At 37.4% G+C, this 72,089-nt stretch overlaps 3 long non-coding RNA genes across 6 annotated transcripts in view; 2 read left to right on the top strand and 1 right to left on the bottom strand.

Moving 5' to 3' along the window:
* LOC149773587 (uncharacterized) overlaps window positions 1–3,304 on the top strand; it is a 13,341-nt gene extending 10,037 nt beyond the window's left edge. For all 3 annotated transcript variants that reach the window (XR_016417350.1, XR_016417349.1, XR_016417351.1), the window contains one exon: window positions 37–3,304. This is a non-coding gene — a long non-coding RNA (uncharacterized LOC149773587). The remainder of the gene's footprint in view (window positions 1–36) is intronic.
* Window positions 3,305–38,030: 34,726 nt separating this feature from the next.
* On the bottom strand, window positions 38,031–69,434 carry LOC149773585 (uncharacterized). 2 transcript variants are annotated; one of them, XR_016417362.1, is made up of 3 exons: window positions 69,315–69,434; window positions 38,936–39,261; window positions 38,031–38,218 (listed from the first exon to the last, which is right to left on the bottom strand). It is a non-coding gene; the product is annotated as an uncharacterized LOC149773585 (long non-coding RNA). The 2 variants fall into 2 exon arrangements; XR_016417361.1 differs by lacking the exon at window positions 69,315–69,434 and adding an exon at window positions 42,148–42,714.
* On the top strand, window positions 47,094–48,290 carry LOC149773586 (uncharacterized). Its single transcript, XR_016417363.1, has 2 exons — window positions 47,094–47,385; window positions 48,103–48,290. It is a non-coding gene; the product is annotated as an uncharacterized LOC149773586 (long non-coding RNA).
* Window positions 69,435–72,089: the final 2,655 nt, after the last annotated feature.

The following is a 72,089-nucleotide window of genomic DNA, read 5'->3' as shown; positions in this document are numbered from 1 at the left end:
ATTTTTTTTTTTTTCTTTTCTATTTTTCTTTTACAGGTAATGCATATAGCCATCAGAAGAATTACTGATTCCCTGGATCGACAGCAGCTATTACAAATGTAAAATTAACACAGTTTGGCAAGTTTCACGTCCAGTGATCCATTCGTTTACCTATCTATCGCAGACTCGCTGCTTTTTCAAACGTATTGCCACTATGAAGTTGATAAAAATTGGGTGTGGAAAATATGACAAAAGTAGAGTTATCATGCAGAACCCTCAATTACCATTTTAGCACCTGTTACATTGAGTTTTAGTCTCTGGGCTTGGTAATTAATTGGGAGATGTCACTGCATCACTTTAGACTACTCATGAAGATTCATGAAAATATAAACCAGAAAATATAACTAATTGAGCGCCCACCACCACCATCACCCCCCCCCCCCATATTGTCGGTTAAAGTGACATTTACCTAAAATCAGGCCTATAAAACTTGATTTATCATGCATAAAGGAAAATCCCATATTCAACTATAGTGACCGTAAGCACACAGACAAACACACAGACACACACATACACACACACACACACACACACACACACACACACACATATATATATATATATATATATATATATATATATATATATATATATATATATATATATATATATATATATATATATGTGTGTGTGTGTGTGTGTGTGTGTGTGTGTTTTCCAAAAACGATAGCGTCTTAGTTTCTTTCCCTGCTCGTGAGCAAGCCACGTGAGGTTTGACTGAAACAAGACCACATGAAACTAAACTTATGTTGCTGAAACCACCTTGTATATTGACAAACGGATGAACAGTATGCATGTATATTATTTAACGGCACTTAAGCACAATCCTAGCTATATATTCACGATTAAATTAATGTTCGAAAAATATGAAGGTGAAAAACGCACAATCTTGAAAGATAAATCCTTCCAAATACAAGTTTTTATAAGATAGTCCAACAAAATACAAGGTAGCAATTTTAAAAGATATACAAAATGAAATAGATAGATGAAAAGAAACATATAAAGTCTTTATAATACTGAGTGAAGATTTATTATACAAGCCTGATTATTTTAGAAACTAATATATCCAACGGTACATAATCAACAGGGGTGCAGTGCTACGAGAACGCGTGGAAACGGCGTTCACTTACTTTCTGGCGCTCGTAGTTGTCCCCCGCACTTCTTGATTTTTCTATCACTTCTATAATCAAGAAACTTTGAGTCGACATATATGAGGCGGCGTAACGGACAAAAGCTTGTCCAGTCATAACGTTGTAGTTGAAATTTTAATGTCATATTTCCAGAATTCCATTTTCATGTGTTGTATCAAACATGCTTGTCCTTAAAGTTCCATTTTTTAGATCAAGATTTTAAATAGTATCCGTCGAATTAAACAGTAGTGGTTGAAAGTTATATTTTCTATGTCGATGTGTAAGACTGTCGTTTGAATTACACGGCGGTGGTTGAAATTTCAATGTCATACGTCAAAAATTCCTAATTTACGTATTGGTTCAAAGACTTGTTGCAAGTTCCATCTCATATGTTGAGTATTTAGATTTGATCTGTTGAATTACACAGCGCTGGCTGAAAATTCGATGTCCAATGTGAGTTTTTAGAGTGTATCTTCTGAAATACACGGTGGTTATTGAAATTTTAATGTCATATGTCGAGAGTTTCAATTTAACATGTTGAATCACATAGATTGTGCTGAAAGTTCCATTTCGTATGTTGAGTTTTTGATTGTATCTCTTGAATTACAGAGCGGTGGTTGGACATTTTATTGTGTTTGTCAGAATTGCTAATTTTATATGGTGAAATGCTGTGTTGGTGTTAAAGGTAACATTACGCAATGTCCACTTTAACAATTTCAAATAATATCTAGTATCAAGATTCATCATTCGTGTATTCAATTATGAGGCGCTATTATATTTCATGCATTTTACAGTTTGAAGTTACCATTCACAAGTCGAGAATTACTATGAATTTCTTCGCTAGAGGTCGCTCTAGTGAACTGACCGCGTTATTTTTAAACAAGGAGGCTGCTTCTCGTTCTTGTGAAATTCAACATATTAAATCTAAATACTCGCCATATGAAATGGACCTTTCATCACAAACAGTTACATTCAACGTGTGCATCACGGATTCTCGACATATGATATTGAAATTTCAACAACCGCTGTGTAATTCAAATATACACTGTGAAACGTCGACATAGGAAATAGAACTTTAAATCACCACTGTATAATTCAACACATAAAATCTAAAATATCGATCTAGAAAATGTAACTTTAAGGACATGCAATTTGATCCAACACGTGATTTTGGATTTCTCAACATACGACATCGAAATTTCAACCTCAACTTTCTCACTGGACCAGCTTTTGTCCGCTACGGCGCTTCATAGACATCACAATACATCTGTTGAACAGGATGAATGTCGATACACTCGGCACAGTTGTGTTCCATTCTCAGTGGGCAATGACGGGATATGCAGTTTAGTCGAGGTCAACCCTTCAGGAGGTGTACACGTGTCAGATATATGTGCTCCTGACGCGACCAGCACATTTCCAGCTGACCTCCCTGGTTCGTTCCGTATGGGGATAGACGCCGCTCTTCGCTATGGATTTAATATTACGAACTATATTTTATCAAGTTTTATATTCAGTTATTTTGCAAAGAACATACAGCGTGTCCATTATACAATATCTAAAGCCACTGTGGCTGGAGTACAGCAATACCCGCTTTATCCGCTCTCTCATTACCATTTATTCCAAAAGAACCTGGCTGCCAACAGAACAGGATACCTTTTTAAAAACAATTTATTAGTATTAGGAGTTTCAGCAGGATTTTGGGTATTAACAGATTGTACCATTTAAGGCTTTGCAAGACTTTTAAGAGTGGAGTGGAAATCAGAAAAGATGATCAAATGGATTTTTGAGAGGTTCGATGTACCTCAAATATGTGAGTATGACTGTTCTGCGTAATTAGTGGAAGCTTTATCCAGTATACACCTCGAGATTGTGTCATGGTGTGTTGCAGTGGCATCTTGTCTTCATCTTTAGACCGGTATATACAAAGGGATGTGCGGCCACGAAGACAGGCCATGATTTCATTAAATTTGCTCTGAAAAATGATCATCTTAAAGAGAAATGGGGGAGGGGTACTAATCAAGATAGACTTTGGAAATAAAGAATTATGTTGTATTGACAAGACTAAACTTTTCATATTATATACGAGGAAGGATTTATATGCTAAGAACTTTTATTAAATTTGGTTTGCAATCATACCAGATTTGTTTTGATAAACACGTGTATTAAACAATTATGTAATTATGAACACACCTCCTGAAACATTATTCTCAAGCAACTCCCAAAAGACCGTTTCGCTTCATAACTAATTTAGTTCTCTCTCTCTCTCTCTCTCTCTCTCTCTCTCTCTCACGCACACACACACACACACACGGGCGTCTGACCAAAATCTCAAGCAATAAATCAACGATATGAAAAAGACGATGAAGCGATCGAATACTCTCAGTAATTAAAGGTCGACCAGCGGCCAAACGTGGGTGGGTGGATCTAACTTTGCTTCGAAATGGCTGGCTGACAATTTTTATTTTGCTACCATGCCAATAAATTAAGATGTGAAAAGCCTGTTGATAGCTGCTGACTGCATACTAACTAGATTATCAACTACTGTAAATTAATTACTGCATGTAACTGAAAAATGTTAAGTCGACAGCCAAATGCGTGATAATAAGAATCAACGTCGTTATCCATCGGTTACAGTGTAGCCTTGACCTTTGAGATCATCCAGACGTTTCTGATTGGCCGCCAAATAATACAATTACATCTGACTTACTTGACCTACAAGCTCAATGAACTTCTATCCGCGCCCGTACCGGTATTTCCAGTGCTGTCGTAATGAAATTACGTTCTCGAAAAACTGGGCAAACACTTGAAAATCTGCTATTATAAAAATCTGAAAAATCACTGCGCGGTTCAACTTTTCAAAAGCGGATGTTCTCCGACCTACCACCCCATAAACGTACGTTACATAACTGTAAATATCGAACACTTAGCGGGAGTGGTTAGAGGAAACAGAGACAGGGTCCGTATAAAGAAACATTACAAAAGTATATATAAAATCTCTCCTTACCCTTACGCCATTTGCATCTTCACTATACGATCTTAACATGAAGTATCGTCAAACACTTATCAACAATCAATTTGGCGTGTTGAATCGTCAAACATCAATCATCTCAGTGTCATTATTAATACTAAGACTTCTACACGTAAGTTTTGTTTGTTTTGTTACGTGTTTAATTTGTGTTTTCTTTCCTTATTTATTTCTCGATTTTTATGTTTATACAGAGATATTTTTAATGTGACACCAACTAGAGTAAACAATGCAGTAACTTAGTTGAATGTTAATGAGGTAGAAAGACTATTAAAGATGTCGCTTTGTTTATCATACAAGATTCTGCACTTTTATTTGTAGACGGAGAGATTTTCTCCCCATATCCATTTACAATCTGTACATAGTGAAGAACTGAGCTGCGATGCTATTTATAGGTAATGAGATCGGAAAACCCCACGTATTTCAATGTCTATTTTTATTCCATAATCATTTCCAGTTCAAGTGTTCTCGCAGTTACAACTTGCGTAATTCTGAGTAGTTTGGCATTCATGTAAGCTATCTTTTGGGGGGGGGGGGCACGAGACAGATGCCCCCCATTTCCAAAAAATAAAAGTATTTTATGTTTGTGTGTTTCCCCCTCAGATGTGTTTTATGTTTTATTTAAAATAAAATTTTATATCAAAAATGTAGTTTTTAGAATTTTTGATGGGGTATTTATGTTTCCTTAGTGTTATCTAAAGGGTTGTTCGTCCGAACCTGGTTTCCCTTACCTTGCTCGAAGTTCCTTCCCTTGAAATTGTGTGACCTTTGCTATAGGTCGCCTAGGTCTCAGTGTTTGCTATATCTAGTGGTGCTATATTGTGTGTATGCTATATTTTATGTATGTTTGAGACAGCAAGTATAAATCAAATATCTTTCCCAATTGTATTTCTTCCTAATTTAGATTCAAGATCCGTTATGATATATTATATTTTATCTTTTAATTTGTTTTATGGGTTTCGAATTTTGACGATGGAACGATGTACTATTTAGATTTGGTATTAAAAAATTCATATTGTATTATTCGAGTGATAATATGTGTCTTTCCTCGTAATAGTTTTTAAAGATGTTGATAGGTAGGTTACGCTCGATCCAAGGCCCACACTTCTTTTATTCTCTATGTGTTTCTCCTGGGTCGAGTTAGGCCTCCTTTATTTAGTTTATCTGATTATTCTTTATTGAAAGATCCAAAATTGTTTAATGAGACCCCATTTTTGTATAGTGGTCAACCATACAGTGCAGGAGCTGTATGGCTTTTAAGATATAGAAGAAGTTAGTAGGGTTTTAAACTAAGTGTTATACAGTATGTATTTGTGTCTCTTTTGTCTGTTTATCTTCTACATAGGGTGTTTTCAAAGACTCTTTCATGAGCCTGTCCATTTCGCGTAGCGCCGTGTGACTTACCCCTATGATGTCATAGCCTTTTACTTCCCCCATATAGTTTCCCTGTATCCATTATTATATGTCTTTAGAATTTTCTTTCAGCAAAAAATAAATGATAAAAAAATTTAAATAACAATATTTGATATATAATTTGACATTTTCTTAGAAATATGGCTGTTGTGGGGTGAGAGGATGGGGTATGGGTATGGCATCGGCTCGCATTTGCGCTACTCGACCCTTCGGTCTGTAATACCGATTCCTCCCTCCACCTCTCTCCCCCAATTGCAACATAAATTGCGTTATATCAGCCTGATGGTAAGTATCTGTTCGTCGTAAGACATATTGAGTTCTTACTGTGGTTAATATTCTTATTTGTACCACATATCTTATTTAAAAATCTTTATCACCTGTCCACAGGATATCATCGTAGTTACTATATAGTCTATAATGTTTAGAACGATTTTGTTTTCGTAGTCTACATCTATGAATAAAATGTTATTTTTGTTATACTTATATTTTTTGCATATTTCCATTATTAACTTTGACCTATTATGTTTAGTTTTATCACATTGGGCAATCGTATGTAGTTTGGTGAAGTTCGCTGTTTTACATAAAGGGCATTTCGGTACTATCCTGATCATACGACGTTTGATTGCTTCTTCGCCTGTTAGACAGGCGTTGTGCAGGTATTTAAAAATTATACTTTGTGTTTTGACAGATCTTATATTTTCCCAATTTTTCCAAGTTTTTGTCCAATTTACCCCCCAATTGTCCTGCTCTACTCTACATTTTATATTTTTGGTTATCTCCTCCCTAATCCAAGCGTGGCTTTTACTTATTTCTATTTTCCATAAATCTGTTTTGTCCTTATATTTTAAAATTAGTTCTCTTATTTGTTTAAATTTGCGTGGTACTTCGAATTTTTTTATTAATTTGTTATTTTTGCATATCTCTGGTCGGTTTCTCAAGGTGAAACCGAACCAGTAGATGTACAGTGCTTCCCACGCTGTAGCCGGGTCTGATTGCAATATTTTTAATCTATTGATTATGTTAGTTAATTTAAGTAGTGGGGGCTCGACAACCCCAAGCCCCCTCTACTTTTGGCCCTATATAATGTCTCTTTTTTACATAATGCATCTTATGATTCCATATATAATCTATTATTTCATTGTCTATTTTGTTTAAACGTTTATTATCCATATCTATGGATTTAAATATAATATTTGAGTATAAATAAGTCTTGGCCACTTGGGCCCGCTCCATGATACATAATGGCGCCATGGCCCAGATTTTCACATCTTCTCTTATTTTGTTGATAATATGATTATAGTTTTCTACAGCTTCTTTTTTTTACCAAAGTAAACCCCTAGAGCCTTTACCGTGTCTCTCAGTAGGTTGGTAATCCAGGGTGGTTGCCCCTCCAGTTACCTATTTTTAAGATTTCGGTCTTGTCATGGTTTATTTTGGAACCCGAGGCTTTACCAAATTTTTCAAATTCTTCTACTAGATGCTTATAGCATCTCCCCTCTCTTATAAAGTTGGTGCAATCATCTGCATGTTAAGCATTTTTAATTCTTTTTTTAGGTTTGGTATGTGTATGCCTTGTATTTCTGGGTTGTTTCTTATCTTGTGACTTAGAATTTCTATTGCCATTACGTATAATAGCATTGATAGTGGACATCCTTGTCTCACTGATCGTTGTATTTCAAATTCTTTCATGCATTTCCCGTTTACCTGTACACATGAAGTTATCCCAGTGTATATGATTTCGGTCCATTTCAGGAAGTTGGGTCCGAAACCAAATTTTTTAAAAACATTTTGTATATAGTTTTGTTCTAATCGGTCGAAAGCTTTCTCCTGGTCGAAGAGTACCATAGCACCCTTCGTACCAGTTTCTTTAATGTAGTCAATTATAGTTTTAATGTTTAAAATATTGCTTTGTATATCCCTCCCTTTTCCCCCACAAGTTTGATTTACATTAATTATTTTGTTTATCCCACCCTTTATTCTGTTTGTTAAAATCCTACTTAAAATCTTATAGTCCGTGTTTAAAAGTGATATGGGCCTCCAGTCTCTATCCCCTTTCCCTTTGTATATAATTGTGATAACCCCCTCCCTCATAGATCTAGTCATTTTATTTTTACTTAAAAATATATTATTATACAAAGCGTTTAAGATCGGCGTTAGTTCACGGTGGAACTTTTGGTAGAATTCCACGGTGAGTCCATCTTTCCCTGGCGATTTCTTTTTAGTGCGTGTAGCTATACTCTTTGTGAATTCTTCATCTGAGATGACTCCATCACCCTGGTCTCTATGTACTGTTGATATCATCTCACAGTCGACATTTTTTAGGTAGCTGTCGATTGTGCTGAATTCTATGTTCTGTGTGGTGTATAATTCTTTATAATATTGGGAAATACTATTTAGGATTTCTTCTTTTACAGTATAGGTTACATTGTTTATTTTGATTTTGTTTCAATTTGTATCACCCCCTTTTCTAAATTCTTCTCGTTTATATAAGTGTTTTGCCTTGTTGTAGATCTCTGTAAAATTTCCCGCCCTTATTATTCTCCCCTGATTTTCGTCTTCTTCAATAATTTTAATTTTGTCTGTCAATCGTTTTTTTTTTCATCGTCGTATGTTGTTTTGCTTAGTTCTAATTTGAGTTTGTGTTTGTCTTTTTTCTGTTTTTCCGCCCTTCTATTTGAGTACTGAATAGATATTCTTTTTATTATGTTTTTTAAAACATCCCAATCATTTATTATATTAATATGTTCTTCATTTTTGAAGGTTTCAATTTCTTTTGTTATTATTTCTACATATTCTTTGTCATTTAAAATCTTATTATTTAGTTTTCATAGTCCTGGCCCCCATTTTTCTCTTTTTTTTTTCATTTTTAGGTCCATAGTGACCATGAAATGGTCTGATAGTATTTGGTTGGTTATTGCAGTATTAATATATATTAATGGATCATAAAAATTCCCGTAACATTTATCAATCCTGCTAGACTGGGTTTGTTTATAGTTAAAGGTAAATTCTCTTCTTAATATGTTCAGTTTTCTATAAATGTCATGTAAATTGTGTTTATTTAATAAATTTATCATTTCAGTTCGGTATATTTTGTCACTTGTTGTTAGGTCAGTCGTTCTGTCAATTTCGTCCCCTACCCAATTGAAATCTCCCCCTATGATTAGATTTATAGGCTATCGAGGTCTGAATTATGGCACTGGATAATTATAGAGAGGCGGGAGTAGGGGTCAAATTGTACGTCGAACTAACATTGTTATAAATATTTTGTTTGGCTGTCGGCGCTTGCACTGGTGTTTAGTAACAAATGTATCACTATTACAGTGATGGAATTTGGATTCGACTAAATATTTTCCCCCTTAAATCGACAATACACACATAATACAGTTATAAACTTAAGGCCAACGATAGTCCATGTTCAATATTGCTTTAAGGTGCAATGAATAAAGACCAATGATAGCACCGGCAAAGAAGATGGGAGAAAGACCATCGAGTCTTGAATTATTATTATTATTATTATTATTCACGCCTTACTCATTACAATATATGTTAAGTGTCATGAAATGAGAAATGCCTGTTAAATTGTAAATAGCTGACTCTAGAATAAAAAGCATCGGTACTTAAAGGTTATTATGTGAGCTAAAGCAAATTGTAAACAATGCTGGAAGACTCATGCTTTTTCCGTATCCGCAATGTTGGCCACAAAAAAAGAAAGCATATTTCTGCATAAGAATTTATTAAAATGTATAATATTTGAATACAAGGAATTGGGTTGATGATGTTACTGTTCCAGAAACCGAGAATATTGGGAGCATCGTAGCTAGTATGTGGACTATGATTGTGCAGCTCTTGATCATAAAGACGTACCCAATTATATGTCATTGACTTTAATTTAGTTTCGTTTAAATTTACCAGCTGACATATTTGTCGTAACAAGCTGACCATGTATGATGCTATACTATTAAGTTCTGATTCATTTCGACAGGTTATATAACCTGTCAAATTTGGTGTGCTATTGGTTTGACTTATCGAATTGGTCAACAATTTAGTATCCATTCATTTGAAGAGGTCGAAATTAATGACAAAACTGTGTACCAGTGCGATTCCAAGTCTGACAAAATTGCATGAAACACCCATCTACAACCATTATGAGGAACAATAACACGCTTCTCCTGAATTTAGGAGTAGCAGCGCTAGCTGACTGGTTTACGTCCTGGACTCGTTGCCGTGGAGTATCTCTGGACAAGGCAATTTATTCCAATTGTCTCAACACTATATCAGTTTTCATGTGTTGATGTTTCGTTATACACCCAACCAACGAATTAGGCGATCAGTCAATGAATCTGGAGTCTTGAATCATCTAACTTCATTTCCAGAGCCATTCGACTCATTAACAAGTCGATTCCAATTGAAAACTACACATGCCCAGATCTGCCGTCACATAATGCGCCGGCAGATCAGGGTCTGTGCAGTTTGCTACAAATCATCAGAAGAACAAAACATTATCGCATTATGCTACGGCGGATCAGGATCTTTGTTCTTTCCAGTTTGACTCTACTTATAAATGAGTTCATACGGAAAGTGGAATATTGCCACAATAAGACTTCTACTTGCAATTTTTCTTATTTTCTTTATTTCTTTCCTTCATTATGTATTGGTCGATTTTATGCCGAAACTTTTCATCCATAGACAACGGTTTTAATGTGATACCTGCTGAGGTTAACAATGCAGTAACGTATGTCAATATTAATGCAATAAAAGGATGTTAAAGATATCTCAGCGCGTATCACAAAAGATTCTGCGATCTTTTCCAGCTTTTCAGTTGAAGACGGACAAATTTTCACCTCGGATTCGGTTTACAGCCTACTCTGATTTGTACATAGGTTGTGAAGAGTTAATCTGCAATATTATTTATAGGTACCAAGAATCCGAAAACCCCACGTATTTCCAAATCTATTTTTATTGCATTATGATTTTACCCCTGAATAGTTGGCGCGCATATAAACTCTCTAGTGAAAGATCTGCTTGTGAGGGTCGTGTTGAATACAGGGAAGTCGGGGGGGGGGGGGGCGGGCAGGGGGCATTTGCCCCCACCACACCCCCGAATTCGCATGTGAGTAGTGAAGTGGGGCACTTTACGTACAATGGAAAGTAGCATTACAGAGACCCCTGGGTTAGATTACGTACAATGGAAATTTAACATGGCGAAAAATCGTGGGTTAGATTACGTACAATGGGAATTAACATGGGAATAAATCGTGGGTCACTTTACGTACAAGGGAAATTTAACATCGGAATAAATCGTGGGTCTGTCTAGCGACAAGGGAAATTAACATGGGGGAATAGGGGGAATTGAACATGGGATTTTTTTTAAAAACAATTTTTAAATTTTAATTTAAATTTAAATTTAAAAAAAGGGGTAGGCAATTGAAAAGTCATTCTCTTTTCGAGAAATATGGGTGGCCCTGAAAAGGGCCTTTGGGTTTATGTTAATATATCCATTAACATAAAGGGCACCGCATTGGTCTTCTTCTTGTCCTTAGGCTGCGTCTCACTGTTGGCCCGTAAATCAGCACTCTTTTGAGGCATCCTTGTCTTTCTACGTAGATCCTACGTATCCACAGACTGGTGTTTGTCCTGTGGACAACGGTCCACTTGGATCGGACATACATGAGCATGTCCGTTCTAAACATCATGGAAGACACAAGGGTGGATGATTCGACTGTGGTCCACATCTTGAAGCGACGAGAACAGGTGAATCAATGCAGTGAACTGCGCTTATTTATAGGTAGAGGTAGGATTGAAACGGATTGAGTTCATTCACCAATCCAAACACGCGTTACAAAATTCAGTCAGCCCGCATCCAATCCGAAGAGAGCAGTCTGTGACGTCAGTTGGTCTATATAGATTCGCTAGCGCTTGTGTGCAGTCAATCTATGCGACAGTGATTCAACATGACGGAAATTCAGAAAACGATCCATTGGGGTGCACCAACAGGGGAGACTGCCCAAGGGAACCCGGACTTACTTTCAGAAGAGGTGAATTGGGATTTTGTGGATTTTCTTTCCTCGCAAGAATTTGTTCCGGAACCTTCGTTACCTTCTTCATTACCGCAAGTGGAGAATTTTAGACAGAGACAGAAAGAAGAATTGGAGAAATTTATACAACGACAAAAGGAAGCGGAACAAGCTCTCTCCTACAGCAACAGCAGCAAGAAGAAGAGGTAAGAAAAAAACAACAGCAACAACAGCAAGAAGAAGTAGCAGCAAAGAAACAAGAGGGTGAAAATCAAACGGTCACGGTACTGTTGGACATTTTAACGGAGTTAAGAAGTCTGAAACAAATGTATCAGACTTCTTTATTACGACCGAAGAGAATACGACCTTCCCGAGCTAAACACGTCAACCCTGTGACTAAGACTACCGTACCACCCTTAGTGATTTCAACCCAATCATCATCATCAACATTACGCAGTCCAGAAGTAGGCCTTGGCCGTGGCAAAGGCTTAAGGCAGTTAAAGTTGATTGCTTAAACTCACCCCTACACCAAAATAAAAAGGCCCTTTTTCAGGGCCACCCACATTTCTTGAAAAGAGATAGCCTTTCAATTTGCCAATAACTCAGAAAAAAATAAACCAACTCATTTTACCCCCCTATAGTACGTGTCTTTGTATGAGTGCGTGAGTGTAGCTTCTTATTTTAAAATCAAAACTCAAAGACACTTACCTTGTATCATTAATTTATTCTTTTATCCATTGTTACAATCCAATTCACAATTCACAACACAACACTTTAATAAAAAGTTCATTGACTTCTTCTTTCTCCTTGTTTAGTCTCTCTGTTTTTTTAATTTCTTCACCGTCACACTTTTTCCTCTTCTTCCTCCTCGCTTTCTTCCCTTCTTCTTTTCTTCTCCTGTTTCTTTTTCTTCACCTGTCTGCTTTCTTCCTCTGAAGAATCCCTCTCTTCCTCTGAAGAATCCTCTCTTCTTCTGAAGAATTCCTCTTTTCTTCTGACTCCTCTTGTTTCTTTTTTGGGCAATCTGGAGACCAATGTCCTTTTTCTTGACAATAATAACAGGTATCTTTACTTTTGTCTTTTTTAGTCCCTGTTTTTTTTCCTTTTTTGACGGTCTGGACACTCTGAAGACCAATGCCCTTTCTTCTGACAGATATAGCAAGTATCTTGACTTTTATCTCGAAAGGAAGGAGAGTAGTCCGTGGGCTGGTCTGAAGAGAATTTTCTAATGACCCCTCGCAAAGCTCTGACGAAACGTTCGATTTGGCTAGTCTCTTCCATCGTTGTGCTCGGCTTGAGAGTGAAATGAATAGTGAAAGGACAAGACACACACCCTTTTATATACGCTGGCCTGCCATGACTATAAATTAGTCTATGGTGTTTAAACTTGAGTCATTTGACGTTTTGCACTCAAGATGAAACGATCCTATTCATTCGAGAAGAAAGAAGAAGAAAGTAAGAGGCAGAAACGTGATCTATCGCCTCGTACCAGAGCTGAAATCTTGGCACAAATTCATGCCAGTGATTTTGAAGAGGACATGAGTGAACCAGAATCCGAACCCTCTAAACAAAGTTCGCCACCCTTAGTCAACCCTGAAAAATACTATTCCATTCGAGAGACGGAAAAGCGCTCCTCTAGAAAATTTAGAACCACGGCTTACAAATACACGGTGAAGTTTAAAGATTTCAAGGCTGAAGTGCCGTTAGAGAAAGCAGAAGTGTTCATCACTGGGGTGTGGGATTCTTTGCTCACTGCACTCAAGCGACAATGTCAACCCAAAGAAGACGATCGCTTGAGACTTTCCATACAACACGACGGTTTGAAATCTCCTGTTTGGATCGAGTTTAGCACCCCTGCAGAATTGACCGCTTCCAAAGTCATGGACAAGATTCAACACGTACAACAATCTAATGATCAGTTTGACATCACCGATGGTAAAGCCACACTAGACATGACCCACGTCTCTCCTCCTCAAGGGACAGGACGCAAAAAGATGTTATTGGTGGACGACCTTCGCAACACCAAAAAGAGTCTCGTCCGAATTAACAACACTCATGACCAGATGTGTTTAGCCCGTGCCATCGTGGTGGGACGAACCTATGCCAACAAGAACGACACGGTAGAATGGAAAAGAACCTGGAACACTATTCAACGTTCCTATCGAGCCAAACAACGAAACGAAGCAGAACTCTTGTTGCAACAAGCCGGACTGTCCAAAGACACACCCTGTGGCATTCCTGAGATGCAAAAATTGCAAGATGTCCTAGCTCCACGCTACACCTTGAAAGTGCACCCTCAAGAAATGCGCGGGCCTCTATTGTTTCGAGGCCAAGATTTTAAGGACGGAAAATACATTCATGTTTATTATCACGATGACCATTTCGATACCATTACCAGTATCACTGCATTCCTGGGATACAGTTATTACTGTGAGAAATGTGATTATGGTTTTAATAATCGAGAGCAACACAAGCATTGTGGATTGAAATGCCCAGGATGTTTGGCCTCTCCACCCTGTCTGAGCGAAGAACCAGTGCCTTGTTCAACTTGTCTGCGCACGTTTGTCAGCCCTACCTGTTACCAACAACATCTGAAGACGCAAGGTTCACAGAAGAAATGTGCTTGTCAACTGCTGAGATTGTGCCCTACCTGTGGACAAGGCATACTTACCAATAATGCCAAGGCACACGTATGTCGAGGAAAGAAAAAATGTCACATTTGTCACCACATCGTAGACTTGGAACACCAATGCTACGTGCAAAAATACCAACCCCCACCAGAGAAAGAGGATGGTCGCAAGAAGAAAGGCAATTTCATCTTTTTCGATTTCGAATGCATGCAAGAGACCGGCATTCACATTCCTAATTTCTGCGTGGCTCATCGAGCGTGCGAGAAGTGCATTCAAGAACCTATTTTCAGTCATTGCCCTCACTGCATCAAGATTCCTGGAGGGCGTGAAAAAATCTTTCGGGGACCGAACACGTTAGCCGATTTTGCCCAATGGGTCTTAGACCCCATCGACAAGACGTGGAGCCAAGAGGACATCGAACGTTACGGAGATTGTCATCGTCATGCCACGGTGATGGCTCACAATTTCTCCGGATACGATGGACAGTTTCTTCTCAGATACTATACGGAACAAGGCACCGAGCGTCCTAAAGTGACTTTGAACGGAGCCAAAATCATTTTCATGCAAGTGGGACAAGTACAGTTTAAAGATTCGATGAGCTACTTGGCCATGCCTTTGAGTCGAATGCCTAAAACGTTTGGAATGACAGAAATGGCTAAAGGGTACTTTCCACACTTTTTCAATACGGAAGCCAATCAACACGCCGTTCTACCCCATTTACCTGAGGCTTACTATTACGACCCCGACAACATGCGTACCGAACAACGAGAAGCTTTCTACGCTTGGTACCAGGCTCACGCCTCGGACCCTTTCGACTTTCAGGAAGAAATGCTAAAGTATTGTCGTTCCGACGTGGACATTTTACGGCGTTGCTGTGGAAAATTTCGAGAACTGTTCATGGAACACGGAGGGGTCGATCCTTTGAAAGAAGCTTGCACCATTGCCAAAGCGTGTTCCTTAGTGTATCGACAACGATTCATGCCTGAAAACACCGTGGCTGTCATCAGCCCTCAAACGACCCACTTTGTCAAACGTCAATACTCGGTCAAAGCCCTACGTTGGTTACATTACTTGTGCGACAAGGAAGACAAGTGGATTCAGCATGCCCGCAACGGAGGGGGCGAAAAGACCATCGGATCGTATTCGGTCGATGGCTGGGACTTAGAAAACCCCAAGATCGTGTACGAGTTTAACGGTTGCTTATTTCACGGATGTCCCGTCTGTTACCCTGACCGTGACACTAAAAATCAGTTTTTGCAACGAACCATGGAAGACTTGTACCATTACACTTGTCAGCGACGCCTAAAGTTGGAACAGCAAGGATACCAAGTGGTGGAAATGTGGGAACACGAGTACGATCACCGTATGAAAACCGATCCCGAGTTTAAACGCCTCGTGGAAAGTTACCAGTTCATGGACCCGTTGAACCCGAGGGATAGTTTGTACGGAGGAAGGACCAATGCCACCTGTTTGCTGTACCAAGCCGACGAAGAGAAAGGAGAAGAAATCAAATACTTGGACGTGTGTTCGCTGTATCCCTACGTATGCAAATATTGTCGCTTTCCTGTAGGGCACCCACAATTGTTCACGGAACACATCGACCTGAAAAACATTCGACAATACGAAGGCTTGATCAAGTGCAAAGTTTTGCCTCCCATGGACTTGTACCATCCCGTGTTACCTCACCATTGTCAAGGCAAACTGATGTTTCCATTGTGCCGTACTTGTGCCGAAACGTGCAACCAAGACCAACCTTGTCAGCACACCCAGGAAGAACGTGCCTTGACGGGAACCTGGGTCAGCGTAGAATTGTTCAAAGCTCTGGACATGGGATACCAACTGTTAGAAGTGTACGAAATTTGCCACTTTCCCAAGACACAACAATACCACAAGGGTGACCCCAGTCAGAAAGGCATTTTCCCAGACTACGTGGATGCCTTTTTGAAACTGAAGCAAGAAGCCAGCGCCTATCCTTCCTGGTGTCACACTCCCGAAGACCAAATACAATTCAAAGAGAAATACTATGAACAAGAAGGCATCACTTTAGACCACATCGAGAAAAACGAAGGCAGGCGATCGTTTGCCAAAGTGATGTTAAATTGCTTGTGGGGAAAAATGGCACAACGACCGTGTTTACCCAAGACGGAATATTTGACAGAACCTTCCCGCTACTTTCAGATGATTCACGACAAAACCAAATTCATGAAACACGTGGACGTCGTTCGAGAGAATTTGATTTTGGTCAATTACGAAGAAGATCTGGACTTTGTACAAGACGACCCTTTTGGAAATGTCATCATTGCGGCTTACGTGACAGCTCATGCTCGCTTAAAATTGTACGAAGCTTTAGAACTGTTAGGGGAACGCGTCCTGTACTTTGACACGGACAGTTGCATTTACATCCATCACCCGAGTCAACAGCACCCTAACATCGAAGGAGACCGTTTAGGAGCCTGGACAGACGAGCATCCCGACGACAAGATTCTAAGTTTCGTCAGTGGCGGTCCCAAAAATTACGGCTACGAATACCGGGACAAACAAGGAGAAGTGCACACAACGTGCAAAGTGAAAGGACTGACTCTGAATTATCGTACCAGTCGTGTGGTCAACTTTGGGGTATTGAAAGAAGCCTTGGAATCCGGAGAGGATGGAAACGTTAAAGTGACCACCTATCAACCCAACAAGATTGTACGTTTACCCACTCACCACATCGTCAGTCGGTCCTTGGAAAAAGTCTATCAAATCGTGTACCAGAAGCGAGTGCGACTTCCCAATCATTTCACCTTACCGTATGGACACGTTGGTATAAAACATTGGTTGTAAGAGGATAGTCATCTGCTAGAAGGATGACTTCGCCACAGCAAGAATCGAGTGAGAAACCCGATGAGAACTCCAAGTTCAAACCCTACCATTCTCCAGTCTTCTTACCTGACTATTGTGATTGTGCCCGTCGATTGGACACGTTTCAGAAATGGCCTACGGATAGGGAAGGATTACCTTCTTCGCATGTTTTAGCTAGAACAGGATTTGTCTACTTGGGACCTGAGTCAGGATTGGGATACGAGGTACAGTGTTTCGCTTGCGGACTGAAGTTACGAATGGATCTATGTGTCTATAAAGATTCAGCTATTCTGGAACATACTCGATGGTCACCGCACTGCCCTTACCTTTCTATGGCCTTTCCACCCATCACACTACGGTACAATGTTGACGGTATCTTAGAGACGGTACCTTCCAGAACAAGACATAAAAAACGTAAAAAAGGAAAGATGTACAAGCTGGAGACTGCATTGCGACTAGTATAAAAAGGGGGCTATGGTCAAGATCGATAGTTCATTGTGACTACCAAGACCGAGCGAACAAGATGAATACTTTCAGAGAAACGCAGAACAAGTTGTTTAGAAAGGCACAATTCAAGTGTGAGGCTTCGGAAGTGGAATGCGATTGTGAGCCTTGCGATGGGTACGATGCTGTACGTTGTGACCTTAGCGATGCCGTAAAGCATCATGGGAACTTTAGTGTCACTACCCCTATCATGGAAAGTGATGCTGTGCGTGTCAAACCTGAGGGATGCGAAAGCGATGCCGCTCGTCCTCTTGGACATTTTACTGGGTTTCGTTTTAAAGGGGAATGTTCACCTTCACGTCTACCCCCCTACGGATGTCATCCAGCCCTGAGCAAACTCCTGTTCATGTCACCCAACCCTCATCGAAACGAACCTGTGAAAGACGAATATTCGTTTCCTGTGCGTTTGTCGGAATACTGCGACTTTTGAAAATCGTCTTCAATCGTTCAAAGGAAAATGGCCTAAGTATCTGGGAGGACCGACCCCCGAAGAATTAGCCAGAGCCGGATTTTTCTACTTGGGCGAAGGAGATAAAGTCAAGTGCTTTAGTTGCGGTGTGTCACTTCACCACTGGGAACCGCAAGATTCGGCCTACGTAGAACATGCTCGATGGTCACCGAATTGTCATTACTTACCCTTAGTGGGACCGAGACATTGAAGTAACTTACCATAATCTGTTCATGGATACTTTACAAGAGAACATTCGTGCTTTGCCTGTGGAGTTGAGAGAACGCATTTACCGAGAGCTGGTCAAAATACAAGTGAAACGTAAAGAACAATTGCATCCGTTACGTCACCGGTGTTTGAACCACTGGTACCTGAAGGCTATACAAGGACTGATTCAATTCAAAGTGTTCCATTGGACAGACGTTGATCAACGATCCCCTAGTTTTAAAAAGGATTGGTTTGTTATGGACGATTCTATCTACTACATCATTGTAAACTTACTGCATCGAATTCCAGAGGAAGAGTTAACGAATTACCAACATCTTGAACACAATGTCAACTTAGTGAAAGAGGAAACTTCTGAACGAATTGTAATGTGTAAATTAGTGACTAAACGATTTAAATTCGACACTGAAGTAAAACCATGTTTGTGCAAACAGTACATTTCTTGTGTCAGACCAAAGAGGATTTAGTATGACCTATTCATGGATACTTTGCTAGAGAACATTCGTGCTTTGCCTGTGGAGTTGAGAGAACGCATTTACCGAGAACTGATCAAAATACAAGTGAAAGGCAAACGCAGAGTTATTCAACCGTTTTTAAATTATGCTCTGTTCCAAAGTACAAGAAGACTGATTATGAGTGGATACTACATTAGGCACAAAGTTAAACGAGGCTATTGGCCACCACCCAACGATTCCAAAAACAGTGTATATAGTTATGGATACTTTACAAGAGAACATTTCGGGCTTGCCTGAGGAGTTGAGAGAAAGGATTTACCGAGAGCTGGTGAAAATACAAGTCAAACGTAAAGAACAATTGCATCCGTTACGTCACCAGATCTTTAACCACTGGTACCTGAATGGTATAAGAGGACTGATTCGTCAGAAATTGTTTCAGTGGTCAGACCTTGTTAGTGAGTTAGTGAATGAACGAAATGTTCATCATTTTGGTTACTTCGAGATTCACCTAGAGCAACGCATTGAGGAAGACGAGTTAAAGGATTACCAACATATGTTACATGGAATCTACTTAGTGGAAGAGAAAATTTCTAATCGAAGTTTGAACTGTAGGTTACAGTATTCTAGATTTCCTTCTGGAGAACGAAGATGTCTGGGTAGAATGTACGTGTATTGCTTCCGAAACAAAGAGAGTACAAAAACAGGAATCCATGCCACGGCTTATGTCACAAGTGATTGAACAGATTCCGTGGAAGGAACTCAATGTCCATATTCAAACCGTGGATCATTACCATCGATTATTACAAGAACTGTATCCATTCAATTTGGGACGACAAGTGGTGTGTGTCTTAGTGACTTGTTTTCTGGGATTTCGTTTACCAGCCGATTCCTTGTGGACTCTTTACGATCAGTACTTACCACCTCAACGGCCTTAAATGGTCACGAAAAACTCCTTTTGCTCAAAGCCTTGCGGTTTCATCTGGATGCTTCTCGAAATCTACGGGAAAAAAAGATTCGTCAACTTTTAGCTACCCAAGACGTGTATGACGATGTGTGTGTAGCTTGTGACTTACATCCCCACTGGACAGATGTCCGTGCCTGGAAAGAATGGGATTTTGAGGCTTGGACCTAAGAAGTGGCCCAGTATGCACGAGAGTTGTTCAAGGAAAAAAGTTACTTTTCAACCCGTGTTAGTGACGGTGCCAGAAGAACCCGTCACCCAGGACGGGACTGTCGTGGACAGGCCTGAAAGACCCTTTCGGGAGGACACTTGTGTGACCTTACCCCCTACTATAGAACTGGTTAGAACATTACCCAAAACATGTTGTTGTACAGACACTTGTGTTTATTCCACGTTAATGGTTATCATGTGCCTTTTATCCTTGTACTTAAGCCTTTGGCTTTTATGTATTTTTGTCTTTCGTATCCATGTTTGAAAAAACATTCAATAAACGTGTTCTGAAAAAGTATATAAACTTTTGTCTTGTTTGTTTTTGTGTCACAAGTGACATTTCTCACACCATGGCTACCTCTGCTGTCTCTGCTCCCTCTTCCTCTACTGTCAAAGTCATCGACGAACACTTAGATCGTGCCAGTTGGGAGGCTTTGTATCTTCGCCATCCCTTTAACATGCTCATTGCTGGACCTAGCGGTTCTGGCATAACCGAATTCGTCAAACGTTTGATCGAACATAAACATCATTTGATCGATCGGCCACCACAGCGGATCGTGTGGTGTTACAAAGAGTGGCAATCGGCGTGCAGCCTCTTGCGAGAAAGTCAAGGCGATTCCATCGTGTTTGTGGAAGGCATTCCTAAAGAAGACGACGGCATCGTCTCTGACTCCAGTCAAACCCATTTGGTCATTTTCGACGACATGTTAGGAGAAGACGAAGAAGAAATTAAACTGTGGTAATCGTAATGCCAGTGTCGTTTACATCACCCAAAACTTGTTTCAACAAAGTAAAGCCCATCGCACCATCAGTCTCAATGCGCATTACGTGGTCCTGTTTAAAAGCCCTCGAGATAAATCGCAAGTGCAAGTCTTAGACAAACAGTTAGGAACGCCTTGGCTAACTCAGGCGTACGACGATGCCACTCAAACTCCACACGCCTATTTACTCGTCGATTTGAAACCTACCACCCCCGAGGATTTGCGATTTCGTACCCACTTGTTTCACCACTGGTGCCAAGACGGAGGGCCTGTCCTGTACACGTCTCCGTCCTCGACTTAATTTCACTCCACATAAAAAAATCTATAAAAACCTCAGACCCTTTTCGTCTGTCTCACACACAGTGTGAACATGACGTCCCTTCAGTCGCATCTTCCCGTCAAATTGATTCGTGCCTTGTATGGCATCAGTCGAGAAAAAAATCCACAAACACGAGCTCGTGTCTTAGAAGCTAGTCTCAAAGAAGTCTTACGATGGTTCACGGTGACGGCACGTCAAATACTCCAAGGAATCATTCAGATTCCTCATCAAACCAAACGCTTTTTCGATCGAAACAAAGTCGCTTTGGTCCAACTGGCCGATCCCCGCATCGACACTCAAACCAAAAAACAAATCATTTTGAAACCTGGAGGGAGCGGTACTCTAGGAGGGGTCATCATTCGCTCACTCTTAAGATGGGATCCTAATGCCCCCAAAGTTATACCCAAGAAAAAAGTCCAACGAAGCCCCAAGAAGAAAAAGAAAAAGACCAGGTCCCCAAGAAGAAGAACTTCTCCAGTGGCGGGACCCTCCTCTGATCAGACACCACCACCCCGGAAAAAGAAAAGAAGCCACCAGAAAAAGAAACAGAGAAAAAGTCCCCAGAAAAAGAAAAGTCCACAGAAGAAAACTAGTCGCAAGAGAGGCACTTCTTCTTCGGCCAGGACGCAACCTTATACTCGCAAACCACGACCGGCCACGGCGGTGACTGCGTCTCCGGCAGCCTCACGTTCATCCACTTCTCCGTTAATGACACCAAGAACTGAAGAGTACTTGGAGACGTTGATCACACCAAGAACTTCTCCGTTGATGACCCCAAAAAGAACTTCCCCAGTGGCAGGACCCTCCAATTTAGTAGCAGTGGCTGCTGCTCACAAAGTACCTTCTCCCAAAATCAAAGTTCAAGAAAGATCGGGCATGTTACAAAGTTTACTGGATTTGTCCAAGCAAGAACTGGCTCGATTTAGTCCGTTACGTACCCCTGCACGACGTGTCATGCCTGTCCTCAAACTAATACGACGTAAAGACAATCAGTGGCGACGCGTTCCAGTATAAAAAAAGGCCTGTGACCAAGTCGGGGGTATCAGTGTTTTTTTGGTGCTCCTGAAGACTCAAAGATGTCACCCTCCAGAAGACCTCAAGGAAAGAAAAGGAAAGGACTGCCACCACGTTTAGCCAAACATGGGGACATGTTATCTGTCCTGTCCAAAGCTTCTCCACCCCTACGAAAAAAACTCATTCAAACGGCCTCCAAAGAGGTCATCGATACCGTGTGCGAATGTTGTTTGAACGTTTTGAAAGGCACGATCCCTTTGTCCAAACACCAGAAACAAATGTTTAAGCAAGCATCGTCACGTTCTTCGCCAAATGGTTCAAAAGAAAATTCCCATTCGTCAAAAAAAGAAGATGTTGGTCCAACGTGGAGGCATTTTGCCCCTCTTGTTAGACCCCATACTGAAAGGAGTCTTGGGAACCATGTTGGGAGGACTGGTGGGAGCAAGATAAAAAGGCCTCGGAAGTCCCAAGATCTCAGAATCGACCCCTGACAACCCCATGGAAGGAAGAAAACTAGCTTTAGTGCCTTACAAACGATGGATGGAATACCATCGGTGGCAAGAACAACGCACCCCGTATTTATCTCCCAATCCCAATTTGAGCGAGATGTCCCAGTTACAACACGAATTGCAGTCCTTGATGGATCGCCAAGATTTGTCCGAAACAGAAAAATCGCAAAAGTACGGTCAACTCTTGCAACGACTGCAACTCTTTCACCAGAAAGCTTTAGACGAAACAGCTCTACCCACTCTGAAAGATTTTAAGACCTTGATGAAAAATCCAGCTCCATCATCACTACCACCACCACCACTACTACCATCCCCAGGGGTCACCAGAGATGCTACCCCACGAAGACCTGAGCAAGAAGAGATGTGAGAAGTGTTTCAAACACCGTCAGCAGCTCCCATTTCGAGTAAGATTGCAGCATCCTTGTTGACCCCGTCCCCCACACCCCAACGAGAAGAAATGAAAGCTTGGGGTAAAAAGATGATGTCCACTCCTCCTTCGACAGAAGTGAAAAGAAAGATGGGAAGCCAGAAGTGAAAAAAGAAAAGAAAACCAAGGCCATTCCATTGCCACCTCCACCACCACCACTACCTTCGACTTCTACTCCCGTAGCCCATCGGACACGTAAATCCGTTTCTAAACCACCCTTTCGACCCACCCAAAGTAGCATCACCGAAGAGTGGGTGACATATTAACACACCAAAAAAATGGAAAAAGTCTTAGCCAGCATTTACTACGATCCCTCCCATCCTGCAGGTTACGCAGGAGTTAAAAAATTGTATCGTGCTGCCAAAAGTCGACTGAAAAGTCTCCGTTTACCTCAAGTGCAACGATGGTTACAAGAACAAGCTACCTACACTTTACACAAACCCATTCGACGCAAGTTTGCCAGAAGTCGCACCCGAGTGGAAGGCATCGATCATCAATGGCAAGCCGATTTAGCCGATGTCTCTCATTTGGCCAGCTACAATCGTGGCTACAAATATTTGTTTTGTGTCATCGACGTCTTTTCCAAATTTGCCTGGGTCGTACCCTTGACTTCCAAATCCAGCAGCGAGTTAGTGCGAGCGCTGCAACGGGTGTTGAAACAAAGCGGTCGTCACCCTCTTCGATGGCAAACGGACAAAGGCACCGAATTTCTGAACCAAGCTTTCCAAAAAGAATTAAAGAAACGTGACATTCATTTTTTTACCACCGAGAATCCCGAAACCAAAGCCAGCATCGTGGAACGTTTTCAACGCACTTTGAAAGAACGCATGTGGAAATATTTTACGCATCACCACACTCTGAAGTACATCGACATCTTACCGCACCTAGTGCAAGCGAACAACCAATCTTACCATCGAAGCATCGGACGTGCCCCGCAAGAAGTGACTCCCGACAACGAAGTGTTGGTGTTTGAGCGCCTGTTTGGTACGTCCCCGACGAGGGCTGTCCCCAAGAAAAGTGGAGAGTTGGCCGTAGGAGATTGGGTGCGCATTGGCAAAACTAAACGCACTTCTGACAAAGGTTACTTACCTAACTGGACGACCGAATTGTTTCGCGTCACTGGACGAGTGCATGGCCGTCATCCTGCCGTCTATAAATTGGAAGACATGAACGGAGAAGTACTCAAAGGAACGTTTTATTTGCCCGAGTTACAACGTGTCACCAAAAAGAAGACGACGTGTACGACATTGAAAGCATTCTCGAACGCAGAACCCGTAAAGTGGGCAAACGACGTGTCAAAGAAGTGAAAGTACGTTGGAAAGGATATACACCCAGTTTTGATTCTTGGATCGACGCTTCGCAAGTCATCGACTATAAAAAGAAGTAACCATCATGCCCTTTCACACAGCAGACGCAGCTACGTCGACCACTCCTCCTTCACCCAGTTCTTCTGTGCAAGATTTACAAAAACAACCCTTGTGGGTGTGGTGTGGAGAACGTGTGCCTAAAACGCAAATCGTCTTTTTCTGCCAAATCTTCGTGGTGTATTGTGTCATCGGGGCAGCCATCGCCAATTTGAGTTTGCAACAAGGAGACAAACAATTGTGGACCATTTTATTGAGCAGTTGCATCGGTTACCTGCTTCCCAATCCCTCCCTGAAATTCTCCTCGAACGGGAACCTTGTGTCCAGTGCCAGTGTCAGTCACCACTCCAACAACAACCACAACGACCCTATTTTGTGCGGAGACACGCCTCTGACGTCTAGTAACCCCTCGGACAGCCACAGAACTCTGGAATTATGAGTCACCAAAACCAATTTTACTTAACCTTACCCAGTGACAGTTCCATGGAGGTGTTTCCCCACAACACGTTGTGCTGTTACACGGCCAAATTACCTCAGGCTATCCCGTTAGATCACGAAGCCCATTGGGAAGTGGCTTTAGTGGAAATCATTCACCCGACCCAAGTTCATGACGAGCAAGTGCAACAGTGGTTGGATAGCAATAGCAAATATGAAAAGAAAACCCGTAACAAAGAAAATCCAAACTGGACCGACTATCACTTCTTCATTCCCCCAGGCTATTATTTTAGTGGTCAACATTTGGTCAGCACCATAGCCACCAGGTTTAATGGCGTGTTTCTGAAAGCTTTGGAGAACAAACAAAGTGTCACCCTGGAATACCACAAAACAGCTCGTCGCTTCCTGATGAAATTTCCTGAGGGGCGTAAAATCCTGTCTTTCTTATTTTGTCCTGAATTGTTTGCCATGTTGGGCGGGGACATGGAACTGAGGAAGAAAGTAGAAAAAGAAAAAGGCGAATTACCAATCATTTCTGACAACGATACTTTTGCCAAGTTTTTTCGTACCCCGGTAGAACTGAACCAAGGACTGAATTTGATGTTCGTGTATTGCGATGTGGTGGAGTACAACGTGGTGGGACACACCTCCGTGCCGTTACTGCGTGTCATTCCTTTCAAAGTGGATTCTGCCACGAACGCTGACGAGGAAGGTGGAAACACTTACCACGTCCACCGCGAATTTGTCCATCCACACTATTTGCCTGTCAGCAAGTCGTATTTGGACACGGTCAACATTACTATAAAAGGAGATTTGGGACAAAATATTCCATTCACCAAAGGAAAAGTCACGGTGAAACTCCATTTTCGAAAACGGTTCTCTCACGACTCGTAAGTCATGTATCCAGTGTACCGAGGGGTTGCACGACAGCGAGGACACGGTTTAGGAGATATGCTGAAATCGGCCTTTCGTTCGGTGGCCCCGGTGTTGAAACCGATGGTGACACGCGGATTGCACGCCTTGAAAGATGCGGCACTGACGCAAGGCAAAGAATTTCTCCAAAATGTCATCATCGACAAACAAAACCCTAAAGAAGCTTTCATGAGGGCAGGCAAAAATGTCTTGCTGCAAACGGGCAAAGACCTTTTGGGCCGACGAGACACACCTATAAATGCCCTGCACGCTACCGAATCAGGCATTCAGCAAGGACAAGGCAGAAAGAGACGACGAAGAAAACACCCTTTCACCAGACTTCAAGCTAGAAAGGCCAAAAAAAGAAGAACCGTTCGAGACTTAGACGTTTTCGATTATTGAGAAAGAGACAAAAAATGATGCACCGAGAATCTTGCGCCTGTTCCAAGACGGAACTGGATCTGTTTGCCATGCCCCCCACCATGATGACGATGCAAGAATCCCAATGGGTGGAATTTCACCCCGTCTCCTCATTGACCGATTCCGCTCCCATCGAGTTTGAAATCAAAGGACAGCCCGAAGATTACATCGATCTGAATAGCAGTTGCTTGTACTTGAAAGTCAAAGTTCAAGATAAGACTGGAGGTGATATAGACACTGAGCCAGTAGCTCCCGTCAAGAATTTCATGCATTCCTTGTTCAGTGGAGTGGACTTGTACTTGAACAACAAACTGGTCAGTAGCAGCATGGATACTTACCCTTATCGAGCGTACCTGGAAAATCTCTTGACGTACGGAATAGACGCCAAGAACACTCATCTCAATGCCTGTGTGCTATGGGAAGCTGACGAAGCAGGCCAGTTTGAAAATTTCGAAGCTGATGAAAAGAAAGACAACAATGAGGGATTCGTAGAACGAAGAAAGAGAATCATGGGACCCAAGAAAAGTTTAGAACTGATGGATCGTTTGCATTTGGACATGTGGTTGCAAGAAAAGTATTTGCTGAACGGGGTGGATGTCCGCCTGAGACTGAATCGTAACAGTACCGCTTTCCATTTATTGGCTAGTGATGACGATTACAAAACCAAAATCGATGAAGCCAGACTCTACGTACGCCGCGTGGAAGTGTTACCTAAAGTGGGTAACGACATCAGTCAAACATTGAGCAGAACGACCGCCAAGTATCCCATACGACGCGTGGAAGTGAAAACCTTCACCATTCCCAAGGGACAGCGATCCATGATCGAAGATCATCTGTTCCAAGGACAGCTACCCAAACGTTTGATCGTTGGTATCGTCGAAAATGAAGCCTTCAACGGAGCTATCGCTAAAAATCCTTTCTACTTTCAACACTTTGGCGTGTACAAGATCGAAGTCAGTCGCGATGGCAAGACTTTGTGTACCCGACCTTTCGAACCTGACTTTACCAAGAAGAATTACTTGAGATCGTACTTGTCCCTGTACGAAGCCACCGGACAGTTAGGAACCAACACCAGTCACGGTATTACGTACGACGATTATGTAGGAGGCTATGCTTTGTGGGCTTTCGATTTCACTCCAGACCAAGGCAGCGACGAGGGACATTTCCACCCTATAAAATCCGGCCAGATTCGTGTGGAAATTCAGTTTGCAAACCGAGAACCTGATGTAACGGTGAACGTCATCCTGTATGCAGAATTCGATAATACCATAGAAATCAACAGTTTGAGAGAAGTCATTCTAGATTACTAGAAACCATGGAAGACTGTTATCCCTCTTTACCTAGTGGAGAAACTTTGGAGATGAAATGTGAGGAGACTGTGGAAGAAGAAGTGATCATGATGAAGTCGAGATGGCCAGAACAAGAAGCCCATTTAGTCTGCTGTTTTGCCAAACACTTGGTGGAAAAAATGACGGAATTGATCAAGAAAAATTGCTATGGAGGTCAAAACGATCATCCCAGTCAAATTCAACACGATAAATGCCTGATGTTGAGTCAAGAAGTAAAATTGGACGAGTATCTGGACGAGGTTTGGAGTCTCATCTCGGACAAAGACGTGTTGCATCAGTGGTATAAAGACTTGCGTGAACATTCTTGTCCACCATTAGCCACTCAAGAGATCCATCGTATCGAAGCTCTCCTGAATCAGAGTGAGGAAACGAAACGAAGAAACGGTTATTTGTCAGACATTTTCAAGCAAAAAGTCAGGATCGAATTGACGACTTATTATTACCTGTGAAGAAGAAGAAGAAAAAAACCACACAAAACATGGATACCTGGGAACTTTATTACCTTTTGAACCACAGTTCGTATACGGCTTCTTGGAATCCTGTCGTCTGTGCTAAAGATGAACTCCCTCATCGCAAACCTCAAGACCATCTAGCTTACGTGATCAACACGGACGACAGTCATCTCCCAGGAACCCACTGGGTAGCCGTTTACTTTCCTCAAGAAGGATGTGTGGAATATTTCGATTCGTATGGATTGCCCCCTTTGGAAGACGATATCATTGACTTTATGAGAAGAAATGCTCAAACCACCCGATTCAATAATGTGAAATTACAAGGCACAGATTCCTTGGTGTGTGGACAGTACTGTGTGTATTTTCTGCATCATCGCAGCCTGGGCTATTCCTTAGAACATTTAGTGACTCATTTTGATCCTCGTTCTTCTTCTAGAAACGATGTGAAAGTAGATCGATGGTTTTGTGACCATTATGCTTATCTTTTGTCTCAAGCTAGGAAACGTAGTGTCCATCAATGGCCTAATGACTTCCAACAGTGGAAATCACAATTTCATTCACAACGTTGTCAGCCCTGTTTAAAGTAGACTGTAAATTGAGAAAAAATGTTTGATGTTATAATGTTGGATTATTGTTTAAAATATGTTAGAGTTGTTGTTTAGTGTTAAGTGATTATTGAATAAAAAATGTTGTGTTTTGAAAAAAATGCCTTTGTGGTTTGTTTAGCTATAAGAATGTTGGATTCATGCTCTTTAATTTCTTACTATCCCTCTCATGACACTCACTGAACGTTGCGGCTCGAAAACCATGTGGGGATGTTTACCTTCACGTCCGCGCTTTGACTTTAAGAACCGGGGGTTGTTTCCAGTCTAACCAGCCATTGTCGACTCATCCTCCTACGAAGATGTGCTCCAAACTAGCTAAGCTCAACGAAGCCTACGTGAATTTGCATAGGGTCAGACACAGTCTGATACCGAAGCCAGAAGAAATAGAGAATGTGAGAATGTTAAAAGTCACTGAAGACCTGATAGAAGAGCTCTTCAGAGAAGAAGTGAACAGGGAAAAAGAAGAATGGACAGAGTAGTACAGACTTCAAAGACAGCAGCAACAGCAACAACAACAACAACAACAACAACAGCAGCAGCAGCAACCTGAAGCTGACAGAGGCTTTGTCGATTGTCGTATCGACACCAAAGAGTTCTTCTTCTCTTTCCGAAGAAGCAGACCTATCGCCAGAAGGTCTATCCTCAGAGGACATCACATTCTTAGAAACTAAAAAAGATTGCCATAGCAAACAAAAAAACAGCCCTTTTCAGGGCTACCCAATACTCTAGAAAAGAAATAACCATCAATTTGCCAATGTGTGTAGGTAGAGTAGTGTGAATATAAACACTAACTCTTTTTTAAAAATGTGAGGGTATGTGTTTGTGTGTTTGTAAGTGCTCGCGTAAGTTGGTATGGATAGTAGATTAAAATGATGTCTTTTTTGGTGTTTGAGGTGTATATTTGGGGTTAGATTGGATTGCTTTGCGTATGTGGATAGTCTATTGAAGTGGTTAATAACAAAAATTTTTAGAATAGTAATGGGTAGCATAAAAAGTGAGTGAGTGTTTCTTTAAGGTCCGCGCGTTGTTTTTTGGTCATGATGTAGGTAAGATCAATTTTATGTTTTTAGGGGGATGTTTTCCTTCACGTCCGCGCTTTCACTTTAAATTAAACTCGCTGGGGAGTCTAGCTACCCTTGTTGATTGATCAACAGTACAAAATGAGCAGCAGACTGACTAAATTGATGGAACTTCAGATGCATCTGGAGTATGCCAGATACCTACTGAACGAGCTGACTGCGGAGGCCCTTGTGGAAGAAGTGAGAATAGAACAGGAGGAGGAGGAGAGAAAAATGAAAGAAGAGAATGAAAGAAAGAGAGAGATCAGGTGTCACCCTATGATGAACCCTGTGCAAGGTGACACCTGAGGCAAGGACATCTCGCCAGCCTGTAGCTGAACCACAATCACAACTAAGACAAAGACAAAGAAGACAGAGGGAAGAAGAAGTGTTCACTATTCCGCAAACGGAGGAGTGGGATAGTGAAGCCACTCACCCCCCGTCTGCTCTTCAAACGAGTCATGTGAATTGGACTAATGATTGGAGTAGACGTTGTGTCTGTGGTGCCAGACCCGGAAGGTGCCACCATTAACCAGGGGCCTCTGAAGTTAAAAACAAACAGCCCTTTTCAGGGCTACCCCAATACTCTAGAAAAGAAATAACTATCAATTTGCCAATGTGTGTAGGTAGAGTAGTGTGAATATAAACACTAACTCTTTATTAATAGTGAGAGTGTTTGTGTTTGTGTTTGTAACTGCTCAAGTAATGTTTGTGTGAATAGTAGTTTCTTTATTGTTTCTTAGCGTATGTGGAGAGTATAGTTTGGGTTTTATTATATGAAATGAGAAAAGTGGGGGATGTTTTCATTCACGTCCGCGCGTTGTTTGGTCATGATCTAGGTAAGATCAATTTTATGTTTTAGGGGGATGTTTTCCTTCACGTACGCGCTTTAAGTATAAGAACCCACAGTATTCGTCGTTCAAACCATTCTACAGAGAAGATGGTTTCGAACCACCTCGATAAATTTCAAACATTGCAAGACGTCCTTGACAATTTGGGCATGATAGAACAAATGCTAGTACGACTCAATGAAGACCACTATTCTTATAGTCCGCATAGAGTAAAAATGGAGATTAACAACTTAAGAAAAGCAAAGGACATGATAAGTGGTGTGATGAAGGAAATAAAGGAGGAGAAGGAGGATGAAGAGGAAAGGATAAGAATAAGAAAATGGAATGAAAAAATTGAAAAAGAAGAAGAAAATGAGAAGAGGAAGAAAGAAGAGGAGGAGGAAGAGAAGAAAGAAGAGGAGGAAAAAAAAAAGAAGAGAAAGAGTGTAGGTGAGAAAATAAGAAGTTGGTGGAGAAAAAGAAGAAATTAGAAGCAGAAGAAGAAGAAGAAGAAGAAAAACAAAAGGCCCTTTTCAGGGCTACGCATATTTCTCGAAAAGAGAATGACTTTTCAATTGCCTACCCCTTTTTTAAATTTAAATTTAAATTTAAATTTAAAAAAAATTTAAAAAAAAAAAATCCCATATTCAATTCCCTTGTCCCTAGACAGACCCACGATTTATTCCCATGTTAAATTTCCCTTGTACGTAAAGTGACCCACGATTTATTCCCATGTTAATTCCCATTGTACGTAATCTAACCCACGATTTTTCGCCATGTTAAATTTCCATTGTACGTAATCTAACCCAGGGGTCTCTGTAATGCTAATTTCCATTGTACGTAAAGTGCCCCACTTCACTACTCATGTGCTGTAAAATCATTGTAGCTTTTATACGAAAATTAACAAGACCGTCAAGTTCCCCCCCCACCCCTCATCAAGTTTTGCCCCCTCCCTCCAATCAATTTTTGCACCCCCCCCCCCCGAAAAAAAGTTGAAATGACGTTCTTGGTTGGATACCATTTTCATAAATGTTTGTTTGGCAACTGACACTAGTATTGGTGTTTCGTTACAAATGTATTACTACTATTGTTGAGATTGGCTTTGGGCAAAATATTAACACAAGTATTCAAGAGTCTTCTCCCTGACGATAATAATGCACACAATCCTGGTATATTTTTAATGTACATTTCTGTGGAGTTCGAGATCTTATGATCACCCAATCCACCCCTTTAGCGCTACTGATAAAGTAATTCAGTTTTTTGTGCTCTTCATTTCAGTTTTTTTCTCACTATCTATTCCTTGTTTTAGAAAAAAGAACCCATTAATTCTATGCATTTTTAACACGAATCTTGAGCGTTTTTCTTGCATTGCACTTACTTTGGTCGGGATACATATTATTTTGGAAATAAACTATTATTGCATAAATATGACCTTTTTCCTTTTCACTATGCTTACCAAGAAATATATATATATATATATATATATATATATATATATATATATATATATATATATATATATATATATATATATATATATATATATATATACAGATATAAAGGAGTATTGCTTACGGTGAAATTTGTTTACTTTTAAATTAAACCTGCTCTTCGTCAGGGTAAGAAACAAACTACATCAACAAAACAAACACTACACATACAGGCCGAGCAAAAACATATAATATTACTCGTTGGAATGATGGAATAGTTGGGTGATGGGATCTATAAAAAGTGTTACATACTGGAAAATAAAGAGAAGCACAGTTGAAAAATGGTCTTAAATGTGTAAACGTCGTGTCCATTTTGTGTTGCCAAATAGCTAAATTTTATTGTAAAAAAAAAAACAACAACATATCTCCACTAACCTTAATCGTACTTTTAAACTGGTCGCTGTTACAATTGACTCCAAATCGGGTTACTACTGAGCTAGGGGCTAAACAGCAGGAACGTTTCTTGAAACAAGACAAACTAACTTGTGTCTAAGTCTAAGCTCATCTCTAGATTTCGTTGAGTTGCTTAGTCTTGTACAATTTCGCACAAATGTATTCACTGCTACAGTAAGTACCCCTTGTCGTTTGCGTGCGCTTTGCTATTCGCACACCAAGTTGCCGTTTGAACCCGCAGTTTAAACTATCAATCATGGCTTATCATTTTTCCCATGGTAGAAATATTATTTGGCAAGATATTCGTCCAATCCAAAGTTTGTAGACGTCATCAACTTATGGTAATGACACTAGATTTATTGCTTATGGAGTACTGAATACCTGGACAGCTGTGAAACAGGCAAGATACCTAAGGCTGAACTAACTGTGCAGTCTGAGCACCCATAGCCAGCCTTCTTTGCTTTCTATTGCCTCCTTGAAATGGCAGTTAGGTAATTCACATACTGTGGGCTTCCTGTTATCAATTATCATTCGCGGACAACACCGACAGTTCAAAAGCAAGAGAATTATTAAATCGACCTTTCCAACGTTTTCTCTGCCCCCTACCGGAGCTAATTTGCATGAAAAAATTATTGCATCAAAATCTTTTCATAATTAAAGACTTGGCGGTTTACGTTAACAAAAATGTCACCAACGTTACTCAACTGATCTGTCACCAGATCAGAGATAGCCACGCCTGCTCATTGGCATAACACGTAATTAAAATCAAGGTGATTTTAAAACAACAACAACAACAAACGAACAAAAACATAAATGTGTACAATAGTGTTAGCTTGCTGTATTTGCTTCAAGATATCATGATAAATCTGAAGTTATGTGAGTTTAAATTTGCATCTGATATCATGGCAGTCAGCTAGGTGACTATGGAGGGGGATTACCGCCATAATTCTATGCTTGTATTTTCTATTTTTCCTTGATGCATTATTGTAAATGACTGCTTGCAAGTGCTACTTTCTTGATTCTATCCATGCATATTGTATTCTTCATTGGTGCAAAACTGTACGTGGCAGTTTGCAAATGCTACTTTCCTTCTGCATTATTGTAAACGGTTGCTTGCAAGTGCTACATTCGTAATTCCATCCATGTATATTGTATTCTTCATTGATGCAAACTGTAAAGGGCTAGTTGCAAGTGCTTAGATCTACTTTCCTTCTGCGTCATTGTATCTCGCTTTTTGCCAAACGCTGAATTCATTCCGTAGTTTGTCGAATGGCAAATGCTATATCAGTTATTACAAGTTTTTAATATTCTATTTATAAACTTGCTATATCGCAAATTACATCGTTCCAGCTGTTGATTTTGTTCTGCATTTTACAAATTTTGCCTCGCAACACCGTAACTTCAAACTGATCTCCTATAGTCCATGCTTTATGAAAAAACGTATCTTGTAAAATCGTGATTATAATGAGGCATCAGGCATGTTGCAAGTTAGCATCAAGGAAGTTGGCATGAAATAATGTCTCATTATGACAACAGATGGCGCTGTGAAATGTCAATTTCTTTCAAAACGACTACTCCCTGACTCTAGCGACATGAGATTATACCATTTTACGGTATTGTTTGGCGTCAAATTTAAAATATCATTCGAGTTATTTTGCTGCGGGTAATGGCATATTACAGTCAGCTGGTTTCCCAGAGTATTAACACTCAGAAAGAAGGTGGCCTGTAAGAAGCATTGAACAAAGTAAACTTATCTAATTGTATACAATTAGATATATCTACACAATGTTCTATATTCGCTGACCCTTCACACCCACTTTTGATTGGGACATTTTGTAAAAGTTATGTGTAATTTACCGCAATCGGTATCATAGGGTATAGCCAAATACAGATAAAATTTAAACGATATTACATCTTGTCATACCTGCATGAACTCCAAGTTGCCGAGTCATCTTTCCGATTGTTCTCAAAATAAATATATTGAGAATTATATGGCCTAAATTTTTGTAGACGTTTATTTTTGGATTTTGGACGCGTGTGTTTTAGTTTTCCTATATTATTCGTATTTTTTAATTGAAAGGAAAATATTAAATATATTTTGCCCAATTGTATATATATATATATATATATATATATATATATATATATATATATATATATATATATATAATTGCTTTTAAAGTATTGGCATAAAACAATTTGATATACCAGTACTACTGGTATATCAAATTGTGATCCACCCATGGTGCAATAATATGCATATATATACATTCTTGGAACTGTGCACTGTCAGTTCTATTTTGATAGATCAATGATGAATTTCCACTCATTAATCAATAATGACGTATGACAATAACGACAAAAAGTAATAATAATCTCCATTTTCCAAATGAATTTAACATGGTACACAATTTCATCGCAATCCTTTCTTTTTGTTTCCCCCTCCCCTCATGCATAAGGAACATAATGTGCAGAAATTTGGAGTGAGAGAGAAAAAGAATTTGGGCTGGATGAAAACCTTGAAACTAAACTTGCACCAAATAACTTACAAGAATATGGTTCAGCATGTGTATACATCCCTTGTAATCTATCCACAGTGTTTATATAATCAATGATACAAAGTTGCAATAGCCTCATTATATAAGAAAATAAATTCTAAGAATATGGATCTATTTTCTGTAAACATAAAGAACATTTCCAATTATGAGATGCTTTTTTCCTCAGATTTCAAACTGGAAACTAAATTTTGTATCATTTAAAATCATATGCATCAATATATCTGCCTTGGAACAATGAATAAAGTAAATTCCATAATTTAAATGACTTAATCGCTCAGAAGACAGTCATAAGCAAATTTCTTCACAGAATAATAAAAAACACTAACCAGTTTCTGACTACAGTTGTAAGTGGTCTTAGAAGAAAGTAACAGTTACTTTATAAGCATGAAATACATTTAATCTAAGTTATAGACCCCAAGTACTATTCATCAGATAAGATAAAAAACTGGGTCTCAGAAATTGAAGCCACACACGTACCAGTTCATTACTTTGTGAAAAATGGGGTCATTATGAGAAAATGGAGATTTATATGCTGGTTATGAGTGGTAATTGAGCAATCAAATTGTTGTTCCAGAGTTGGATAGACAGGAAATTCATAGTCGAGACCATGAAACTCCTAAGCTGTCATTGTCAATAAGACTTGCCACAAGAACTTGAACCATTTTATTGGCTGAAAATTGAAAGTGATGTTTATAAATGCCATAGATCTTGTCACACTTGTTAAATGGTAGGAGGCCCCAATCGGAAGATATCTAAGGCACATCTGCAGCCTATTCCTGCATTGGACCATTTGTCGAACCATTTAGCAGAAAAATGGTAAACTGTCGGTTTCTTACCTGGAGAATTTTGTTAACATTTGTTTGCCTCCCCAAATTTGTCCAATCTGATCAAGGGTCAGATTTGACGTTTGGATATTTCCGACAACTTATGCATGAATTAGACATCCAACAGTTTAATTTTTCTGCCTATCAGAAAGTCAAAGGGATATGGAACGATTTCATCAAATTTTGAAGAACGGTACTCAGTAATATTACTTAAATAAAGAAAGGGATTGGGATGATAGTCTTCATTTTCTGTTATTTGCTGCTAGTAATTCAGTTTAAGAATCATTGGGTTTTAGATCTTATGAACTAGTATTTGAACATACTGTCCGTGGACCAGTTATTAAAATAGAAACTTCCTTCAAATGAAGATTCCAAGATTAATCTTTTTGACTATCTTTCTTATTTCAAATTTAAGTTATTAAACACTTGTTAAGTAGCAAGAACTAATTTTCACTTTACTCAATCAAAAATGAAATTTAGGTGTGACAAAATTACACAATCCTGGAAAGTTTGTAAATTACAGAAAAGCACTTAAAGGGCCTTGAAAAGTTTTGAAATTTTTATAAGTCATTCAAAGTTTTGGAAAAGTCATGGAATTTGGTTATTTTGCATTATCCAGTCACATTTATTTGCAGACACAAAAGTTTTACCAACCTAACTTCTTCAATGGATTTTGTTAGAGTAGGTTCCCCGTAAACTTAAGTTACACTACATCCAGGGATTTTACCAACATTCAAAATCATTGTATTCATGGCATTTAAAAGAGATTGATCTATCTGATTGGATGAAGTATGTCCAAAAGCCAACTGTAAAATGTTTTTGTGTTAAATTTACATGTTAGGTCAGTATTAGAGGTCATAAATTTACATAAAAGGTACTCTTGAAATTGGTCTTGTAAAATTGTGGAAAAGTCATGGAATTATATTTTTTTAAAGATTGCAGGAACCCTGTTATACTTCTGAAAAGAAAGTAGACTTAATTTATATCATTAAGAGCCCTGGGAGGCAGAAACATAAACATCTGTTTGGTATGTTAAAGGAGTATTTTGATAGAGATAGAACAGTTAATGATTCAGTCAGTTTAGTTGTATTTATCCTATACAATGAGAATGTAAACGATGCCATGATGGAATGCAATATGTCTAGTGACTTTAGTTTAACCAAAATTTGGAATTCAGACATATTAAACAATCTGGACCAAAAACATTCATATCTAGAATAATAGGAAAGGAGTGAACTAGAACAATTATTACATGATTAAAAACGTGTTTTCTGATGTTCCAACATGAATAAATAAAATCTATCAAGATGTATACTCTATCAGGACATGTTCTAGATTCTACATCTGTGAAGCAACAGTCCTATAGGATGAATCCTCTCAAGCAGGAATATTTGAAAAAGGAAAGTCACTTTTACTGGAGAATGATTACAGAGATCATAGAATCAAGTAAAAGTAATTGCAGGTCACCATGTATTCTTGTGCCTAAACCAGATAATACATGTACTTTCCACATGTGTACTGACTAAACAAAAGTCAACACTGTCACTAAAACAGATTCACTTCCAATGTATGAAGTACTGTCCTTTGGAACAAAAAAAATATCTGGCAACATTCCAGTGTTTAATGAAGGATAATATCTGTTCTAGATAATTAGAATGCACACATCGATGATGTCATTATCCACAACGCCTGGGAAGATCACTTGGAAACCATTCAGAATTTTTTTAATTAACTCTTTGAAGCAAATCTGACAATTTATGTACAGGTGAGTTTTGCCAGGTTTATTTCACATTTTTAGGACATATTGTGGGACAAGGTTAAGTTAAATATATAGAAGTTATGGTCAAGGTCATCATAGTTCCCAGTGCCCATTAAAAGAAACTTATGCGAATTTTGGGTATGGATGGTTATTGTCAGAAATGTTGCTATGTTTTTTCATAATTGACGAGCCTAGGTCAAGTTTGTTAAGAAATTTAAGTTTCATTTGTCTGGAATTTGTTTTGAAAAATTAAAAGCAATGCTTTAAAGTGCACCAGTTATTTCAACATCAAATTTCAATTATTTAAAAAGTCTCTTGATGCAAGTGATGTAGGGGTTGGAGGAGTATTGATCCAAGAAGATAAAAATGTAGATCATCAAGTATGGCTATTAAAAAAAGTGAACAATCATCAGAGAAATTGTTCCACAACTGAAAAGGAATGTTTGTCTTTGACGTTGTCTTTACAACACTCTGAAGTGTATATTAGTATATTTCTTTCTCTGGTTGTTGTATTCAGTGATCAGTCCCCTCATTTTCATTAAACAAAAAATGAAAAGTAGAGGTTGTGGAGGTTGAGATAATACTACAAGAATACAGCAATGATATTTGACGTCAGGGAAAAAGATAATAAGGATTGAAGATGAACTCTATGTGAATAGAAGTAATATATTGCTTTATTCTGTGTAATTCATACAACATTTAGTTTTAACTACTATAATATCAGATGCATATTTGAGTTTGAGGTAAAATAAAGCATTATTGTGTACGACGATACATGTTCTTTGAGCATTCCAACAACAATCATCTGCCCACATGTCAAATATTCTTCTTTCTGTGCATCTACCTGCAAATGAAAAATAAGAAAGTTTAAGAACAAATACCAAAATTCACTTTTACAGATATTGTGTGCTTTTAAAAAAAATGGACACTTTTATGAGTACTCAAATCTGTGAATGTGTTATGGTGTTTTTGAAACAATCAAAACTTATTTAACGGCATGAAAGAAGAGAATTCACAGCAAATGCACAAAATACACATGACAAACTTACATGTACATATTTAACTGAACAATACTGATTTCATCACATGATTTTTAGATGTTACTGTTAATGAACCCTCCCCTCAATTTAAGAAATTAATAATATGAGCTATTTCAAGTATTATAGTTTTCAGTTTTGATGATACATGATGAAATTTGTATTTACAATAACAGTCAAAGTTGCAGTATAATACAACTACTGATGTAAAAGATACACATCTTTCAAAAACTAGAACATTATTCATAATGATACAACTACATATCTGCTTAAGCATATCAGTGTACAAGTTTTGGATATGAAAGAAATATTATTACCAAAGTTTTGTCTGAATGCAGTAAATGATATTGATAACATAATTTAAAAACTGACAAAATTTTAATACTGTTGACAATGCTATTGCCATTGGATGTGACTACCTTGCCGCAGTTGTGCAGGTGAGGTAGTTTAAATTGTATTAAGGAAATCTGAGACCAATGTTAATGCACTGCAGTGTTATGCATTTTTAAATATAAACAACAAACTTGTGCTTCCTGGCAATTTGTCAACGCTGATAAATCAAGGTCTCTTTGAATGGGTCATATATAGCACACAGCTTGCCCCAAGTTGCTTTCATCCTCCAGGTAAGCACTGGTGTATCCACCATGTGGCATCCGACTCCTTTCTAAGAACACACGGCTGCTAATGCCTGACCTCGGTAATTCAAATCCCCCTCCAGATTTTAATCTGGGAAAGCTTTCTTCAAGTTTGGTCCTATAATATGCGGTGTCACTGTCCTTAAAAATTTCTTTTTATCTCCCACACCAGCATCATAAAGGCGCTTTTGTTCATCTCTGCTGGGAATATTGTCCTGAAGAAAAGATGGAAAATAATCTGTTAGTGTTTGTGAAAGCACATAAAAAACCAGACCCTCACTACCACCCAAAATGAAGTCCAATGTGGCATCAGCAGCAAAGATGAGAACAGTAAAGATCAGCAATATCCTTGATGTTTAGTACCCACCAACCCCATTTTGTTAAAATTACTACATGTCAATAGTGAGTAAATCTGTCCTGTCTATCATTCCATTACAGATGAAACTTATGATGTGACTGTGGTACTGAAACCACCTTCTGACATTGTCATGACAATATTACGAGTTTCACCATGTTAAACTTCTACCACAGAAATAATACAGGCATGGCAATATGCATATTTCTGTGTTTACAGTCACAATACATCTTAGTGTGTCCAAAAATATTCTCTATATTTTCACTTAATGTTGCTACAACAGTAATGTTGCTATAACACGGTAGTTGGGAGCCATAAAACCCGACCGCGTTTTATGCAACCAAGTCAGTTAGCTGAAGAAAATGTACCCCCCTCCAAAAAAAAAAAATTGGGTGGGGGTGGGGGTGGGGGTGTGTGTTTAAAAAATGCGGGCGGTAAAATACGTGCTTCATCGGCACAGTTACCATTTTCAATTGATACATATTAAACGAGAAATACACGTGGTGAAAACAGAAGACATAATATAATAGTTTATTTAGAGAACCATGAATTGGTACATATACGTGAATCCCGTTTATATATAAATGTCTAATGTATAGCATGAATAGTATCAAGACCGTGTACTCACCTGCGAACCTCATCATATACATTGAATCCACAATACATGTGATTCCATTGAAAATATGCACACACAGAGCTTTAAAATATTCATTAATTTTGTAACAGGTCATATTGGTCTGAATTCAGTGGAAAAACATAGCACAATCACGTAACGAATGACGAAGCACATTTACTCTAAAGTACGTTCAGGTCGGTAAAATTTAGTTTGCGTTTTAAGCCACTGTTGGCATAAACTTTTTCCCTACAAAAAGGAAACTTTTACAGCACAGTTAACGTGTTCCAGTCACGTTGGAAAATGCAAAAATCCATCAGATTCAATCACTTTTATTTAAGCTTGGTACTGACTTCCTTTGAAGAAAAGTTCTTTGCTAATACTGAAAGACTGTAGTCGGCTTTCTTTGACGAAGGGTGCATGCGCTATTGAAGTCACCACTAAAGGATAGCTTTTGAGAACCAAACGAATGCCCCATTTCTTATTGTGGTGGCAACATCAAATAATTGAGACTGGTATTTTTTTCCATTTGCTCAGTACATTTTCTTAACAGTTGGTGCTTCGAAGGTAATCTGTTTCCTTTGAAATTTCAGCAAACTATTTTATCTGGGTACATTTTTAAAAAGGAATTGGCTGTCGTTTAGACTATTCTAGTTACTGTCCCTCCATGCCTACTGAATAAACCAATAAGATGTATTTTTTTTTCCCTTTGTGGTAGCAGCGTTTCATCTTAGAATTAGTGTAATTAGTCAGGAAACCAGACTAACTTTACAGCAGCACCCTAGATGCTTTAAACTGCAACTATTTGTTCATGCAAAGCATCTGCATGATCAAACTGTAGATTGTAGAATTTTTAAAAATGGTATCCAGATAGTGATGCATGTTGAAGAGAAAAGGGAAAATATGCTTCTAGAAAAGTGTTAATCGACACTTAAGAATAAAAAGGAGTATTCATATTTTTGTGTATAAAAGCTGAAAAGGACACAATTATGTATATTGGACATCTTTTGAGTATATCTTGTGGCAGGAGGTATCATTGCCATCGTCATGTGAAATGAAAAGAATTTCCAAGAATGATGTAAAGTTGAGAGATAGCAAAAAGCCAATGAGCTGCACAGGGTTTGGAACTAGAATTTGTGCAACTGTACTGGTGGTAAATAAAGTCTACGCCCACTTTACAACTTTTCATATGAATATAATGTTCATTGTCGATATGTCGAACTGATGACATTTTCCAGCTTTGCAATAGCAGTTATTAATATTTTGTTATACCTTACTCAAAACTAGTCAAACTTGTAGCAAAAAAATCAACTGCCTTTCTGAGATGGACTCATCAGGGTTGGCAGGTCTGTGAGAGACAAACTTAATGAGTCGGAGATAGAACATAGGTCATAACAATAAGATATTCTCATGCTATCTCCATCACCCAAAATTGGATGTATCAAAAATGGCTCATTGGTTAGCATGCAGAACTCATGACCGAAATGGTTTAGGTTAGAATCCTCCCAATGGACCAGCCTAAGTCAGCTACTGTGGTGTGTCCTTGGGTAAGGCACTTTACTCCAATTGCCTTTTCATTAAATAACGAAACTTTGTTGCTGTGCTGATAAACACCAAACCAAACCAAACTGGATGGGACTACTCCAGTGGCCTAAGTGGTTAGAATGTCTGCCTCTGATGCAGTAGGTCACAGGTTCGAACCCCGGATGAGTCATACCAAAAAAACTAATTTTTTTTTTTTACTAACAGCTGCTTCACTAGGTGCTCAGCATTAAGAGGATATTGTTAGGACTGGTCATCCTGGTGTAAGGATAATGTGACTGGGTGGGACATCATGCTTTATGTCTGCAGCATGATACCCCAGTGTTAGACATCACTATAAACTGCCACACTGCAGACATCATAGTGATATGACTGAAAATAATTTAAAGCTATGTTAAAAATCCAAATCACACATATGTGCACGCACACACACTGGATAATTATACCTAGTTAAGTGTCATACAGAGCTGCTATGAACTGTTGCCAAAAATATTAAGGGACATTCAGAATTTGTGTTTCCATATAAACAAAGAGTTTGTTCAAAGTGAAAAAAATCTATGATTTAAAAGAAAGCTGGGTTTTTCTTTATACCTCAGATGTGCTTACTAACAAGCTGTGGGTCCAATATGACATGGGTTCCATGGCCCTGCCTTTACTGTTTCCCCATCTTGGATTGGGAAACCTTCCAGCAGTTCTGGGATGGCTATATGGAGCAAACATATTGTGTAAATTTTCGTTAATCTCTGAAATATGTCTTGATGTTGAGCCATCTGTGGTACTTGCTTCACATAGGACTGTGGTAGCTGAAGACAGGGTATCGGCAGCCTTCCGCTGCAAGATGCTGATTGCTCATCTAAACCTAAAACAACAATAAACTGGATATATTATTAGTAAAAAAGGAAAACAAAATAATGGCCAAAAAATAACTATTTGCTTTTAGGTGAAAACTTGAATGCAAGAAACCCTATCAAAAATCATCAACTACAATTTATTGTACTAATTAGACTGCATAATGTTTGATTTACTTGTAAACATTAATTGTATCACAACTTTAGCATATGGACTACTTGCAAATGAAATAGAGGTAATGAATTGATTGAATTATTTATATGTGATTATATTACACCAATGCATGAAATATTAGATAGTACCTTAAAATGAGGGCTGAAAAGTCAATTAAGTCTGTTTAGTTTAGTTTCCCCCCCCCCATGTTTTTAATCACCAAATGAAAGAATCCAAGACTACCCAAAACAGTAAAAGACTATCCCAAAACACCCTCAACTACCCAGGATACATGTAGGCAATTAAATAAAATCAAACCAAGGAAAAGGACAGTGATCAATATAATAATCAAGTAAGATCAATTGTGTTTTTCCCCCGTGTTGACAATAATTGAAGGAAAGACCTCAAGACATCGCAAAACTATCCCAAAACACTATAAGACTGTCCCAAAACACTCATCTACCTAGGATACATGTATACAATTACAATAACTTAATGAAATATGCAAGTGTTGGTGCATTCTCTCTCTATCTCTTTCTGATCATAGATAATTCTAATTAAACCACTTTTAAATGACAAAGAGCAACACACTTGGTAAGTCAGAATCGTGTGTCACTACATTAATATTTCCAGAATTCTTTTAAAGTTTTTGTTTTTATAATCTTTAATGTGACAAAGTGCAGTGCGCTGAATAATTAGAACCTAATGGTTCTAAATTTAGTTTTAAAATTCTTTACGGACAAAATTCAAAATTCATAACATCACAAGAAATGTTCAGTTGTTATTAAGGCAAAAGGAACACCATGCAAATCAAGACAGTGACAGCATCTATTGGACAAAAGGACAAAAATGCACCGATTGCTTTTTGCAGGACTTTAAATGGCAAATGGTAAATGTATCTAACAGTAATATTAAATGATATCAAAAAGGAAACAATGACAAAAAGTAATATATATGTGTGTATCTAATAAAAAAAGAAGAAAAAATCCCTCCAAATATCAATAAAAATGGGCCATGGAAAGTGTACCTCCTTGTGGTGTGGCCTGGATACATACTGATAAACGAAAATAAAATGAGTGTTCAATTACTGTACAGTGCATTTGGTATTTATATATCCATACATAACAGAATGCTTTTACTCAATGCTTAGAATCAGAAGCATAATAACTCTTTCATTGCTGTGGGTGACTAAGTAATTGGCTTCAACATTTCTTATATTTTTAATTTTCAATTTTGGAGCATTTAAGATTAAATGATTATCTGTTCAAATGAAATAATTTCAACATTAAACATAATTTGAAGTGTCCTGGGGTGTTTTCAAGAGTGTTTGGTGCATCTTGGGGTGATTAGTGACTCCCCTCATTCCCGTTACAAGCTGTTTATTTAGGCAGTGAGCTGTACATAGGCTCATTACAAAGAAAATTATATGTATCCATCAATGAATAGAGGGCTGGGGTGTGTGCTTCAATCTTTATTTTATGTGCATTGATGTTAATCTGAAATGTTATTTTCTCCGGAGCATATGTGCAATAGTATCACAGGAAAAGACTGACTTCTGTGAGGTGCATCGGGGGCCCAGTGGTCTAAAGCACTCTCCATTACAGATCACAGCCATCTCACATCTGTCTGCGTCGGGTCGAATCTTGCATTCAGCCAATGCTGGTATGTGAGAAAGCTTGCCAGTACCTACTCGTGGGTTGGTGGTTCTTTCCGGGGTTTGGATTCACCTTTAATACTGGCCACCATGTATAGCCTATTGTGTGTTGAAAAGTGGCATTAAACCCCACAACAACAACAACAACTGTGAGGTGTAATGTGTATCAAAATGTGTGACGTACTACATGATCTTTATGACCAGGGCTCATCTTATGAAAGCTCATGAAGAAAAAAAGGAATATATTTGTCATTTCTGAACCGTACTTTTCTAAAATAACTAATATTTCCAAAATAATGAGATAACACCTGACGCTGATATTTATCTTTTGGGCTTACCTAAACAAAATCAACATGTGCTCTGTCTTAAAATTAGGTTTTTGGTATGACTCATCCGGGGTTCGAACCTGTGACCTACTGCATCAGAGGCAGACATTCTAACCACTTAGGCCACTGGAGTAGTCCCATCCAGTTTGGTTTGGTTTGGTGTTTATCAGCACAGCAACAAAGTTTCGTTATTTAATGAAAAGGCAATTGGAGTAAAGTGCCTTACCCAAGGACACACCACAGTAGCCGACTTAGGCTGGTCCATTGGGAGGATTCTAACCTAAACCATTTCGGTCATGAGTTCTGCATGCTAACCAATGAGCCATTTTTGATACATCCAATTTTGGGTGATGGAGATAGCATGAGAATATCTTATTGTTATGACCTATGTTCTATCTCCGACTCATTAAGTTTGTCTCTCACAGACCTGCCAACCCTGATGAGTCCATCTCAGAAAGGCAGTTGATTTTTTTGCTACAAGTTTGACTAGTTTTGAGTAAGGTATAACAAAATATTAATAACTGCTATTGCAAAGCTGGAAAATGTCATCAGTTCGACATATCGACAATGAACATTATATTCATATGAAAAGTTGTAAAGTGGGCGTAGACTTTATTTACCACCAGTACAGTTGCACAAATTCTAGTTCCAAACCCTGTGCAGCTCATTGGCTTTTTGCTATCTCTCAACTTTACATCATTCTTGGAAATTCTTTTCATTTCACATGACGATGGCAATGATACCTCCTGCCACAAGATATACTCAAAAGATGTCCAATATACATAATTGTGTCCTTTTCAGCTTTTATACACAAAAATATGAATACTCCTTTTTATTCTTAAGTGTCGATTAACACTTTTCTAGAAGCATATTTTCCCTTTTCTCTTCAACATGCATCACTATCTGGATACCATTTTTAAAAATTCTACAATCTACAGTTTGATCATGCAGATGCTTTGCATGAACAAATAGTTGCAGTTTAAAGCATCTAGGGTGCTGCTGTAAAGTTAGTCTGGTTTCCTGACTAATTACACTAATTCTAAGATGAAATGCTGCTACCACAAAGGGAAAAAAAAATACATCTTATTGGTTTATTCAGTAGGCATGGAGGGACAGTAACTAGAATAGTCTAAACGACAGCCAATTCCTTTTTAAAAATGTACCCAGATAAAATAGTTTGCTGAAATTTCAAAGGAAACAGATTACCTTTGAAGCACCAACTGTTAAGAAAATGTACTGAGCAAATGGAAAAAAATACCAGTCTCAATTATTTGATGTTGCCACCACAATAAGAAATGGGGCATTCGTTTGGTTCTCAAAAGCTATCCTTTAGTGGTGACTTCAATAGCGCATGCACCCTTCGTCAAAGAAAGCCGACTACAGTCTTTCAGTATTAGCAAAGAACTTTTCTTCAAAGGAAGTCAGTACCAAGCTTAAATAAAAGTGATTGAATCTGATGGATTTTTGCATTTTCCAACGTGACTGGAACACGTTAACTGTGCTGTAAAAGTTTCCTTTTTGTAGGGAAAAAGTTTATGCCAACAGTGGCTTAAAACGCAAACTAAATTTTACCGACCTGAACGTACTTTAGAGTAAATGTGCTTCGTCATTCGTTACGTGATTGTGCTATGTTTTTCCACTGAATTCAGACCAATATGACCTGTTACAAAATTAATGAATATTTTAAAGCTCTGTGTGTGCATATTTTCAATGGAATCACATGTATTGTGGATTCAATGTATATGATGAGGTTCGCAGGTGAGTACACGGTCTTGATACTATTCATGCTATACATTAGACATTTATATATAAACGGGATTCACGTATATGTACCAATTCATGGTTCTCTAAATAAACTATTATATTATGTCTTCTGTTTTCACCACATGTGTATTTCTCGTTTAATATGTATCAATTGAAAATGGTAACTGTGCCGATGAAGCACGTATTTTACCGCCCGCATTTTTTAAACACACACCCCCACCCCCACCCAATTTTTTTTTTTGGAGGGGGGTACATTTTCTTCAGCTAACTGACTTGGTTGCATAAAACGCGGTCGGGTTTTATGGCTCCCAACTACCGTGTTATAGCAACATTACTGTTGTAGCAACATTAAGTGAAAATATAGAGAATATTTTTGGACACACTAAGATGTATTGTGACTGTAAACACAGAAATATGCATATTGCCATGCCTGTATTATTTCTGTGGTAGAAGTTTAACATGGTGAAACTCGTAATATTGTCATGACAATGTCAGAAGGTGGTTTCAGTACCACAGTCACATTATAAGTTTCATCTGTAATGGAATGATAGACAGGACAGATTTACTCACTATTGACATGTAGTAATTTTAACAAAATGGGGTTGGTGGGTACTAAACATCAAGGATATTGCTGATCTTTACTGTTCTCATCTTTGCTGCTGATGCCACATTGGACTTCATTTTGGGTGGTAGTGAGGGTCTGGTTTTTTATGTGCTTTCACAAACACTAACAGATTATTTTCCATCTTTTCTTCAGGACAATATTCCCAGCAGAGATGAACAAAAGCGCCTTTATGATGCTGGTGTGGGAGATAAAAAGAAATTTTTAAGGACAGTGACACCGCATATTACAGGACCAAACTTGAAGAAAGCTTTCCCAGATTAAAATCTGGAGGGGGATTTGAATTACCGAGGTCAGGCATTAGCAGCCGTGTGTTCTTAGAAAGGAGTCGGATGCCACATGGTGGATACACCAGTGCTTACCTGGAGGATGAAAGCAACTTGGGGCAAGCTGTGTGCTATATATGACCCATTCAAAGAGACCTTGATTTATCAGCGTTGACAAATTGCCAGGAAGCACAAGTTTGTTGTTTATATTTAAAAATGCATAACACTGCAGTGCATTAACATTGGTCTCAGATTTCCTTAATACAATTTAAACTACCTCACCTGCACAACTGCGGCAAGGTAGTCACATCCAATGGCAATAGCATTGTCAACAGTATTAAAATTTTGTCAGTTTTTAAATTATGTTATCAATATCATTTACTGCATTCAGACAAAACTTTGGTAATAATATTTCTTTCATATCCAAAACTTGTACACTGATATGCTTAAGCAGATATGTAGTTGTATCATTATGAATAATGTTCTAGTTTTTGAAAGATGTGTATCTTTTACATCAGTAGTTGTATTATACTGCAACTTTGACTGTTATTGTAAATACAAATTTCATCATGTATCATCAAAACTGAAAACTATAATACTTGAAATAGCTCATATTATTAATTTCTTAAATTGAGGGGAGGGTTCATTAACAGTAACATCTAAAAATCATGTGATGAAATCAGTATTGTTCAGTTAAATATGTACATGTAAGTTTGTCATGTGTATTTTGTGCATTTGCTGTGAATTCTCTTCTTTCATGCCGTTAAATAAGTTTTGATTGTTTCAAAAACACCATAACACATTCACAGATTTGAGTACTCATAAAAGTGTCCATTTTTTTTAAAAGCACACAATATCTGTAAAAGTGAATTTTGGTATTTGTTCTTAAACTTTCTTATTTTTCATTTGCAGGTAGATGCACAGAAAGAAGAATATTTGACATGTGGGCAGATGATTGTTGTTGGAATGCTCAAAGAACATGTATCGTCGTACACAATAATGCTTTATTTTACCTCAAACTCAAATATGCATCTGATATTATAGTAGTTAAAACTAAATGTTGTATGAATTACACAGAATAAAGCAATATATTACTTCTATTCACATAGAGTTCATCTTCAATCCTTATTATCTTTTTCCCTGACGTCAAATATCATTGCTGTATTCTTGTAGTATTATCTCAACCTCCACAACCTCTACTTTTCATTTTTTGTTTAATGAAAATGAGGGGACTGATCACTGAATACAACAACCAGAGAAAGAAATATACTAATATACACTTCAGAGTGTTGTAAAGACAACGTCAAAGACAAACATTCCTTTTCAGTTGTGGAACAATTTCTCTGATGATTGTTCACTTTTTTTAATAGCCATACTTGATGATCTACATTTTTATCTTCTTGGATCAATACTCCTCCAACCCCTACATCACTTGCATCAAGAGACTTTTTGAATAATTGAAATTTGATGTTGAAAGAACTGGTGCACTTTAAAGCATTGCTTTTAATTTTTCAAAACAAATTCCAGACAAATGAAACTTAAATTTCTTAACAAACTTGACCTAGGCTCGTCAATTATGAAAAAACATAGCAACATTTCTGACAATAACCATCCATACCCAAAATTCGCATAAGTTTCTTTTAATGGGCACTGGGAACTATGATGACCTTGACCATAACTTCTATATATTTAACTTAACCTTGTCCCACAATATGTCCTAAAAATGTGAAATAAACCTGGCAAAACTCACCTGTACATAAATTGTCAGATTTGCTTCAAAGAGTTAATTAAAAAAATTCTGAATGGTTTCCAAGTGATCTTCCCAGGCGTTGTGGATAATGACATCATCGATGTGTGCATTCTAATTATCTAGAACAGATATTATCCTTCATTAAACACTGGAATGTTGCCAGATATTTTTTTTGTTCCAAAGGACAGTACTTCATACTTTGGAAGTGAATCTGTTTTAGTGACAGTGTTGACTTTTGTTTAGTCAGTACACATGTGGAAAGTACATATATTATCTGGTTTAGGCACAAGAATACATGGTGACCTGCAATTACTTTTACTTGATTCTATGATCTCTGTAATCATTCTCCAGTAAAAGTGACTTTCCTTTTTCAAATATTCCTGCTTGAGAGGATTCATCCTATAGGACTGTTGCTTCACAGATGTAGAATCTAGAACATGTCCTGATAGAGTATACATCTTGATAGATTTTATTTATTCATGTTGGAACATCAGAAAACACGTTTTTAATCATGTAATAATTGTTCTAGTTCACTCCTTTCCTATTATTCTAGATATGAATGTTTTTGGTCCAGATTGTTTAATATGTCTGAATTCCAAATTTTGGTTAAACTAAAGTCACTAGACATATTGCATTCCATCATGGCATCGTTTATATTCTCATTGTATAGGATAAATACAACTAAACTGACTGAATCATTAACTGTTCTATCTCTATCAAAATATTCCTTTAACATACCAAACAGATGTTTATGTTTCTGCCTCCCAGGGCTCTTAATGATATAAATTAAGTCTACTTTCTTTTCAAAAGTATAACAGGGTTCCTGCAATCTTTAAAAAAATATAATTCCATGACTTTTCCACAATTTTACAAGACCAATTTCAAGAGTACCTTTTATGTAAATTTATGACCTCTAATACTGACCTAACATGTAAATTTAACACAAAAACATTTTACAGTTGGCTTTTGGACATACTTCATCCAATCAGATAGATCAATCTCTTTTAAATGCCATGAATACAATGATTTTGAATGTTGGTAAAATCCCTGGATGTAGTGTAACTTAAGTTTACGGGGAACCTACTCTAACAAAATCCATTGAAGAAGTTAGGTTGGTAAAACTTTTGTGTCTGCAAATAAATGTGACTGGATAATGCAAAATAACCAAATTCCATGACTTTTCCAAAACTTTGAATGACTTATAAAAATTTCAAAACTTTTCAAGGCCCTTTAAGTGCTTTTCTGTAATTTACAAACTTTCCAGGATTGTGTAATTTTGTCACACCTAAATTTCATTTTTGATTGAGTAAAGTGAAAATTAGTTCTTGCTACTTAACAAGTGTTTAATAACTTAAATTTGAAATAAGAAAGATAGTCAAAAAGATTAATCTTGGAATCTTCATTTGAAGGAAGTTTCTATTTTAATAACTGGTCCACGGACAGTATGTTCAAATACTAGTTCATAAGATCTAAAACCCAATGATTCTTAAACTGAATTACTAGCAGCAAATAACAGAAAATGAAGACTATCATCCCAATCCCTTTCTTTATTTAAGTAATATTACTGAGTACCGTTCTTCAAAATTTGATGAAATCGTTCCATATCCCTTTGACTTTCTGATAGGCAGAAAAATTAAACTGTTGGATGTCTAATTCATGCATAAGTTGTCGGAAATATCCAAACGTCAAATCTGACCCTTGATCAGATTGGACAAATTTGGGGAGGCAAACAAATGTTAACAAAATTCTCCAAACTTTTAGAATAGTTTTTGCTTTATCATTCTTTAAAGGAATAGCCTTTGGAAATCTTGTGGATGCACCCATTATGGTGAACAAGTATTGGTTGCCTGACTTGATATCAGGTAAGAAACCGACAGTTTACCATTTTTCTGCTAAATGGTTCGACAAATGGTCCAGTGCAGGAATAGGTTGCAGATGTGCCTTAGATATCTTCCGATTGGGGCCTCCTACCATTTAACAAGTGTGACAAGATCTATGGCATTTATAAACATCACTTTCAATTTTCAGCCAATAAAATGGTTCAAGTTCTTGTGGCAAGTCTTATTGACAATGACGGCTTAGGAGTTTCATGGTCTCGACTATGAATTTCCTGTCTATCCAACTCTGGAACAACAATTTGATTGCTCAATTACCACTCATCACCAGCATATAAATCTCCATTTTCTCATAATGACCCCATTTTTTACAAAGTAATGAACTGGTACGTGTGTGGCTTCAATTTCTGAGACCCAGTTTTTTATCTTATCTGATGAATAGTACTTGGGGTCTATAACTTAGATTAAATGTATTTCATGCTTATAAAGTAACTGTTACTTTCTTCTAAGACCACTTACAACTGTAGTCAGAAACTGGTTAGTGTTTTTTATTATTCTGTGAAGAAATTTGCTTATGACTGTCTTCTGAGCGATTAAGTCATTTAAATTATGGAATTTACTTTATTCATTGTTCCAAGGCAGATATATTGATGCATATGATTTTAAATGATACAAAATTTAGTTTCCAGTTTGAAATCTGAGGAAAAAAGCATCTCATAATTGGAAATGTTCTTTATGTTTACAGAAAATAGATCCATATTCTTAGAATTTATTTTCTTATATAATGAGGCTATTGCAACTTTGTATCATTGATTATATAAACACTGTGGATAGATTACAAGGGATGTATACACATGCTGAACCATATTCTTGTAAGTTATTTGGTGCAAGTTTAGTTTCAAGGTTTTCATCCAGCCCAAATTCTTTTTCTCTCTCACTCCAAATTTCTGCACATTATGTTCCTTATGCATGAGGGGAGGGGGAAACAAAAAGAAAGGATTGCGATGAAATTGTGTACCATGTTAAATTCATTTGGAAAATGGAGATTATTATTACTTTTTGTCGTTATTGTCATACGTCATTATTGATTAATGAGTGGAAATTCATCATTGATCTATCAAAATAGAACTGACAGTGCACAGTTCCAAGAATGTATATATATGCATATTATTGCACCATGGGTGGATCACAATTTGATATACCAGTAGTACTGGTATATCAAATTGTTTTATGCCAATACTTTAAAAGCAATTATATATATATATATATATATATATATATATATATATATATATATATATATATATATATATATATATATATACACAATTGGGCAAAATATATTTAATATTTTCCTTTCAATTAAAAAATACGAATAATATAGGAAAACTAAAACACACGCGTCCAAAATCCAAAAATAAACGTCTACAAAAATTTAGGCCATATAATTCTCAATATATTTATTTTGAGAACAATCGGAAAGATGACTCGGCAACTTGGAGTTCATGCAGGTATGACAAGATGTAATATCGTTTAAATTTTATCTGTATTTGGCTATACCCTATGATACCGATTGCGGTAAATTACACATAACTTTTACAAAATGTCCCAATCAAAAGTGGGTGTGAAGGGTCAGCGAATATAGAACATTGTGTAGATATATCTAATTGTATACAATTAGATAAGTTTACTTTGTTCAATGCTTCTTACAGGCCACCTTCTTTCTGAGTGTTAATACTCTGGGAAACCAGCTGACTGTAATATGCCATTACCCGCAGCAAAATAACTCGAATGATATTTTAAATTTGACGCCAAACAATACCGTAAAATGGTATAATCTCATGTCGCTAGAGTCAGGGAGTAGTCGTTTTGAAAGAAATTGACATTTCACAGCGCCATCTGTTGTCATAATGAGACATTATTTCATGCCAACTTCCTTGATGCTAACTTGCAACATGCCTGATGCCTCATTATAATCACGATTTTACAAGATACGTTTTTTTATAAAGCATGGACTATAGGAGATCAGTTTGAAGTTACGGTGTTGCGAGGCAAAATTTGTAAAATGCAGAACAAAATCAACAGCTGGAACGATGTAATTTGCGATATAGCAAGTTTATAAATAGAATATTAAAAACTTGTAATAACTGATATAGCATTTGCCATTCGACAAACTACGGAATGAATTCAGCGTTTGGCAAAAAGCGAGATACAATGACGCAGAAGGAAAGTAGATCTAAGCACTTGCAACTAGCCCTTTACAGTTTGCATCAATGAAGAATACAATATACATGGATGGAATTACGAATGTAGCACTTGCAAGCAACCGTTTACAATAATGCAGAAGGAAAGTAGCATTTGCAAACTGCCACGTACAGTTTTGCACCAATGAAGAATACAATATGCATGGATAGAATCAAGAAAGTAGCACTTGCAAGCAGTCATTTACAATAATGCATCAAGGAAAAATAGAAAATACAAGCATAGAATTATGGCGGTAATCCCCCTCCATAGTATTTGGCATAGCATACTAACTGACATATCAATTGCTCTCATTTACTAACTGCGTATCATGATCGTAGGTACCATCGACCAATCGTACTGCAAAATCATGTCTTCTCTTGGACATTTCCCCTTGATGTAGCTATCTGTAAATATTTACTGAAACAAACAACTGAAGAGAACCAACCAATCAGAGAGCAAGAAACGACGTTACCTTGACAGCGGACTGAGAGAAAAAGAGAATAGATATAATAATCTGGATTGCATGATGCGGCATCAGCCATTAAGGACGTATATGTACTTGTATTTCCTGTATTTGGTACCGTTGTTGGAAAGAAGTCAACTTGCATTTCAAAACACTATAGTATTACTCGCACCAGGCATGCACACCGAATGGTTGTAGCCAGTGATATAAGTAGATGCTAAGGTTGATTGAACTTGTCGATACATTGCAAAGAATTGCGATCGAGTGGTAGTAAGGTAGATGGAGCGAGAGTAATCGAGATTGAGCGGGAGAAATTAAAATCTACATATACTAGTGTGGATTAAATGGTGAATTATAGAAAATGTCTTCACATTTTAAGAGATTATAACAACAACGTACTGATAAAATTATAAGACGTTCTGGTTATGGGAAATAAGCTACATGCAGGATAAGATTTTGGATTCAATTTGATGTTGTTCTTTCTACATAACTTTGCACGATGTGGGAGCATTTTCAGATTAATAGCCAAGATATACTGAGTTCTCCAGAATGTTTGTGTTTTGAACCAGGAAAGTCATTTGTTTTCTCTCATCGAATTGCCTTGAAATTAAAATAAATATCAAGTCCCTTGGCCGTGGTGTTTCTTAAGGAAAACAAATTACTGGTATATTTTTACATGGTTTATCTTACTAAAAGCACGTTTTTAGTTTTATATGGAGGCCAAAATCGGAAATCAAGACATGGACTTTAAATTCTGGTTGAATATGGTGTAGTTAAAAGTATTTTTTGACTAACAATGACTTAAGCGGTCTTCTTGGATAAAGGTTATCTCTTAGTATATTTTGGTCCTCTGTTCTATAGTCGAAAAGGTTTTATATGTATTCCTACATGTTTATCTTTTAAATATATTTAGTATTTGATATTATGATTAATTGAGTTTATCTTGCGAGGTACAGGTACAACATAGGTAGAAAGCGTATTTGCTGAGAGGGATACCTTGAACGTTTTACCATGCTCCAACATTTTTTGTAATAAGGAACTTGTCATATTTGTAGCTGAAGAGTGGTCACTTTCATCCACTAAGCTACCTTATCCCAGTCCCCGGTTCTCTTCGCCTTACTTAGATAGATAGATAGATGGATGGATGGATGGATGGATACGTTTTGGGTCAACTATAAAGATACGATAAAATAAATTACGAGAACATATAAAATATGCTAATTATGCGATCTACAAAGAGTATAAGACTGACAATATTTGAGAATCTTGCTAATGCCAATTTTAAACCATTTATTTGTGTCCCTACCAGATCCATTTGGCCAGATTATTAACAAACTCAACAACAACAACAAATTTTTTTTTTTTTTTTTTTTTGGGGGGGTCCTCGACCACAGGCAAAATTAAAAGGGAAAACATCGTACAATATATTTCTTTGGGTAGACAAAAAGTGATTGACAGTTGTAAATTTATCATGGTCTTGAAAACTACACGGATGTCTTTCAGAGAAATGAAACATTTGCCAGAATTTCTCTAAAAAGCAAGTTGCAAAATAAATGTAATAGTTGAGTTTAGTAACGGATATGTTAAAATTAATTCGACAATGATAACAAAAAACACTTTTAAAGTGGAATGTATTGATAACAAACAGGTTTACTATATAAATAAGCACGTAGACTGAGAAAGAATTGTAATGTCCGCTAAAATATTAACGAATGGAGAAATAGAAGTGAATTAAACAATTCAATATTTTATAGGGAATTGAAATATAGGTAAGCAAACTAGGCTTTTATTTAAAGATTCGGAATCCTTTAATATCAATACAAATTATTTAAAGTATGAGAGAACATTTGATTCCCTTACAACAAAATACAGACTTTTCACATTTTCAAAGTTATCTTCTCTGTATACCTTATATTCCTTAAAAGTTAAAATAGGATTTAGGAATCTAACTAAGGTATTTAAAACTAAATCAAACAAAAATCCTACCAGTGAGCCCAAATGTGAAAGCATACAAGTTTTATATAATTATGCGAATGAATGGCAAAGAATTTACTCGATCACCTATAATGTTACAAAAATACTAAGCTCCTTTGGTTTCAGTTTAGAAATGCAAAATATAATTCTAATGACAAATTCTTAAAATTTACTGGGATAGCTGAAAATGACAACTGCTTAATTTGTTATCCAGTTGGAAAACAACACGGCACTTGTTTCTTCAATGTGACAGAGCAAAGCGGGTTGGAAGGATTGATTTGGATTTGCTCAAAAGTTGAAGTGTAATGGATATAAAGACGATTTTATTTGGAATATACATTTTAGACATGACTCATGTTACTCCAGTTGTCTGTATTACGCATGTACTTTTTTATTTATATTTACATACGAAAAATATCAATATGACTATAGGGGGATTTGTGGAATTTACTAGACAAAAATATTCAAAACCTTTCGGCATGTATACCTGATAAGACAGCTGATTTTGAAAATCAATGAAGAGAATGCACACCTGTAATATTAGATAGAAAGGATAGTTGTTTAGTTAAGGTATTGCTATAGTATATGCTAAATATAATTGCTATTTTATTACTGTAGTTCAGCTGTGTACGTTCTCTTCTAAGACCTTTAGTAAGAATAAAAACTAGTAGTTTTCCTTTTCTAAATTTATTCTTTGTTTCTTTTTTCCGTCTTCTCTCTCTCCCTCTCTCTTCCTTCGTCCCTTTCTCTCTCTCTCTCTCTCTCTCATTATGTACAACAGAGAGAGAGAGAGTCTCAGTCAAATTGCAAAAGAGAAAACAGCGCAAGAATTTCATGAGTTATTTGGACCAGTCATAATCATATAAAGTGATATTTTAACATGTTGTGATATCAAAAATATGAAAATACACGTACTATTGGAGAAGTGTACCGACTATGTGAGGAAAAAAAACTTTATTGAAAATGGAAGGAATCACGGAATGAAAAAAGAAAGAAGGAATGAAGGAATGAAATAGAGAAAGAAAGAAATTTGCGTGTTCAATCCCTTAGAATAGTTTGTATTTTCATTCAAGTTTTACGATTAGATTCTGTAATATCTTTTCCGTGTAGACACTACACTGAGATGCTTGCCGAGATTTCCCTAGGCGCACTGGTCTTGGATTTATTAATACCACGTTTTCTGCAGTTTCCTTGTTGACAATTAAATATCCGGCAACTATCTGTCAGTCAAATTACTATATTTAGTACCTACGAGGGAACGAGTTAGTCCCTACTAATTCGCAATAAGTAACCAAATAATCGGGTATCGTCATATTCGTGCAGAACTCGAGTCTGCAATTAGCGAAAACATTTCATGTCTCTGTTACTTGTCATTAGAAAAAAATGTAAATATTTTTCATCTTCATCTTTCTTTGCCTTAAATTGGACGTTACCTATCACGGAACTACCCCACCCGTATCTTAACATTGCATATCCTCCCACTTTTCCTGAATGTGCGTCCAAATTAATGCAGAAAAAATAACAATATCACGACATATTCCAGCTTAAGACATGAAGAGAGACAGAGAGACAAACAGACATCTTTATTCATTCCAATGCCAAAACGGAATGTGTGGATACATTTTCAATTAAAACAACAAATTATCATTATGTATAGTGTACAATATACAAGAAAACAGAGTGAGATGCGTAATTACATATACATGGAGATGCAGATCAAATAAAATAAGCAAATTAATTCACAAAATATATACGTAGTGAGATGAGATATATAGATCTTAAGGAATATTAATATAACAATAAAATCAGATGTTATGTAATTCAAATGCATGTTAGCAATGGATAGAAAAAATCTTTTAAAAACAAGTGACCGTGATTAAAACTAAAAACAAAATGGAAAAAGCTAAATTATTAAAAATTCTAGTATTAAGTGTATTCATACGTTCTAAATTGGTCTTTTACTGAAATATTTCTGCAATAAGTATTTACATACGCATGGCTCGCTCTCTCCCCCCCCTCCCCCCCACCCCCCCCCCGACTGCCAAAGAATCCTTCAAGAAACCAATTCACCCTCCAACGCCGTAGACCCGTTGGTCTCGAATCTATGACGCCTCACCGCGAACAAGCCAATTTCACCTGAGCCATTTTCATTATCGATCGCAGTATCCGAAATTCCGAATTACACGAAACCCGACAAAGTTCCACAACTTCCCGTGAAACAGATAAAAATATAACGACTGAGCCGTGTAGTCCATGAGATACGGTTATGTATGTATGTATGTATGTATGTATGTATGTATGTATGTATGTACATACATACATACATGCATAAGAAACAACGACTTTATCTTCAGACTGAAGAATATGATAAAATGATTATGTTAACTGTCATAAAATTGGTACTATCTAATTATTTAGTCACATGTATAATGAGAACATCCACATCTTGTTCAAAAGTATCACGATTATCGTCACTTGTCGATGAGTTTGTTAAGATATTCGCGTATTCGCTTGAATGATCACGCTGACAAACTGTTTGTGAACTCTGTGAACTCTGGAGGGGCTGGCAGAGGGACAGATGAACGTAAACAAATGATAGGACGGACAAAAGATAACTAGATTTCATCGAAGTTCAGTGGGCAGCAGATATAAATATGATAACGTGGTAAAGGGAAAACGATTTTGAGGTTGTATTGGACATCTAAAAAGTACTATAAGCCGAATTTTAAGTATCCATTTTACACGAGAAGGGGTTAAGGAATTGGCTTTGAGGGAAAGCTACAAAAAGACATTCGAAATTGATCCAAATATACGTGTTGGCGATTTCATATCATATCAGAATTATGAACTAACGGTAAGTAAACGTGAAACGAACTCTAAGCGAATGTTGAAAAGGCGAAGATCAAACGAAGAACAAATATAAACGACACGCATCAAAAGGTTTCTTGTAGCAAGCAACATACGCTGAACCATAAAGGATAAACTGTGAATGATCAACAATGAATGGTAAACCAGAAACAATAAAGAAATAGGATTTCGAATATGCTTTTTATTGCTATGAAATCGTTTGTTTGTAAATAAAATAATCATGGTTTGGTTTTGTGTGATTTAGTGAAATTTTCAGAAAATGGCAGTTTATACATGGCAGCTAGTAGATTTTGTGGAGGAACTCGAGAAAACTCCAACAAAAACCAATGAGTAAAGGGAAGCTACTGGCAAAGATTCTCACATACCCATAGTGTTCAAGCCGAAACACGAACTCACGTAGACAGTGGTAAATATGTGAGTGATCAGCAAAGGCAAGCGCCATAGACCGCTCGGCCATCAGAGACCCTAAATAAAATCATAAAGGAACAAAATCCATAATTAAAAATTCACTCGTGCTATCCTGCAGTCTATTTGAAAATGAAATGTCAGTCTTAGTGAATCGTTTACCAAATGGGAGAATGTTTGGCCTCGTTGTCTTAACATTGTGCTTGATTCTGAGCCCTTTTGATATTATAGTTTAAAATCTAATTATTACTCCCACTGAAAAAGGTTTTACCGTCCATGATTTATGTGGATGACGTAAACGGATGTTTCGCGAAATACGAAAGTTACTTATGCAAACTGCAAAAGTATCTATCAAATCATTACTTGTTCTTCATTAAAATATAGAGGAATTTACTTGACAAATACGCTAACTGATTTTCGCCTCTGCTAGATACACATCAGTACGTATTTAATTAAAGTACAAATTATGGATCAGTTGGAGTTACTACCCTTCTTTAGTCTCTCAGAAATATTTGAAAATGCATTTTTAAACGCACTTAAACAAAAAATGCACGACTTAAAAAAAATAAAATGGTCAGCGATGATACCATGTACAGTAAACGATAAAATAGTTTATTGAGACGCTAAAGCAAACAAATTGCGCGTTTGGAATACTTAAATGTTTCGAGGTCTGCACAAGTAAACATCCTTATAGTTAAAGACGGGGGGGGGGGGCTCTTTAGCAAGTCCACAAAGTACAATTTCCTTTGTAAATAACATGCTGTACAAATATAAAAGTATTTTTATAAACATAGCTTCACAAAAGTGGGGAAAATACTGTTAACTCAGAAACGAGAAACGGTTGCTAAGCAACAAGAGATTGACAGGTTTGAAATCAGATGGAGATAAAGAATATAAAACATTACTCAAGTGATGAACATGCTGAAAATATAAAATAAGTTACTATAGAAATTCACCAATAAAATTTTTTTCAAAGCTATTGTTATATCGGATAAGACTCATGCGGAGTGGCATCAAATATTATTTTATTCTATGGTCAAATATTCCTGTCCGATGGGCAATGGTTAAAGCGTTATTAAACCAATGCACCGCCATTTTAACTGTATGCCACCTACCCCACCCCAGCTCCTACAACAGTAATATCATGGGTCGTATATCCTAAAATTGGATAAATCCTCTCCCCTAACACTTTATGTACCGAACGTTTGGACATGAATTACCTTACTTGTTAGGAGGCATCGTGACTGATGATTTCACTGCATAATTGGTGGGCGGAAAAAAAAAGAGACGGTCTTGCGTATAGATCTACACGTATCTGACTGCATACACCCATTCTGACAAAATATACATATTTATGTCAACAAGCATGAAATCTTTCGTATAAAAAGGCAGACAGCTTGCCTGCCCATGTAATAAATGCCAAATGTGCACTGCTTATGCACGTGCAGACACCTCAGATATTTGCATATGCTACGGGTGCAAAACATAATAATATTCCAGTGTGTGCACGTTATTGTCTTTATTTCACAATTTGGCCTATAATAATTAATTTTGTAAAGTAACAGGCGTGAACTCTTCCTTACAAACTGATTTCCCCAAAGTCCACAGACAACATTACTGAAACGCCAGTTTGTGAAAACAGATTATTGAATCTATCTCGACCTCTATTTGGTAGCACAGATCTGATAATCTAATGTATTTTTGTGTTTGTATGAACTTTTATGTGCCATAAGATCTGTCCAGACCTATTGTGAAACATCCTCTCATGTGGTAACATCTAAAGAATACTTCAATACATTAATTAATACTTGTCTTGTCTAAAGCTTCATTTCTTAAAAACACTGATCGACAAAAATCAATAATAGTTCAAGTTCTGAACAATTTGCTTGTATTCTAAAATAACCGTGTTCGCTGTTCATTTATAGCAAACAGAGAAAGCGGGAAGCTTCCTGCTTGTAATGTTACTAGAATTTGTACCAAGAAGGGAAAGCTGGATTACATGATAAAATCAACCATGTCATTGCCCACCAGCTTTGTGACACGAAAAATATTTATTTGCAAATATGATTACGTATAATATGTGATTTCATTTCTTTGTATCGGATGCATCGATCTTACCACCATTTACACCTCATACATTTACCTCGCAAACGTACAGAGGGATCTCCCGATGCAGTTGTGAAACCTTTTCTTTCTTAGCTAGAATTTTACCTCTTCCGTTAGCCAGACAAATTCGTTTAGTCTGTTGCCCCCTGCTCACCACGGGGAGGTGGAAGTAGGCATTTTAAGCAGGAATAAGTTTGTTTTCTTAAGTGATTTCATGCGGAGCGAAATCTTAGATCTGTCATTTGCAATATTGCTAATGCACACAAATTTATGATATCTTGTTAATGATACAGGGGACACGATCCAAAATATTTTCTTTTCTTTACTTAAACAGCTTCTGAACTACAGCAACAGCACACTCAAGAAAAATTACACCTGATCATACAAAGTGAGTTATGTGACATTATCTTAGGTCACGATGCGTGAATAAACAATTTTATTTCACTATCCTTGAGAATTTGAAAGCTAGAGCCTTGCCACAAAAATAGACGATGTTGATATATGATCAATACATTGATGAAAATACGGAGAAAATTAAATGATACATTCAGACGTTAGAGTTAAACGCAAGTTTAATTAAACTAATTTAAACGACGTTTTAATTACAGTTCTGAAGAAAACGTGAGTAGGCTTCACGTGAGTTTGATCTTGCTGACAGGTTCAAGCTATTAATACATGTGATAAGTACAAGTGTTACACCATCAAGCTATGATTTGACAGGGAGAAACATTTCATTCCATGAACTTTAACAACAGCTTCTGATAGCCAGTTTGGACACACACAAATTATATTTACATGATATCCGAGATCTGTCCTTACAGGTATGTCCATGAAAGTGCCACGTGAAAACATCAGATGATGATGTAGTTCTGAACCAGAGTTGACGTCTATTGTGTCATTCAAACGTTTGTAACTTACAGCTTCAAAGAACAACAGTAATATCCATATTTGAACATCAGATGTGAAGACTGAAAGTGGCAAATTTGGCTCCCTTGTCTTACGTATGTGTAAAGGTTTCACGGTGCACATACCACTACTTCTATCTGATTCATTGTTACAAACAACACACTTAAAATACACGCTAAATCAACATGTGACCTTGACCTTCAAGAAAGAATAACAACATACTCTCTGGTTCTGACAAAATTTACAAAGTATCATCCAGCCAACAGGCTAGTTTCAGTAAATCTTCCGAGAAAATCAATATTGAAGATTTTGTATAAACATTTCAATATGCATACACTCTGGTTCCACATTGTCTTCAGGAAGTATGTAAATAGTGTCACTGCTACAGATTTCACCCTGGATTATTGCTTGAGTAACCATTAAATTCAGTGTGATCCAAAGTGAAATACAGAAAAATACCAAGAATTACATAAATGAGATGGCATGACATAGTATATCACCACGCCGCCAATAATATATGCCAAGGGGTATAGCCTGATCCCTGGGTACATTTGTCAAAACCGTAAATGTGTATTTATCTTTTCATATCCAGTAAATGTATACATGGTTACATGGTGTGAATCTTGACATTTTCCAAGTTATTAGCCAAAGGCAAATCCCCTACTCCAGTGGCATTACCCAAGATATGTTTAACATGTACAAGTTCATCTGTGCCCATTAAGTGTATATATAGTTCAAATATAGGGATCTTAACAGTTTGCAAGCTATGAGCCATTGTCAAGTTCACAATCAAAGGGACACAAACTCAGGGTCTGTGCTGGATATATCTGTAATTTGTCTCTTCATGCCCTTCAAACATATATATAGTTACAGCCTGGGATCTCAACAATTTTAAAAGAGGTGACAAAAGATCAAGTCTTCTTCTACGGGACAGTTACTGAAAATAAGTATGCTTTCTTGTCATGTCTATCAACCAATGTATGGTTAAAGGATGGGGATCGTAACTGCTTCCGATCTACTAACCAGGAGCAGCTTATAATCTAAGAAGCACGACTCATGGTCTGTACTGGATATACTAGCATGTCTGGTTCCGTCACATGTCCTTGAAACCAGACTCACATACCACTAGTCTAAGTGGTTCAGACCAGATAGGTTTATTGTGAAGTGGTGTTGACCGCTACATTAATGGTATTCAGAGCTACGTGTCGCTGGGTTGTTATGAAAATTTCAGCGCTATATGGTATTACAAAGAGGAATACAAGTGTAGTATTTTATAGCAATCAATCGCAATGCGCCTGTAAATTAATAATGTTACTGTTATTCCCCACAAGAAAAGAACCGAGCGCAAATTACTATCCTTATAAGAAATTTTACATGTATCCTTAAGTCGTATTAAAGTTTGAAAACAACTGTAATAATCTAAAGTAAATTCAGTTGAAAATGAATTCCTAGTTAGTACTAAATTTTATTTAAACCATTTTTAAATCAAGCGGAGTTATTTTCGTATAATATATAGGAGTTCATTCGTGGACTGAGCTCTTAGAGGAGGTTATCCTTTTTCCACACAAAAAAATAATTCGTCATAATGATTGGTATGATACAGTCTGTTTTGATGGACCTCTTCTCCCCCATCCTTTCTTGCAACATCTACCTTAACGTCATAAATGCTACATAATTGTTGTTGTTATATTCAATCATTTCTAATGGCATCGTGACATTATATTCTTCCAAAGATACATAAGAAAATGTCTTAAAGTTTCATTTTATGTGTTTTGGAAAAAAGAAACAACAACAACAACCAAACCAGTTAAGGGAGGAAATATATATGTATAGAGTATTTGTCCCTCTGCCACCCCTCTCACCCCTAAAGAAAAACAAACAAAAAATCGAACAACAACAAAACAACAAAGCAACATGTTCTTGGGATAAATTCTCTATACTAGTTTTACTTCCTTATAATCTTCTTGCCAAAACGAATTTCATCTCGTACCCCGAATCATACGATTAATTGATCCGTCAAAACATTGTAGTAATATTTTAAAAACCTTTAGTAATCGTGAGAACGATTTAGTAATACATCATAATGATTTATTAGACCGTAGCAATCCGTTAGAACAATTTAGTAATCCTTTCAAATTAATTATTTATCCGTTGCAATATCAAGCAAGTAGAAATAAAATTTACTAATTCGTTGCAACTATAACCCGTTACAAAGATTAAGTCATTTGTTGGAACGATCTAGGAATCAGCATTTTTGTTGTCATGGGCTTAATGCCATTCTTCTGCACATGATATGCTATAAATAGCGGCCAGTATAACTGGTGGAGGAAGAACCCGGGAAAAACCGCGGTAAGAACCACCGACCCACGTGAAGCTACTCGCAAACTTTCTCATATACCCACATTGGCCGAACACGAGATTCGAACCCATGTGGACAGAGGTGAGATGGCAGCGATCGGTGAAGACGAGCGCTTAAAAACCACTCGGCCACCCGGGACCCCCGACTGCGTTTGACGGAATTATTAATTCCTTAGAACGATCTGGTTATCTTTTCAGAATGATTTACCAATCCATAAAAAATAATTATATATTGGCTGTCTAGTGTTTTGAAGGATTCGAATTCCAATAAAAATACGATATACTGTGTTCAAAGAAACTAGGTCTTTCAAAATCTGATTAACTTTCTCAACGATCCTTTATTCTTTAAAGGAGTTAAATGCAATTGGCAAAGACCCTTATAGTAAATAACACTGACACTTTCAAGAAAACTTTCATTCTGAATTTTCATTTTGAAGAACTTTACCTTTGTTGGAGGTCGTGTCATTCTTTTAAACATATCCTTTTTCAAATACATCCAGGATTAAATGAACGGAGCAAACATGGTACCAAACATAGACGTGTACACTCTTTCATCATCAGGGTGAGATAACTTAAATTATACTTTAATGTTTTATTTTCAGCTTGTTAATTAGATCTGTGTTGTCAATTCAGTAATGAAACTTAAGTTATTATCATGTATGGTGTACTTCAAAGTTTACATGGTTACGCAACTCTCCCTCCCTGCCCCATCTCTCTAACTCCCCCTCCTCTCTCTCTCTCTCTCTCTCTCTCTCTCTCACACACACACACACACACAGAGTGGAACCTGTTTGTGCCTTTGTAATTTATTTATTTTATTCGCGATAGTTATTTGTATTCTAGTGTATTGTGGTCTGTTTGCTTGGTGATCCCTCCATCTATATGAATCTTTATCTGCCTGCTGTACGTCAGTCGTCCTTGCTATCGATTTATGTTTATCTCTTTTTTCTTACTTGTTGTATGAATCTAAACTTGATAATCCAAAAGCAAAATACATGTGTCTGCCAATATTTCATCATAATATTTTAAACTCTAGTACTACTCTTAATACTTTTCCTAACCGCAAGAATTTAGTATTTACTATCATTACATTAACGGACATAAAGAAACTAGCAAATATGTATTTAAAAAATTATCTTGCATAATATGAAATTAAAACTTGAAAATAAAAATAAAAGAAGAGCGATGGAATGATCATTAGTTACATGTTTTGGCAAATTATGCTTTTGTTGTTTGTAGCTATTTATTAAAAAATTACATATTATATTTTTTTAGTGTAATTTTTTACTTAATATACAAACAACTCCAACGATGAGATAGACAAAACCATTCCCTCTCTCTCTCTCTCTCTCTCTCTCTCTCTCAGGGGCCCCGAGTGGCCGAGTGGTCTAAAGCGCTCTTCGTTACGGATCACTGCCATCTCAATTTCTGTCTGCGGCGGTTCGAGTCTAAGATTCAGCCAATGTGGGCATGTGAGAAAGCTTGCCAGTAGCTTCTCGTGGGTCGGTGGTTCTTTCCGGGGTTTTCCGGGTTCTTCCTCCACCATTAATACTGGCCGCCATGTATAGCCTATCGTGCTGAAAAATGGCGTTAAACCCCACAACAACAAAAAACTCTCTCTCTCTCTCTCTCTCTCTCTCTCTCTTGCGCAGCGCTTGTTCTTTTTTCTGCTTCCCAGGAACAGCTTCTAGTGTGCCGTGCACTGTAGTCGCTAGAAAGTGTGCAAAATCCATCTACCACTCATATAATCTAACGCACACGCATAATTTGTATCACGTGTATGTATATATGTGATACCTCCCTGATTGTTTGGAAGACTCACTTGTGTAAACCACGAAAAGCGACCAACAATGTGAGGAAAACTGGAAATCTTCTTGAAATTAAACAAAGGGGGGGGGGGCGCCAAGAGTAAATGTTCTATAATGTTGGAAGGTAACAAATATGCCCTGGAAACCCTCAAAGCCCCAATGATGTCGTTACGTGCCGAACGTCGTACATGCCAAATCACCTGAATAATACTGAATCTTGAAACATATTCGTCCTAAACATCTTTGGGTTCCATTAAAACCAGATAATATTTGCGTTTCATCACATTATGAGCCATATAATTTCTCCCTCGAGCTGAAGAAAAACTGGCGTTTTGCACATGTGTACCAGTTTATCCGATGTTGATCGGCTACATTCGTGGATGAACCGATTTCAGTCGAAAGCTGCAACACTAGATTTGATGACGTCATCGTTGTAAACTTAAGAAGCTAACACCACGCTATCTCGGAATGTCTTCAGCTTACGGTTGCCCTTCAAAGGATTCCAGCGTACCAGCTAATACCAATATAGACTCGAGTCTATCTAATGCGATTTTTCTTCTCAAATCCACTTAAAAATGTGGGCTTGCCTCTCTTCATTCCCCCTCGAATTGATTTGTGCGCTATGTGCGAATGTTGTTGTCATTAGATTAGTCATTAGCGGAATTTGTCCAATGTATCACATCACTGCTTTGGAAGCACTTCCAAAAAAGAACAGAAATACGAACGACTTCGTTGACCTAATTAACGATTGGCTCCTCTTAATTATAAACTGAGTATTTGAACGTCGTTTAAACCAAACTTCTTAACAAAGCGTTACCTTATTTCCAAACCTGAGTTAGATTTGAAGATTGGTAAAATTTATGAAACACGGTGGCGTTTGGGCTTTTAATTTCAAGTACAGCACACACACACACACACACACACACACACACACATTGGAACAGCGCCTCTTCCATTGCTGCTTCCCTACAGCATCTTCTACCGTCAAGTTGACTGCAGTCGCCAAGTGTACGGATCGCATCTACCATCTACAAAATTTCGCGTACATAAACACAAATATTTTGCTTTACATTTATGTATACATGCGATTTCAACCTTGATAATATGTGAAACTCCCTCATTTAGGCCTTACAATGTGTCCAATAAAATGTGAGAAAAACTGGTAATCGCTGGAAAACGAATCTAAATTGGGTTTTTTTTAGTGTGTAATGACTTCGAAAATAAATTGAAATGAAATACAAATCACCTTGAACAAGAGCGGAAAGGGGTGTGGACAAGCCGGCCAACTTAGTGTAAGTTTTCTAAACGGTTAGATTATTACAATTAAGCCCCGGAAACGCCTAAAACGGATGAGCTTTTATTACAGACATCTCTTCTCCTACTTGTTTTTGAGCCCCCTAAACGATATTTATGGATCCCTCACTACCTAAAGACTGTTCTTGAAATATCATATGTACAGAAATAAGACCATATCTGATATTTTCAAGAGTTCCAGTTATGCACAAGAATACCAGTTGTAGCTTGATACATGTAATGGAAATTTGTAATTTCCAATAAATACATAAAAAGTATGAAAAGTTTTTTTCTTTTTTTTAAAAGAAAAGGAATCGGATTAGTCACTCTTAGATTGGGTAATTAATATTGGTCCAGTGAAAAAAAATACCTGCATTGTCATTAATGTTTGGATTGAAATCATTTCCCGTTTTATAACTGTACCGTACATTTAAACTGTCAATTTTAAGGATATTAAATACGATCAGGGTCAGATTTCCTAAATTCTTACCTTTAGTCACGTACACTACCCCCAACAAATCTCAATATGCACGTCGTCTTTCTTAAGAGTGCATCATTGAACTGGGTCAGTGTTAGCTATAATTTGTCGCATTATTAGCTGGGTTTTCCAGCTGAAATCTATTTTTTAAGTAATCATTAATATCACCTGTGTACTTCACCTTGTCATTATTATCTGCGATGAAGTAAATATGATAATCACTCGTTATGAGCATGGTCTAAATGTTTGTTAGTATTGAAACTAAAAGAAAAATGTAACGTCCGAAGACTCAGTAATCCAGTAACAAATGTTTATATGAGTATATTTGGAGTTTGTTACCACGTTATCAGTATGTACCAGTTGCCCCAAGGAAACACCGCATGATCGTTATTTAGGGGGCAGGGGCTAGTTTTTACGTACAAATTTAATGTCGCATGCACCTGCCTAATATAAAAAGTCATAAAAAAAATAATACATGAGGTCAAAAACTATCTCGCAGTCAAATTAAACATTCTTTGAAATGATCATGATGTTGGGTTTATACGACATTCATATACTCAGTTTAGAAATAAGAGCTGCCACCTCATAATAAAGTCGCTGAAGTGGCTTGTAATTCCGTTCTTTCTGAGGAGTGCTCATAAAGTTGTGACATCATACATTCGGCAAATTCCGCTAGTAACTAATATAATAGCAACAATATTCGCACATGAAATACAAATTGTTTCGAGGAGGAACGAAAAGAGGCAGGTCTGCTTTTTTAGAAAAGCAGCTCCGAGATGAAAAAGCTTACCAATAAACGTGAATTTGATAAACATAAAAGTCGTTTGAATATTTGAAATCATTTGTACATTTGGAACAAAGTATTCTAAAAGACTACCACATAAGAATCACATACCGTATCTCATGGTGTTAGCTTCTCCTCTTTACAACGGTGACGCCATCAAATCTTCTGCTCAAGTTTTCGACAGAAATCGGTTGACCCACGGATGTCGCCGATTAACTTCGGATTAATTCCGCACGTATGTGAAAAATGATCGCGTTTCTCAGCTCGAGGGAGAAATTGCGTGGTTCATAATGTGACGAAATGTCTATATCATCTAGTTTTAAAGATACCCAATAATATTTAGGAACAATATCTTTCAAGACTCAGTAGTATTGAGGTGATCTGGCATATACGACGTTTTGCACGTAACGGCGTCAATGAGGCTTAAGGCCCGACCATTTAATTGTCGGATGGTGTGGAGGTAGGGTACTGGATTGGTTTTATTTTTCATTCATTCGACTAAAATTAGCCTTATTATTTAGCTCAGGTTTTCAAACAATGCCGATTCGATGTTATCATTGACCTACTTTAAGGTTACTTTTTCACCCCACCCCCACCCCAAAAAGAAACTTTATCTAAAGATTATCTCTTGACTTATCTATATCACGCATGTTGAAAAATTTGTACGAGCCCAAAACATTCAGTACGTCCCTCTCCTTTTAAAACTTGTGGGTTATGACTATGCAAAGGATCACAAAATTTAATAAATGTGAAACCTCGAAAACGTGAAGAGCTTGCAACTGAGCCAGTATAAATAATAATTAAAATTGCTAGACGAGTATATCTAAATGAACTTAAAAATAGACAACTCACCTTTGAGGTCTTGGCAGTGTGAATTAAAAGTAAGCAACCTGCGAACGCCCCAAAGCACTCATTAATACCGCAATGAAGTTTTATAATTACGTGTATTTTCTTGGATAGCGTATTCACATCTGAAATTGGACTCACCTTCTACTCTGTTTATAGTTGCATGTAATTTAATTATTGGGTTTTCCTAAATGGATAAATATAGCAATATATCATTAGAAGTGACGCAAGCAGTTAGGAATACAACCCGAACCTAGAAGCAAATTTCAATCATCCACTAGTATGGTTAACGTGCCGAACTCGCGACCAGAATGGTGCAGGTTCGAATCCTGCCCCCAACTCACCCCACCCTGAGATATGATCAGTTGCTGTAGCATATCCTTGGCAAGATACTTTACGCAGCCACGTTATGACCTGTAATGTATAGATGTGCATTTATTCCAAACCAGTTCAGTAGAAAGAGCCTCCCAACGTTCAGAGGATGGATCAAAACTCAAGAATTGTATGATAATGCATATCTACAATCACCATCATAGTACATAGTCTCTAACTATACGGGTAATGAGCGACACTGCAGACGCATTACAGACACTTACAATGCTTCTGAAGAAGACTTCTATGTTGATATAAAGCGGGTCTTGTTAAAACAAAATCCCAAGTGTAGTACTTTAATCATGAAATGTCAATGTGTTTCCAAGAATGGTCGGACGAACTGGTGAAAGAGCTAACGGATTTACAGGCATGCAGCTAGTGACGGATTTAAGATTTTGCCACCCCTAGACACTGCCAAAGTTGCCCCTGCCCCGAAACAAATAGAAGCATTAAAATTAGATCCATTGAAGACTTTAGGTCTTAAAATAGTGGCAAATACAACTCGATTTAAAAAAAAAATTATTATGTTTTTACAAAATTGTAATGGATATAAAGACGATTTTATTTGGAATATACATTTTAGACATGACTCATGTTACTCCAGTTGTCTGTATTACGCATGTACTTTTTTATTTATATTTACATACGAAAAATATCAATATGACTATAGGGGGATTTGTGGAATTTACTAGACAAAAATATTCAAAACCTTTCGGCATGTATACCTGATAAGACAGCTGATTTTGAAAATCAATGAAGAGAATGCACACCTGTAATATTAGATAGAAAGGATAGTTGTTTAGTTAAGGTATTGCTATAGTATATGCTAAATATAATTGCTATTTTATTACTGTAGTTCAGCTGTGTACGTTCTCTTCTAAGACCTTTAGTAAGAATAAAAACTAGTAGTTTTCCTTTTCTAAATTTATTCTTTGTTTCTTTTTTCCGTCTTCTCTCTCTCCCTCTCTCTTCCTTCGTCCCTTTCTCTCTCTCTCTCTCTCTCTCATTATGTACAACAGAGAGAGAGAGAGTCTCAGTCAAATTGCAAAAGAGAAAACAGCGCAAGAATTTCATGAGTTATTTGGACCAGTCATAATCATATAAAGTGATATTTTAACATGTTGTGATATCAAAAATATGAAAATACACGTACTATTGGAGAAGTGTACCGACTATGTGAGGAAAAAAAACTTTATTGAAAATGGAAGGAATCACGGAATGAAAAAAGAAAGAAGGAATGAAGGAATGAAATAGAGAAAGAAAGAAATTTGCGTGTTCAATCCCTTAGAATAGTTTGTATTTTCATTCAAGTTTTACGATTAGATTCTGTAATATCTTTTCCGTGTAGACACTACACTGAGATGCTTGCCGAGATTTCCCTAGGCGCACTGGTCTTGGATTTATTAATACCACGTTTTCTGCAGTTTCCTTGTTGACAATTAAATATCCGGCAACTATCTGTCAGTCAAATTACTATATTTAGTACCTACGAGGGAACGAGTTAGTCCCTACTAATTCGCAATAAGTAACCAAATAATCGGGTATCGTCATATTCGTGCAGAACTCGAGTCTGCAATTAGCGAAAACATTTCATGTCTCTGTTACTTGTCATTAGAAAAAAATGTAAATATTTTTCATCTTCATCTTTCTTTGCCTTAAATTGGACGTTACCTATCACGGAACTACCCCACCCGTATCTTAACATTGCATATCCTCCCACTTTTCCTGAATGTGCGTCCAAATTAATGCAGAAAAAATAACAATATCACGACATATTCCAGCTTAAGACATGAAGAGAGACAGAGAGACAAACAGACATCTTTATTCATTCCAATGCCAAAACGGAATGTGTGGATACATTTTCAATTAAAACAACAAATTATCATTATGTATAGTGTACAATATACAAGAAAACAGAGTGAGATGCGTAATTACATATACATGGAGATGCAGATCAAATAAAATAAGCAAATTAATTCACAAAATATATACGTAGTGAGATGAGATATATAGATCTTAAGGAATATTAATATAACAATAAAATCAGATGTTATGTAATTCAAATGCATGTTAGCAATGGATAGAAAAAATCTTTTAAAAACAAGTGACCGTGATTAAAACTAAAAACAAAATGGAAAAAGCTAAATTATTAAAAATTCTAGTATTAAGTGTATTCATACGTTCTAAATTGGTCTTTTACTGAAATATTTCTGCAATAAGTATTTACATACGCATGGCTCGCTCTCTCCCCCCCCCCTCCCCCCCACCCCCCCCGACTGCCAAAGAATCCTTCAAGAAACCAATTCACCCTCCAACGCCGTAGACCCGTTGGTCTCGAATCTATGACGCCTCACCGCGAACAAGCCAATTTCACCTGAGCCATTTTCATTATCGATCGCAGTATCCGAA

This window comes from Sinohyriopsis cumingii, unplaced genomic scaffold, assembly GCF_028554795.1.
Source record: "Sinohyriopsis cumingii isolate HCF-2022 unplaced genomic scaffold, ASM2855479v2 utg000624l, whole genome shotgun sequence".
Taxonomy (NCBI): domain Eukaryota; kingdom Metazoa; phylum Mollusca; class Bivalvia; order Unionida; family Unionidae; genus Sinohyriopsis; species Sinohyriopsis cumingii.
Note: the sequence above shows the minus strand (reverse complement) of the source record. Positions and strands in the feature narration are given on the sequence as shown.